At 36.8% G+C, this 63279-nt stretch overlaps 1 protein-coding gene across 1 annotated transcript; it reads right to left on the bottom strand.

The window, feature by feature from the left end:
- Positions 1 to 3446: 3446 nt before the first annotated feature.
- On the bottom strand, positions 3447 to 48098 carry LOC121425020 (phospholipid phosphatase 5-like). The gene is made up of 7 exons (XM_041620952.1): positions 47890 to 48098; positions 37223 to 37331; positions 36385 to 36472; positions 15103 to 15166; positions 8574 to 8698; positions 4517 to 4687; positions 3447 to 3716 (listed from the first exon to the last, which is right to left on the bottom strand). Exons 1-7 carry the CDS (start codon positions 47976 to 47978, stop codon positions 3517 to 3519), a joined length of 846 nt encoding a protein of 281 aa, XP_041476886.1. The 5' UTR covers positions 47979 to 48098; the 3' UTR covers positions 3447 to 3516.
- Positions 48099 to 63279: the final 15181 nt, after the last annotated feature.

Genomic DNA, 63279 nt, shown 5'->3' with positions numbered 1-63279 from the left:
AGTTCATGCTCGAACTATCGTATCTTCAAAACTACCCATAAACTAGAGAACTACTTGATAACTCTTCCCCCCTCTCTTTTCTATTATTTATGCAAATTTAGAACTGGCAATTCCAGAATACCAATTGTGACTGGTAGATATGACAATACTGAAAGGATAAATAGAGTATGTACTTTGTGCAACTCCGGAATAGGAGACGAGTTCCACTACATTTTTATTTGTAGTAAGTTTGAACAAGAAAGAAACTCACTTCTTGGTACTCATTTTATAAATTATTACAATATTCACAAAATGTATTCTCTCTTTAATTCTACGGAAATACCAATCATTAAAAACCTGGCTGTCTTCACCAAATTGGTGATAAATGCATTTAAATAACTTAATAAGTACATGTGTATAACTGTGGTATTACACATGCTGTTTTAAATGAAGTTTCCAACTTTATTTGTTAAGTAGATCATTATGTTAAAAAAAAAAAAAAAAAAAAAAAAAGCTGTCTAGTTTGATGGAACAGCACTCAGTTTTATAGTTATCACTCTTTATGTATCTTGCCATGTTTATTATCGTTTATACTTCACTTGTCATGCTGCTGTGAATGACCCCTGAGCCCACCCACACATGACCTCTCCACTATGACTATCATTGCTTGATTCCACATCGACCTCATGCTCCAGTGTGGAAGGTATGAGTGGGCTGCCTCAGAGGTTATGTTATTTCATTTGTTGTATCCTTGTACACCCCTTCGGGGTTTTATTTGAAGGATCGTTAATAAATTTGAAACTTGAAACTTGGAAAATGTGTGTTTAGGGTGTTTAAGATCTCATGGTCACGCATGGTATCCACTCGTGAATGGAAGTGGCCCCCTCGGGGATTCGGGATAAATATAGAGGGGGGTTTTTGACAAAAGAGTGATTTTTTATCCTTTATATCTATTGACTCACATTGTAATCCATCAGTATTTTCTACATTGTACAATACACAATGTAACGCACAAATGTTTAGCTCAAGATCCCCAGTACTATGCAAAAATCGATTCAGACTTTTCAATAGGTTTAACCCTACATAGACTGGGCTATTTCGACGCCTAAGAAGACGGGGGGGGGGGCTGAATCAGCCCCCCCCCGTCTTCTTAGGCGTCGAAATAGCCTTATGATCTCGGCCGTCGATCGCGCGATCGCGACGAAAATTGGCACAAGCGTTACCCATGGCATTATCTACAAAACTATAACATCAAATTCTACAAAAAATCTCATGTCTCATTAATTATGCTAATTTATGCGTAAAATCATAAGTTTGCTCTAAATAAATAAATAATGTCCCTGAAATGCTAATTTTTGTTTCACATACTCTAGATAGGCATCTGATCAAATTGATTTTTAAAAAATTTCAAAATCACATTTACTTTCTTATGTATTCTATTGTTTTCTAAATTTCTTATGTATTTCTTTGTTTTTCGACTTTTTGCTTTTTATTGTTTTTTCAATGGAAATTGTCGGGGACTTTATTTTGACCATAAACAAGATAAAATTAATTGATTTTAAGCAGTAAAAGGAAAAATAATGAAACATTTATGAATTTTGGCTAAGAACACTATTTGCATTGGATTTGTACACAAATTCACGTTTTTGAGCAATTTTTGGTCTGCATGCACTTACGAAATGTTGCGTAATTTTGGAACCGCGTACCTGGGGGTCACAATTTTGGTCTCAAAAGTTGCGCGAGACTTGAAATTAAAAAGTCAGCGAGCGACGCGGTCAAAAAAATTCGCACGGCGGATTTATCACGAAAAATGTCGAGGGGGGGCTGAATCAGCCCCCCCCAGTCTTTTTAGGGTTAAAATGCAGATTCAAAATCGATTGCCTAAATTGATACACAGAAACCCAAATAACAATTAGATTCAACATGATACAATGATGTCCAAATTCTGAGGTCCACTCAAGCATGGACATGCACAATGTGCAAGATCAAACTTCATACATTCTATAAATTTGTCTTTTAACCCTATCTAGGCCAGGGCCCCCCTCACAGATTCGTGCAATATTTTGGCCACACCAAATTTTTTTAATGGTGCCGCTCACTGACTTCTTACTTTCCAAGCCTTACCTATCTTTAGGACCAAATTTGACCAAACCCGGGTACATGGTTCCAAAATTATGCAACATTTTGTAAGTGCATGTCTGACCAACAATTGCTCCAAAACATGAGAAAAAGGAAAAAAGAAAAAATGAGCAAAGAAAGAATGAAGGAAAGAAAAATGACATTTGGAACCCTAAGTCTCGCCTTCACCTCTGGTGGGCGAGACAAAAAAATTAAATGTTTTAGAAATGAATAAAATTTTAAGGTGAAACCTATTGTCAAACTTTAAAAATCAGATGAAACATCGCTGCATCATACACAGGCATATCTCTCCCATCATGATCACATGACTCAATTAAACGAAAGCTGAAACAGCTAGATCTAGTTATGAAAACTCAATAAGTTGCACCTCCAATTACATCACCAAATCAGTAATCTGAGAATCCATAATATAAATATAAATCATTTGCCGCCGAGTGTGTGATTTTTTTGGTGGAAAAACTGTTTGTCATGTACGTGCGATTGTTTGCACCGTTGAGAATCTGCTCCGATCCTACAAGCCTACATGTATAGCTAGTAGCCTGCATTAGCAAGAAAATTGCCGCAGAACTTGCAAAAGTTTAGTTATCAGTTTTGTAAAATTGTGCCTCTTCTTTGCCATATGTTGGTAATTTTGATGAAAATTCGTCACTTAAATGTATTAACTATATTTTGTTCAATATTCTGAAATACGGGACAAATAGGTGTCCCGAGAAGGTTTGTCGGGACAAAGGAGCAAAAAACGGGACAATCCCGGGAAATTCGGGACGTCTGGTCACCCTGAGTCCTCAACAAAGTTTATTGAAAAGAACAAGGGGAAAAAAGGGCCCCAAAAACAGTCTTACATTAGAAATCGTAAAAAACAATATAATACATAAGAAATTGATCTGATATCGCAACTTTTTTCACATACATCTGCTTTGAACACTACAAAGATTTTCCTTTAAAATTTTTTTAGAACATTTGGAGCTTTATTTGGGGAGTTAGAGAAAAAGTATGATTTGCATATTAATTACACGTAAATTAGCAAAATCTATTAATAGCAATATGCATACACAATAAATCAATACAGAATTTTCAGATCGTGTCCTAGAAAATCTGCATGCCAATTTGTTTAACGATTGCGGAAGTCCCCCCCCCCCCTCCTTTTGGGCCATATGATCTCCCAAAATACCTCAGCCTTCATGAAGATGGGGTTAATATTTCTTGTTTGATTGGGTTTCGCAACTTCCAATAGAGGAAGATTGCCTTTCAAATGAAGCTATTTTGCAATCTTTATTTGAAGCCCAAATCAATAATTCTGGCTACTTACAGAGAATCATTTTTAGCACTTAATTTTGGTCATCAGCAGTCTATTAGATAAAACATGAAACAGAGCATTACATACAAATACTCTATTCATCAAACTGTTTTCACACTATCTATTTGTACATTGGTAGATATTGCACTGTGTGAGTTGTATTCCTGTAATGACATTGCATCTCTGAGAGCATAAAGCCTTGCATAAGATTTATCACAAGTAGCATGAGTGAAGGCTGGGAAGTACTGACGATAAATGGGGTAAGCAATGGCAAGACCAAGCAGGGACCCAGCTATAACGTCTGTAAAAAAAAAGGATAGAAATATTAAAACAAAAAAATTATATGTGCAATATACATGTACAGATGTGTCAGAGTTCAGCTACATATTTTTTTTTAGTGTATTTTCAGCTTTTTGTGTATTTTTACAAAGCAACTTTTACCATGGAACTTCTGCAATGTTTAGCTATTTTTATTCATTGACACTCACACCCCAAACATGCAGATAAAATTCACAACTTTAATAGCAATGATATTTCATGTGGAAGTACAATTAAAAGATATATACTGTATAAATCTACTTCATGAGAGTCTGCACAACCAAGGTTAACCCTATTCAGCCTGCACTATTTTGAAATAGCATATTGATATACATGTAGCCCGGGGGGGGGAGCTATTTTTGCCCCACTCCGTCTGATCTCAGATGATTACAATAAAAATTGACACGCATGTCAAATTGCTCCAAAATTATTCAAATTTATTTCTGATTGATTAATCATACTAATTAATGTATACATTTATAAGTAACTGCCTGTAAATCTTTATTGACCCCCAAAACTGCTAGAACTTGGCCAGGACACTTTTCTTATGATTTGAATAATGGCAATCTTTATATCGTTTTTTTTAATTTCTTACATATTTCCTGATTTTTGTTTTTTAAGAAAATAGTCAGCAACACTATTTCAGTCATATTTTACATGAAATCTATTACTTGAATTGGTAAAAATAAAAATACATTTTATGAATTTCGGCTATATCCGAAATTTGCATTGGATTAGTAAATGAAATCACGTTTGATTACACAAAGTAATCGTCACAATTACCTTCATAGTGATGCCTGTAGTCAGCCGTTCTTGATAATGCAACCATGAGGGCGACATACAGGGGTGCTAACGTGACCAGAATCCTCCAGCCAAAACCTCGTCCTTGACTCTCAAATGTATGTAGTTTTCCGGCAAGGTAAAAGGCTGTAAAGCCAAAGGCACAAAAGGAAACTGCAAGCAGAAACAATTGAAATGGAATCTCAGTGGTACAGTAATTACCAACCGTAAAACCTTTAACAACCTGTATTTCAATTGGAGTAGAAAAATAACATTAATAGGCTTTTTACACTGGATTTTCTTAATCCTGTTCAAGAAAAGTGCATCCCAGGAAAACAAGTGGAATGCCTCTGGCCTTCTCGCCTGCATCACGCGGTTCAATATAGCAGCAGTGCTGACTTTGAATACTTCTCTAACTCGCACAAGATGTTCAGTGATACATGGTTACTCTTATGTCCACTTTTTATGAACTAGACCAATAAACTTACAGAGATATGATGGTTATTCAACAAAAAAACCCCAACATGGCCAAAGTTCATTGACCTTACATGACCTTTGACCTTGATCATGTGACCTGAAACTCGAACAGGATGTTCAGTGATACTTGATTACTCTTATGTACAAGTTTCATGAATCAGATCCATAAACTTTCAAAGTTATGATGGTAATTCAACAGATACACCCAATTCGGCCAAAGTTCATTGACCTTTGACCTTGGTCATGTGACCTGAAACGCGCACAGGATGTTCAGTGATACTTGATTACTCTAATGTCCAAGTTTAATGAACTAGACCAATAAACTTTTAAAGTTATGATGGTAATTCAACAGATACCCCCGATTCGGCCAAAGTTCATTGACCCTAAATGACCTTTGACCTTAATCATGAGACCTGAAACTTGCACAAAATTTTCAGTGATGCTTGATTACTATTACAGTATGTCTAAGTTTCATGAATCAGATCCATAAACTTTCAAAGTTATGATGGGAATTCAACAGATATCCCCAAATGTCATTTTACCTTGATCAAGTGACCTATGACGCATGTAAGATGAGTAATGATACTGGATTACCCCTACATGTACACTGTATGTCCACATTTCATTGACTATGTAATAAACTTTTAAATTTATAATGGCAATTCATCAATTTCCTACAATATGGCCAAAGTTCATTGACCCTAAATGACCTTTGACCTTGGTCATGTGATGTGAAACTCATGCAGGATGTTCAGTGATACTTGATTAACCTTATGTCAGGGCTCGACATTAGCAGTGGACCAAGCCAACCAAAAATGAGAGTCGGGCCACCAAAATTTTGTAAAAGCCAACACTTGGTGGCCCGGTTGGGCTACCAAAGTTTTGATAAATTGTAATGTTTTCTATTGTTTTAGGGCCACCAAAAATATGAAATTGATGATTTTGGTAGATTGTTTGGGCCACCAAGAAAAAAAGTTAGTGTGGAGCCTTGCTTATGTCCAAGTTTCATGAACTAGGTCCATATATTTTCTAAGTTATGATGACATTCTTAACCTCAGGTTAAGATTTCGATGTTGAATCCTCCAACATGGTCTAAGTTCATTGACCCTAAATGACCTTTGACCTTGGTCATGTGACATGAAACTCTAATAGGATGTTCAGTAATACTTGATTAACCTTATGGCCAAGTTTTATTAACTAGGTCCATATACTTTCTAAGTTATGACGTCATTTCAAAAACTTAACCTCAGGTTAAGATTTGATAATGACGCCGCCGCCACCGCCGTCGCCGGAAAAGCGGCGCCTATAGTCTCACTTTGCTTCGCAGGTGAGACAAAAACAAACCATAATTCACTGTTGCTTTTTGGTATCCTTCATGAAAAGTAATATACACTGAATGGAAAGATATATATGTCTTCTTTCATTTGAAACCAATTTTAACATTCAAAATGCCCGCATGACTGAAGTAGAACAATGCAAAGTGGTGACACAAAACTTTCATTTGCAGGAGCAAATAATTTTGAGTGACATTTTCCTGCCATCCATTTCTTACATGTATCTTTTTTCATATGAGACAATATGCGTTAAATATGAATTATGCATGTTTGAAATGAAGTTGCATAAAAACTTGGTCAATTCTACCTATTCGACTTATCATTAAAAAAAAAGTATTTCGCTTCCCAACCAATCAGCAGACAATGGGCTGAATGATGTTCATGCTGGGAAAGGCAAGTCCTTTTATTGTTATCATTTATGGATTCACTTACAAAATGATAATTTAGAGTATTATGTTTCTCAAACTTCTCTCGATCGTTTCATTTGTTGCTATATTTCACAGGGGTGTCAGATTAATGTTTGAAGGGGGTAAGTGTACCTGTTTTGGGTACACTTGTACATGACCGGTCAAGTCAGTGCACGTGTACTGAATTCCATGACCGTGCACACAGTAGCATCTGTGTGGGTGAACAATTATTTACTAGTATTTGAACACAATTCTAGTATTACCACCCTCACAGCCTCACATTAATTTTAAGTTCTCAGATGCTGCACAATTTTTAAAGAATGAAACCTTTGGAACAAGATAACTTGTGCAAAAAACAGACAAAATCAAAGAAAAAGATAAATACAATTTTGAGAAAAATTGAATGAATAATAAGAGAGTTATTAACATTTTAACTTAAGGTCATTATTGTAATGTAGATCTTCCCATTGGCAATGTGGCAAAGATGTGTGATGTCACATGTGAACAACTTTACCATTACTTTATATTCACTTTACACTGCCCCTTTTATCAAATCTACATGTATCAGTAGATCATTACATTCTTTCTACATACAAGTATGAGGGCATGTAATACAGATATTCAGAGAATACATTATGGATGAAGAGTTTGTATCACCATAAGAAAGAGCAAAAAGATACATTTTATGGGCATTTTATCGTCCATCACAGGAAAAGCTAATCACATGTGACATCAAACATTTGTTGCATTGCCAATTGGAGGATCTTCATTGCATTAGTGATCTTCATTGCATTAGTGATCTTAATATTCAAATGCTCATGACTTTATCATTATTTGTCCAATTTTTCTCAAACTCTCTTTAATCTTATTCTTTGATTTATCTGTTTCCACACATGTCTACTTGTTCCAAAGGTGTCATTCCCCTTGAATCACTTTATTTCCACTTTCAAGGTGAAATTGAGATCAACTACATGTAACACTTTGTATATTGTAATGCATTGCTAAAAATGAAAAAAAATATCATGCAAATATAATTTAACATGGTGAAGTTTCTAAAGTCGCAGTATTTAGATTTGCATTTTATATATCTAAATCACCATAATCATTTCTTTTTCTATGTAGCAATAGATCACTAACTTCAAATGCTACAATAGATACTATAAACTACAACTGAATCTGTAAATGGATAGGATAGGCCTACCTCTCCTGTCACAGCAAGCATTATCGGAGAACATTTTCAAATAGCCAGGGACAATGATGAAGAATTAAAATAAGGCGATCCTTAGAGCTATAGCTTTTGTCATAGTAAATTAAGTTAAATGTCTCAACTTTACCAAAGACTAATTAAACTCTTGAAAGCCTGACATTTTCAGGTATGGTTACCTTCCATGAAAGCCTGTAATCAAGATTTACATGTATGTTATCAATAATGCTCAGCTTGATTCTCAAGAACTGAAAGTTGTGACGTAAATGTTCTGACAGTTAGGTCAATGGATGTTTACTTGTAAGCTATTATCCCCTTTCGAATTTCATTATTATATGCTTAATTTGTGCATGATAACAATGAGGAAGGGGAGAAGGAAGGGCAAAGGAGGGGGGGGGGGATAATAATGGGCTCAGGGGTTGGAGATAAGGAAGGGGAAAGGAGGGATAATAATGGCTAAGAGGTTGGAGATGAGGAAAGGGAGAAGGACGGACAAAGGAGGGAGGGAAGAGAAGGGGAGGAGGAAGGAGGGAAGAGAAGGGGAGGAGGAAGGAGAGAAGAAGGAGTAAGAGGAAAGACACACTCAAAATTCTCTTTTTTTGTTCCAAAGAGGAAAGGAGAAACTGGAAAATACTCACATGATGAATGTCCACTTGGAAAGCTCTTTCTGCCCTCATTAATAATATTTAGGTCTCCTGTGCATTTAAGATCAGCCGTCATTAAACCATCAGGAAAACAGCGGGAAAAAAAATCCGGTCGCGGTCTGTAATGACATAAAGAGGATCATATACAAGTGGAGCACCTCTGGCAGTCTCGCCTGCATTACGCGATTCAAGATAGCAGCAGTGATGACTTTAAAAATGACACATTCATATAATATGCTAATTTACGTTCTTTGACCCTAAATGTCATTTTACCTTGATCAAGTGACCTATGACGCGTGTAAGATGAGTAATGATACTGGATTACCCCTACATGTACACTGTATGTCCACATTTCATTGACTATATAATAAACTTTTAAATTTATAATGGCAATTCATCAATTTCCTACAATATGGCCAAAGTTCATTGACCTTAAATGACCTTCGACATTGGTCATGTGACCTGAAACTCGCACAGGATGTTCAGCGATACTTGATTACTCTTGATGTCCAAGTTTTATGAACTAGATGATAGATCCATATATCCTATGATGGTAATTCAATAGCTTGTGTACCAAACAAAAACACTCTCTGCAGTGTACTCCGATGGACCAGTCAGGGTAGACAGTTCAAGAGAATTTCATGAATATTCATACATGTAGGTTAACTTTTGATTTATAGATCAAGAGTCTCTACGTGCTCAATGAACATGGCAGGCGGTGAAGAAGATCTCGCATCAATACCTTAAATATGCAGATGAAAAGTTGAAATTTCCACATTTTTTTAAAGGATTTACAATCAAAAGCTACATGTAGTAAGATCAGCATAGAAAAATGAATAAATGTTTGTAATCTTTCAACAGGTCATGGCCAATCCGTCTTAGTCAATTTTCAAACCCTGTTCAGCACACAACCAGCTGTTTGCAAGGACTTACTCCAAGGATAAGTATATAGATATAACTAGAATTTTAATTCGTCATGAGGACGAATTAGGTGATCTGTCTCTGATTTTCATGATCATGAATACAATCACCATGTTTATTGAGATCAATACGATGCTCATATTGAAAACTAAACTTTTATTACGAAAAGAACATGTTGTATACTCTTGAAAAGAGGGAAATGAGAATATATCAAATACATGTAGGTGTAGGCGATACACATTGTACATGTTATAGGCCTACATGTATTTAAAACGATTTTAACCTACCTAATTGTGCGATATTTGAACTAATATGCCTTGTAATGGTGATTAAGGAACATTTGCGAAAAGTTGAAAAGAAAAAAAAAAGAAAAAAAATTTATGCTCCCTTTTGGGTTCGAACCCTCGACCCTAAGGATGCAAGTCTGGTGCCTTACCAATTGAGCTGCACTGTATCCCATAGACTTTCTACACAAGCAAATTAAGAGGATCTCAAATCCAATTTTGCAAGTGAAATACGGGCATGATCCCGGCATCCGAACGGAAAATGGAGACCACACTTGCGATAGCTTACAATCTCAGCTACAACATACTTCAAGCTCAGAGAAAACCAACCAATAGAAATGGAGATATGGCTTGCGAAATAGAAGAATGTAAAATCCAGTTTTGAGAAAAAGTCATTTCCCATAGAGATTGCACACAAAATGAGCGAAAATGACATGCCTCTATAACTTGCCATTTTTTAGGATGATCCATTCCTTTAAAAGTGAATAAAGGCATCAAATTAGAAAGAGTATGTCCTCAGCTACAACATATTGAAAACTGAGCGAAAATTGACTAATATTTACAGAGATAAAGTCAAATTTGCATAATTATAATGACGTCATAAGTAGCAAAATGGGAATTTTGAGTTCTGACGCTATTTTGATGACGTCATGATAAAATTTCGGGTCAAATGCGACATGAAATCACATCTCCCATCCATACTCTATTCGAATATGAAAAAAAAAAATGGGGGTCAACGGACTACTTTAAAGACCCAGACCGGACCCAAAAATGAAATTGACAAATTATATACCAATCGAAAGCTTATAAGCTACTAAATACAGCATTGTGAGCTTTATTCATTTTCACCCTTCCCAGCTGATAGTCAGGCAGCATATGTCATGATTTACCGGCTACTTCGAAAAATTGGCGAAGTCTGATTTTTCACTTTCATGTGATTGGTGACATCACAAGGAACAATTTTCAACTTGGTGACTAATTTCTAATGGTCATCTTGACCATGTTAGGGGTCAAAATAAAGTCAATAGGGGTCAATTTTTTTTAATTGGCTCTATTCTAAAGAATGACACATCAAATTGTTTGTCTTGTTATACTGAACAAAAAATTGTACACAACTATATACTCTTGACCTCCCATTAAAAAGTTATGACCGGAAATGTCAAAAGTCAACGAACTTTCATTAAATAGCAAATTACACTGAAGGTGTTAAGAGAGCTATTTTTTTCTGAGTTTTTATGCATGTGTGTACTTTTTTATTTTCGATTTTGATAAGTCCATCGTCAGAAGTCCATATTCAGAAGATATAAAGGGTCAAGACAAGGTCAGGAAAAGGTCAATAGGTCAACAAACTTTAATTGGAAGCCAAAATACACGTCTAAAAGCGGTTAGAAGTTAAGAAGTCTTATTTTTCGTGGGTTCTTTATTTTGAGTCTATATCTAAGAAGACAAGGAGTCAAATGTGCTTATTTAGGAACAAAATAGATAAACAGAGATAGACGTCGAATACATTCTGTGTGGTATCATCGTATTGCGGGAATACCTTGAAACGACTTGACAAACCCTATGCCCTTAAAATCTTATCATCTTCACGATGTGATAAGTGCAACCAGGGATTTTTTTATTTAGGAATTCGAGTTTAATTCATTTTCAATTTACTAGTCTTTGATATGTAAAGAAGTACTTATTTCATTTTCTTTGTACAGAATATCTTAATTAACAGAAATTATTGTAATGTATTGGAGTATAAGTATAATACTGTTAACAGAATAAACACATCGATTTATCAGTGCTCCTAGCTCCTAAGAAAGATGCCTAACATTTAATTTGAATTATCTTGCGAATAAGATAATGAGGTTAGGATTGAGGATGATATGTTGGGCTCCAATTGCCCCTCAAGTATGATGGTTATATTATTTCTGACAAAGAAGCAACATCGTGTTGGCATGCTCATTATAGTCATGGGTGTCCATTATGCTGATGTGATATTCTGACCATTACTCGATCTCTGGAGTCAAGAAGGACTACACAATTATGGTGAATGTGCTGTTCTAAGCTTTTAACATTTTGTAAAGTGAAATTCAAGGATTTCGTGCATACTTTTGGTCAGTTATATTTATTTTTCAGTAAAAATGCAAGTCTTCACAATTTCTGGGGGCAGCTGCCCCCCTTCCCGCTGCGGTATAGCCGTGGTTTACTTCAATGGCATATGTGATTATTCTTTCTAGTAACATCCCGGCAATTCAGCGAGTAGAAAAAAACAAGAACGAAAAAGAACAAAAACAAAATCTGCATCTGGTATTAAGTATAGTTTCATTTTGTATGCTCTGGAAAAACTTGATAAAATATTACAAGCCGTGTTAAAGACAGCACATATTCAGGAATGTGTAGTCCTTCTTGGCTCCAGAGATTGAGTAATGGTCAGAATATATCACATCAGCATGATGGACATCCGTGACTGACTACAATGAGCATGCCTGCGCGATGTTGCCTCTTTGTCCGAAATAATATAACAGTCACACATTAGAATTAATAAAGGAGCAGTTGGAGTCCAACTTATCATATCATCCTCAATCCTTACCTCATTACCTTCATCGTAAGTTAATCCAAATAAGAAATAAGAAGACATCTTTCTTTGGAGCTGGGAGCACTGATCAATCGATGTGTCTGTTAACATAGTGCATATATACCCCAATACATTACATACTTTCTGTTGATTAAAATATTATGTACAAGCAAATGGATGAAATATATCTTTACAAAGCAAAGACTAGTTAATTGAAAATGATTTGAACTTGAATTGAATTCCTAAATCAAGAAACTCGAAAAGAGCTTGTTGCATTCAACATCATTAAGATGAAACGACTTTAAAGGGCATTAGGGTTTGTCAAGTCGTTTCAAAGTATTCCTGCAATACCATGATACCGCACTGAATGTATTCGACGTACGTCTATCTGTTTATCTATTTTGTTCCTAAATAAGCACAATTGACCCCTTCATATAAAATGTCTTCTTAGATATAGACTTTTCACAATAAAGAATCCACAAAAAATAAGACTTCTAAACATTTAATTGCATTTAGACATGTATTTTGGCTTCCAATTAAAGTTTGTTGACCTTTTGACCTTTCACTGACCTTGTCTTGACCCTTTATATCTTCTGGATAAGGACTTCTGACGATGGACTTATCAAAATCGAAAATAAAAAAGTATACACATGCATAAAAATACGGAAAAATTAGCTTTCTTAACACCTTCAGTGTAATTTGCTATTTAACGAAAGTTCGTTGACCTTTGACATTTCCGGTCATAACTTTTTAACGGGAGGTCAAGAGTAAATGATTGTGTACAGTTTTTTGTTCAGTATAACAAGACAAACAATTTGATGTGTCATTTGACAGAATTGGAGCAATTCAAAAAATTCACCCCTATTGACCCCCATTTTGACCACTTACATGGTCAAGATGACCTTTAGAAATTTGTCACCAAGTTGAAAGTTGTTCCTTGTGATGCCACCAATCACATAAAAGTGAAAAATCAGACTTAGCCAATTTGTCGAAGTAAATTACATATGCTGCCTGACTATGAGTATTTTGCTTAAGAATATTCCAATTATCGGGCTTCGAACCCGGCTTAGAAAATAGGCTTTATTGTGCTTTTCAAATGCCTCGAGACCGTGACGTCACGTTGTGTAAGAAGCGTCGCAATTCCATAGGTTTGTACACAGAAAAACTGGGTTATTTTTTTGCTTTCCAGATTACGCATTTCATTTTCTTCACTTCCATCACAGAGTGATATCACATATATTTTTCCTACATGCTTAAATTATGAAATCTACAGTTTTGAACTAGTTTTTGCCATATTTTATTTCCTGCTTATTTGGCGTAGATTTCAAATCTATCTGCATTCAGATTATGTATCACAACTTTTCCTGACATAGCAATTTAGGCCCAATAAGAGCCAAACAAAGAAGTCACAAAAAAGGCAGTGAATAGTTGTAGGTTTCCATCAATTTCAACAGTGAATAATTGTGAGTGCCATTTTTATCTGAAAACGGAAAAAAAATTGGATTCATAATATAGAAATGGAAGAAAATACCAATGCTTTTGTACACAAGCCTATGGAATCGCAACCCTCCAGACACAACATGACGTCATCCTTTCCAGGCGACGTGGGGTGCTCAATCGAAGCGTACTTTGGAGGAGCAGTTTCTTTGATTTTTATCTAATATTTCTTAAAATTGGAAGGAGATGTATAGAATAGCTTTGGTATATTTGTATTGTATGAATCATTGCCTTTCTTTTAATATATGATTGTTTTTACACCGGTTAGGGTCTTTAAAAGCTACAATGAATTTTGTATAGGCATGTTTTTGCACATATATTGTCTATGGTTAGTGCACGCAAGCGTGCTGTAAACTTTGATGGAGGCTAATTCCTTTATTACTTGTCGTAGAAGGTTGATCAAGTTATCAAATTGTTCAGAATTATATTATCGGTGCATTGATATAAAAAAAATGGCGATCCTATGTTTTATAGTGCCGTTACGCGCGAGAACGCGCGCGTAACCGTGCGCGCGCGCAAATTTTAGAAATGCTTAAAATGACCTGATTCGTACTCTGTTTTGGTCAAAAAGTGATTTTGAGCATTTTAAAATTTTGACGCGCGCGTACGCGCAAGTCGTGACCTTTACATGACCTTTGATGACATGGGCAGTTGACCCTTGACCTGAAGTTAATGTGATGTAAATATTGTTGATTTTTGATAATTGATAATGAAGATATGATTGATAATGTGATTTTACAAAATGGCGTCTAGATGACGTCATGATGACCTTTTGACCTTGAACTTGTTTCATAGAGATGACATGATAAGTCCCCATACCTGATGATATTTTGAAGAAAGTTGATGATGCAGATTTTGAGATTTTACGCTAACAAGAAAAGGGTGGAAAAATAAAAATAAAGAATAAATAAATAAAAAAGAAAATTTGTACGAAATTAATAGTTGATCTGTCGATTGACAGATCACCTAATAATTATTTAATAACACATACATGTATAGTTTATAAAGCACCAAATAAACTCTGTAGAATGCACAAGGCATGTAAAGAAATAATAATGGTTTTAAGAACATTTTTGAAAGACTCAACAGAGATACAATTGTTTACATCTTCCATAGTATGGGACATGCATGAGCAAAGGACCTTTCCCACAAAAGTTTTGAAACTTTTGGAACCACAATCAAAAACATGGTAAAACTTAAACATGATTTAAGATTCTGTCATAAAATAATTGCTTCCTACAAAGGACAAAAAGCTTACCTTCCAATAATAAGTTTGATACTATTTGTGATCACACCGTTTAAAAGCTCAGCTAGCGAGCAAGCTGAAAAAGACACAAAAAGAATGAAATAAATTCAATGAATTCTTGAAAGTTGGACAAACTCTAATTCATGCTGAATTATTATTATCTATTCATTTGTCTATTTTCCTTTTTTTTTTTGGGGGGGGGAATGATAATCAAAAGTGTGATATTTTCTTCAAAATTCTAGATTTCCATACCGCACCATTGATATAAACAATTACTGAATATGTGTTACTCAAGAATTTGTTACCTTATGAAGGCAAGGAGAGAAAGCTAATAATGGTGACTTTTGAATTTCATTTTATGGATTTGTCAAATTGCAGCATTTCTTCTTTTATTTATCTGGTTTTCAATGCACTGCTTGTTTCATTCTTATCCAACTAAAATGTTGGGGTAGACTCAATTCTGCAAAATTTAATTGTTTGAATTAAGGTTAGGTTTCATATTCAAGGGATGCTCCGGGCTGAAGATATTTTTATCTCAATAAACAGTAAAATTCACAGGGCAAAATGCTGAAAATTTCATCAAAATCAGACAACAAATAACAAAAGTTATTGAATTTTAATCATTTGCATTATTCCGGTGAAACAGTTCTAGGCATGTCTTCATGAATATTCATTAGGTGGGCTAATGATGTCATATCCCCACTTGTTCCTTTGTATTCTGTTATATGAAATTAGTATAAAATTTTTCTACCAAAAACTAAAAACAATTGGAGCGCCTCTAGCAGTCTCACCTGCATTACGCGATTCGATATAGCAGCAGTGTTGACTTTGAAAACTACTATAAAATAGTATTCACAAAAAATACCATTCATATAGTGATACAATACTACGTTCATTGACCCTAAATGACATTTGACTTTTATCATAAGACCTACATGTATGACTTGTCAGTGATTGATTACCCCTACGTCCACATTTCATAAACTATATCCATATACTTTGAGAGTTATGCAGCAATTTAATAATTACCTCGAACATGGCCAAGTTAATTGACCTTAAAGGACCAGTCCACCCCAACAAAAGTTGATTTGAAAAAAGGGAGAAAAATCCAACAAGCAAAACACTGAAAATTTCATCAAAATCGGATGTAAAATAACAAAGTTATGACATTTTAAAGTTTCGCTTAAATTCACAAAACAGTTATATGCACATCCTGATCAGTATGCAAATTGGCAGACTAATGACATCACCCACTCACTATTTCTTTTGTATTCTATTATATGAAAAATGAAATAGTCTACTTTTCTCCTCCTTGTCAAGTGAAACAAAGTTTTATTTCTCCCTGAACATGTGAAATTACCATGATTTTAACAGTTTATGGTTAAGTTAAGTTGGTCCTAATTGCCAAATTTGCAAAAATTGAAATACTGTAATATTCAAACAATAAAAAACAAAAGAAATAGTGAGTGATGGACATCAACGACCCCCTCATTTGCATATTGCTGAGTTGTGCATTTAACGGTTTTGTAAAAATAAGTGAAACTTAAAAATGTCTTAACTTTCTTATTTTACATCCGATTTAGATGAAATTTGCAGCGTTATGTTTGTTTGATTTTTCTCTATCGATTCATGTCAACAATTTTCTGGGGTGGATGTGACCTTTAAATGACTATTGACCATCGTCATGTGACCTGAAACTCACGCAGGATGTTCAGTGATACTTGATTACTCTTATGTCGACTCAAAGTTTTATGAATCAGATCCATAAAATTTCAAAGTTAGGATTGTAATTCAACAAATACCCCCAACTTGGCCAGAGATCATTGACCTTAAATGACCTTTGACCTTAGTCATGTGACATGAAACTCTGGCAGGATATTCAATAATACTTGATAACCATATGTCCAAGTTTCAAGAACTCAGCCTAAATTCTTTCAAAGTCATGATGACATTCCAAAAACGAAACGTTTGGTTAAGATTTGATATTGACGCCACAAACCAAAGCAGCGCCTTTAGTCTCGCTATATGAAGGCGACACAAAAATGACTGTCTGTTATTTGGTTCCAACCGCCAAAATTAGATTATCATGGTGGACATAAGTGTGGAGATGTGTACACTGCATTCTACTGTAGATGTACCATACAGTGTTAATTCATGTTTTAATCTGGGGGCCTTGTTTGCCCCAACAGGCAAGTTAAGTTCATAAGCATCCAGTCAGAAAAAAGAAGAGGGAAAGTGGTGAATATTACAACAGTACTGGTATGCACAATAATGCCTTAAAGAAGTAAACAAAAACAGAAGTTAATACACATTACTGTGTGGATACAGTACTCGTCTCTTTAAAGTGGCGATGCTACTTTTTAAAAAATTTGACATGCTGCTAGGTTTGTGCTCCTCCTGGCCATGTACATTGGGCCAGGAGATATTGTTTATGGTTAAGATATGTGCTAGGGAACTGTCTCAAATACTACACAAACAGTAATCTATTTGACCTTATCATTTTTGCCCAGTGAGCTAAAAACTATCAGGCAGCCTTATTTACCCCATTATCCCCAAATTTGAATTATAAAAAAGGTGGCCTTATTTACTCTACTCTCCCCTATATCACAGTCTAAAGAAGTGGGCCAGGACTGAGAATACAATGGAACAAAATGTGGGGGGAGGGAGGTTCACTCAGTCACATTCTATCAAATTGCCAGGTGTCTGTGATAGAAGGACTATACATACATGGAGGTCACTGAGATCTTGAAAGAACTGACCAAGGCCCTAAAGAACACTATGACTATAGCGCGTCCCAAAAAAAACTATACACTTTTGAAATGGCCGCCAAATAAAAAATCTAGCACTTTGGGGAAAAAGACTCTCATATATGGAAAGCCAATGAAGTCAACTTTCAAATGACACCAAAAAGTTGGAAAAATATTAATGCTTGAGCGAGCACTGCCCACTGAAACAAAGGGTATGAAAATTAGGGTGGGCTGGAATTAGCCTTCCAATTTATTTCAGTTGTTGAGAGGCAAATCATTTCGAACTTGCAAAGTTAAGGGCGTTGTGATAAATTAATGATCAGCCTTGATCAGTTTTGATAGCTTAAGCAAATTTTTTTTTTCAGTTATTAAATTGAACTTTTATGCATGAGTGAACACAAATTACACTTTTGGAGCAGCATTTCAGCTTTATCATTTGGATCTCTTTTGGGGCAGCATTTCAACTTTATCATGGCGATCTCAGCAATGTGTTCATGGGAGTCGGCCAGTCGGGAGAATAGGGGGTGAGATAGGGCTTAAGTGGGAGAAGTAGGTTGATGGAATAAGGGTCAACAGAACATTCAGCCCCGCCCCCTCCCTCTTTCCCACCCTCCCCTCCTGTTGAGAGACTGATGGCTATTATGTACGCGTGAAGTCCAGAGCAGAATGTTGGTTTAATGATTAATTCTGAATTAGGGCATCAACTTTTTCCTATCAATCATTCAATCAACAATTTATCAGTACATTAACTCATTCAATGTGCAATGTGATCAATAAAACATTCATTTTTTCCAATAAATTATTTCATTAATCATCATAATCATTAAATTTTTTTGGTAATCATTCAAACTGACCATCAGCCACCGGTCACTTGGCAGTTAAGTTTTGAAAAGGCTACAATCCAGGAGATGAGACAGAGAGAGAGAGAGAGAGAGGGGGGGGGGCTGGAAAATGGAGGTGAAGAGGGGAGGGTACCTATGAATTTTAATTTGTAAAAGGACAAAATGAAGAGGAATGCCCTTTTAACCAAGTCTTAGCATACCTCGACCTCTTGCTTGTAACAGGTACATGTACCATCACATTACTCTGACTCTCATGAACACACTTCTGATGTCCACAAGATGAATATGCTACACTAAAATTGCAATTCCTGTTCACTCATGCAGTACATTTCAATTGAGAAATTCATGAAATTTGCCTATTAAAACCAAAACTTATCCCACTCATGAATAGCAGAACACCCTTAGCTTTGTAAGTTCCAAAGGACTAACCTCTCAAAAAACTGTATGGCTAATTCCTGCCCAGCCTAGCCAAGCTTAGTCTCCCAGGAGGAGAGAAGTGGGGGAGGGGGTAGAGATGGAGGGAGGGGTTGCTAAATGTTCTGTTGACCTTAAGCCCATCAACTTACTTCACCTACCTAAGTCATATTACCCCCTCTTCTCCTGACTGTCATGAACACATTGTTAAGATCCACATGATAAAGCTGCACTAAAAATTGCAATTCATGATCACTCATGCATTAAATTTCAATTTAATAACGTATGAAATTTTCACAAACAACAAACTGATAACATCTGATCTTTAACTCACCAAATAACCTTCAACTTTGCAAGTACCAAACAAAAAATCTGAAAGAAATTGGAAGGCTAATTCCAGCCCACCCTAATTTGCATACCCTCTGTTTCAGTGGGCAGTGCTCGCTCAAGCATGAATAATTTTCCAACTTTTTGGTGTCATTTGAAAGTTGACTTTATTGGCTTTCCATATCTATAAGTCTTTTCCCCCAAAGTGCTACATTTCTTATTTGGCAGCCATTTCAAAAGTGTATAGTTTTTTTTGGGACGCACTGACTATAGAAGAATCAAACCAGACAAAATCATCAAATGCCCAAGCAATTATCTCATTCATGAATGCAGCACTGGAGACATGAGAAAGCATGACCATTATTATAGAAACAGAAGAGCAGATAGTGTGATTGTGACTACGACATGGGACTAGTAGCGTAATATGGTCAAAGCAGTCAATGTCGGTTTTTCTTTTTGAATTGACTGTCCCTTTGGAGGGAAATACAGAGATGGCACATGAGTACAAGACATCAAAGTACAACAGACTTATCTCAGAATGCAAGAAGACTGGATGGAAGATAGACTACTACCCAGTGGAGATTGTCTGCAGAGGGGGATCAGGACAACTACCCCCGGACAATTACCCCCCGAGGACAACTACCCCCCGGACAACTACCCCCCCCCCCCCCCGGACAATTACCCCCTGAGGACAATTACCCCCGAGGACAATTACCCCCGGACAATTACCCCCGGACAACTACCCCCGGACAACTACCCCCACCGGACAATTACCCTCCCCCCGAACAATTACCCCCAGAAAATCCCCCCTTCTCTCCAGCATCAAGGTTAGAATTAAGCGGGACCTATTGTAAGTTTTGGTCGGTGTCACAGGTTTTCGAAATATTTTATCTTACGTTAATAACTTTTTTCTTTCTCTTTTATATTGGTCTTTCTCCTGTTCTCTCACTTTCTTCTTTTTTCATTTTTTTTTGTTTAGCGGCGCCTTCTGCATCATGAAAAATGGGGGTGGGGGGGCTTCTACCTAAAACCTCCCATTTGGCTATGCATATATATACATCAGAAAATGTGTAAAGTGGCCCTCATACTAAGTTTTCATAGAAAGATTCAACACGATTAGTCATAATAATCATAAATGCTGAATATCTCTGATTCCAACTGATCTGATTTTTAAAAATATTTATTTTGGGTTTAATTTCAGGAAAGAAATCAGGCAAATAGATAAAACGTAAAAAAGACACCTTCACAGGTAGAAATATTGATAACGCGACAATCAACACTAACAAGGTCAAGTAGGACCTATAAACCTGTTATTTTAAAACAATTCAACTAATAAGTAGCTAAGACTTATGAAACAATTGGTGCACATTCCAGATTAATAATAATTATACTTGCTTATATAGCACTTAACACTTACTTTGTCAGAAGTCTCTAAGCGCTCTACAGTATATGCAGCATAATTACCCTGGCTTTAGCAGTGCAGCTGTTACGCGCGCTGCGTTTCAAGGAATAAATTCCTGCCAGGTACCCATTTACTTCACCTGGGTTGAGTGCAGCACATGTGGCTTTATGACTTAATACAGTAAGCTTAAAAAAATTATGCAAAGATAATAACACACACAAGAACACCTTGTAATTTTACCATTTAGCCCCTAAATGGTAAAATTACAAGGTGTTTTTGTGTGTATTATTCTTTGGTGAAAGCAATTAAACATTAAAGAAGGAAATTAAGTACTAAAATTACGAAATTGTAAACATTATGACATAATCAAATACAAATCTATACAAATTGACAATCATGGTAGTATACATATAAGGACGGTTTGTAAGAGTTTATAAAGAAGTAGGCCTATGCAAATCAAATAATGCGACCGAGCAGCGTGAGCTGAAAATATTAATAGTTAGACCATAAAACTGACATTTTACAGAGCACTTGAAAAATCAATTTGTAAATTTAAAAATAATAAAAGCTCGATATCCGAGATGAAATATGTTTTCTATATTGACTTCAAAACTTGATATTTTAAGCTCCATATCAGCTTATATTAAGCAAGATATCAATCTCATCGAAAAAGCAATGCGAGCGGGAAGCGTGAGCGAAAATTTTATAAAGTCACAAAAAGAAAGTCTTCCCTTCACCTTATATTATTCAATCCTGTTCTTCCTTTCATTTTCCTCTTCTTTTTTCTTCTATCTTTCCCCTTCTTTTTTTTCTTTCTCCCCCTTTTTTTTGCTCCGTCAATTTTTTCAGGGGGGCAAACCAAGTCTCAGGGAGGGGCACGTACCCCTCTGGCCCCCTGTATACTACGCCACTGCGAAGATTGCCAAAACGAATGATCTTATGCTATGGTGACATACAAATTATGATCGAATTCTGGGTTTCATAAAGATTTGTAGATGGCCGGGGCGAATCAAGCTCTTGCCAATAGGGTGGAGGGGGGCCGTAGGGAAGTTGTGAGCGAAGCGAACGAGCAAAAATTTCAACATTTTCATCACAAAAATCAAAGTTTTTGATAGATTTCGACATAGCATTTTTCGAAAATGATAGGCCTATATTTCACCATCTTGGTCGTGAAAAATAAGGGTGGTGGGGATGGGGGGGGGCAAAACACAGATTTCGTATTAGTCATTGCTACGCTTTATTCTTATAAAACAACATAAAAAGTGTAATCATCTTATAAGCCCTATTTAAATAGTGCGAGCGCGAAATACTCAAAATCTCTTTCATACTTTGTAGTTGTTAAAATATTACATTTCATTAATTCATTGTAAGCGGTTATGGCCTAATGGGAAAAGCGCAGTACAAATAATAATAATAAAATATATTTTCACCTGAAAATTGACGATTCTGGGCAATGTTTGTGAAGCTGAACAAGATGCTTATGTAACTATACAGATAATTACTGCGAGCGCTAAGCGTGAGAAGAAACTTTTAATATGGTTTCTGGCTTGATCGAAAAGGGACCTGTTAAGAAGGTTTTGCAGTTAGCCATTAAAACGATACATATTTCAACTATTAACTAATGTGAGCGCGAAGCGCGAGCTGAATTTCTGGTGAAATTCTGACCTAAAAAAGGACATTTTTAGCACTTTTTGTAATCATTAACAGTATAGGTATAAAACCAAACAATTGATGCCAACGCGAAGCGCTAGCAGAAAAAAAAATAGATTTCAAACCAAAAAATTGGACACTCTAATCATGTTTTGTAAATCATGAATAAGGATGGGTAATTTTTTGTTCTTCCTACATTAATTATGCGAGCGCAAAGCGTGATCTGATCTGAAACTAGACAATTTTAGCACGTTTTGAATAAAGATGAAGCTGCATATCTCAATATTGTGCACGTGTTTTAGAATCTGGGCATTCTGATATATTTATCATGAAAATCAATAATGCGAGCGCGAAGCGCTCGCGGAAAATACTTGATATTCCGGTATGAAAATGGTGATGTGGATGTGGAAAGCACTTAATAAATGATGCGAGTGTGAAGGACCTGGACATTCTAGGTCTAAGGACATTTTGTCATCATATGAAACTGGTGACAACTTTCTTATTCCTCTTCCTAAGCGCGATATGAAACATATGAAACTGTGATATTGTCGATATTCTTTTCTGAAAAGGAACAATTTAGTCATTAAGAATTCATGAAATTTTCATTATCATATTTATTAATGTAATAAGCCTAATGAGTGAGTGAAATGTGTTGACACTGAGGCCTCAAAACTGGATATTTTAAGCACTTTTGTAATCATGAATAGGATTTGTGAGTTGATATATTTTCAACAAAAATGCGAGCGTAAATCGTGAGACGAAATTTTTGGCAAAAGAAGCTGCTGAAAACTGCTTATCTAAAAAAAGAGCCAATGGAGTAAATTAGAGAGTCAAAAGGGGCCTAAGCTTTCGATCCTAGCAGAATCTTCTTCGGAGGCAAAATGACAACATATAAAGTGGAACAACCATAATATAGACCACAGACATTCAACAGCAACACTGAAAACAGGGAGACAAAAGGGGCATTAGTGAGAAGAGATGACCAATCAGGTTAATGAAGGGGATGAAAGAAAAGGAGTATGCAGACACAAAGGGAAGTTAGTGTACTAGTCCAGGATAGGCCCCATAGAAACTTGACCAAACCTTGTTTTTTACAATATTTTTTGATGGTTTCTTGTCAATTCGAGGGTGCCGATTACGAATCTGGATGATGCCACTCGTGTAACCTTGAGCATTTTCGGCAAATTGGCAAAATCCAATATGGCCGCCAAAATATGCAAATTACCCATAAAAATCCTAAAATTGTCCGCACATTGGCTATGAAATGCATGGAAGCGTGTGGCAGGAGTAAAATACACTCTGAGAAAATAATTTTTGACAAAATATTTATTTTCCTGATTTTCAAAATGGCCGCCATAGTCCATTGTATACTCTATTATGTACAATATGAATAGGGAAAACAAATTGTTACAAAAATGAGCGCTAAACCGCAAAAAATCGTGATATATGAACAAAGTAATATATGCAAATCATCATTACTAACGAGATATCATTTATGTCATAAATGGAAACATTTCTGTATTTTTATGTCTAAAATGGCCGCCAATAGCCCAAACAGTATTGCATACAATGGCAATGGGGGCCAAAAAAGTCACAAGAGTGATCACTAAAATGCATATTATTGAGATTAAACAAGTGGAATACTGACTAAAAACATTGTTAACTAAATATATTATTAATATGCCATGTATGTGATGAATGTTGTATTTAGATATTCAAAATGGCTGCCAAAGGCCCTAGAGGCATTATGCACAATGAGAAAGAGGGGCAAAAAAATCACAAGAGTGATCACTAAAATGCGTATATATGTGATAAATTAATGGGATACTGTTTAAAACACATATTTTCTAACGAAATATATCATTCAGGTTTAAAGTTTGTGTTAAATACTGTATTTTTACTTTCAAAATGGCCGCCAGAGACATGTATTATGCACAATGCAAAGTGGGAAACCAATATTCACAGGAGTGAGCACCATAAATGCAGGTATTAGTGATCTGAGTAAAATATTGTCTGAAAGCATAATTTCTATTAAGGGATATCATTTATTATGCCAGATAGGTGATAGATACTGTTATTGGAAAGTCAAAATGGCCGCTACAGGCCCTACGATATTTTGCACAATGTGAATGGGAACAAATTATATCAGCATAATTTGGCTTTGCTTGGCCAATTGGGGATGTATGAGTGAAATATCGTCTGAAAACATGATTTATAACAAAATATATGATATCTTGTGTAATTTATGTGATAAATGCTGTATTTAGACATCCAAAATGGCCGCCATAATCCCTATATTTATCATGTACAATGCGAATGGAGAAACTAATTTTCACAAGAGTGAGAATCATGAAATGCATATGACTGTGATATACGAGTGAAAATATTGTCTTAAACATGATTTCTAACTAAATACATCACATATTGGTTGTGGAGGTTATGAATGCTGTACTTTGAAATCCAAATTGGCTGCCATAGGTCCTAAAAGTATTATGTACATTGTAACATTAGACATATAATTTTGACAGAATTTGGCTTTGTTTGACTCTAAATATTGCCTATAATTGTGAATTCTGATGCAAGTGTGAAATATTGTCTAACACCATGGTTTCTAACGAGATATATCATAATGTTGTGTATTTAAGGTGATAAACACAGCATTTTTAAATTGAAAATGGCCAACATAAGCCCTTATCGTATAATATACAATTTGAGTGTAGACAAATAATGTTCACAAAAAGGGCATATGGCAGCCATTTTGTATGTAGAAATGCAGTATTTATCACATAAATTACATAAGAGATGATATATTTTGTTATAAATCATGTTTTCAGACGATATTTCACTCATACATCAACATTTGGCCAGGCAAAGCCAAATTCTGATGAAATAATTTGTTCCCATTCACATTAGGCATAATATCTTAAGGGCCTGTAGCGGCCATTTTGATTTTCCAATAACAGTATTTATCACCTAACTGGCAGAATAAATGATATCTCTTAATAGAAATCATGCTTTCAGACAATATTTTACTCATAGATCACTAATACTTGCATTTATGGTGCTAATATTGGTTTCCCACTTTGCATTGTGCATAATACATGTCTCTGGCGGCCATTTTGAAAGTAAAAATACAGTATTTAACACAAACTTTAAACCTGAATGATATATTTCGTTAGAAAATATGTGTTTTAAACAGTATCCCATTAATTTATCACATATATACGCATTTTAGTGATCACTCTTGTGATTTTTTTGCCCCTCTTTCTCATTGTGCATAATGCCTCTAGGGCCTTTGGCAGCCATTTTGAATATCTAAATACAACATTCATCACATACATGGCATATTAATAATATATTTCGTTAACAATAATGTTTTTAGTCAGTATTCCACTCGTTTAATCTTAATAGTATGCATTTTAGTGATCACTCTTGTGAATTTTTTGGCCCCCATTGCCATTGTACGTAATACTGTTTGGGCCAGTGACGGCCATTTTAAATATAAAAATACAGAAATCTTCCCATTTATGATATAATAAATGATATATCTCTTTAGTAATATATGATTTGCATATATCCAGGGCTCCACACTAACCCATTTTTTCTACTGGTCCAACCTGTTCATGTCGGACCAGTAGATACCCAGTTTTTCAAATTTTTACTGGTCCGAACCTAAAATCTACTGGTCCCAAAAAATAAAGAAAACATTAAGAAAAGGCGCAAGTTTATTTTTCTAGCCTTTCGTTACCCCCCCCCCCAAAAAAAAATGAAGGAAAATGAAGGACAAAAAGAAAGCATGACAGAAACGAAGAAAGACAGAAACTAAGAAAGAAGGAAGGAAGGAAAAGAAAGAAAGAATAAAAGAAAGGAAGGAAGAAAAAAAGGTAAAGGATAGATGTGAAGGAAGAAAAAAAAGTAAGAACTAAAGAAGGAAAGGAAGGAATAAAGAAGGAACAAATATAAGAAAGAAAGAAAGAAAAAAAAAGAAATTAAGGAAGGAAATGAAGCAAGCAATACAGAAAGAAAGAACAAATCCAGAAAGTAGTAAAGGAAAGAAAGAAGCAATAAAAAAGAAAGGGTAAAAGGAGAGATGGAAAGACGGACAAAAGAAAGGAAGGAGTGAAAGAAGGAATGAAGGAAAAAATGAAGGAAAGGTAAAATGATAGATAGAAGGAATGAAATAAATAAAGGAAGGAAGGGAAGAAGCAAGCAATTATAAAAAAAGAAAAGGTAAAAGAATAGATGAAAGGAAGAAAAAAAAGAAAGACCGAGAGACAAAGAAAGGAAAGAATGAAAAAATAAAGGAGAGAAAGGAAGCTAGCAGTCCAAAAAAAAGAAAGGAAAGGTAAAATTATATAATTAATAAAGGGGAAAAGGAAAGAACAAGACAGATAGAAGAAAGGAACGAATGTAAGAAAGGGCTGAGAAAAGAAAGGGTAAATAAATGATGGATGGAAGAAACAAAGAAAGTAACAAAGAATGAAGAAAGGGGTTAAAAAGAAGGAAGGAAAGAAAGGAAGAGAAGAGATGAATATAAGATGGATGGACTCAAAAACTAAAGAAAGAAAATATCAGAAAGAAAGAGAGAGAAAAGGGAAATATAGAGAAAATATTTTATAAAAGGATAGAAAGAAAAAATTAATTAAAGAAAACAAGGGAAATTAAAAAAGAAAGACAGTAACAAAAAAAAATCGAGGGAAGAAACAAAGATTTATAAGAAGGAAAGAAAGATAGGAAGAAAGCTAAAACTATTATAAATAATTTATCAGTTTCTTTTCTCATTTAAAATAGCTACGAAAGAAAGTCAGATACCATTAGTGTATCAACACACACATAAATGCATATGTGGGGCTATTATGTATTCAGACGATATCACCCGAAACCCGATCTGTTTGAACCAAAACAGAACTGAAAATTTCTCCTTTTACTGCTTACAAATGACAGAGTTGCTCCAATTTTTAGGAAATATGGACATTATAAGAGCCTTTCATGAGTATGAACCTTGGATTTTGACAGTTATGTGAGAGATTTTTGCCAGAGTTTAGCCAGGCTTCGTTCGTGCAGCCAATGGAGAATTTACCATGTGGTTTGTGTGGCAGACTACATGTACACTGTATGCATGCTGTATAGTACTCTAGTAACACTTACGTGTGATTCATTCTGTGTGTATTCTGTGTGTGAATGCCAGAATTTCACGGGGGAAATGGTTTGCTGTGAATTTGACCATTTCTGGAAAAGTTATTGGCCCAACAATGGTTTTTATTACTGGTAATGTCGGACCCTTAAATCTTGCTATTTTTGGAAAAATTACTGGCCCGACAATGATATTTTTTACTGGTCATGTCGGACCAGTAAATCTTCCAATTTCTGAAAATCTACTGGCCCAACAGCGATTTTTACCAGTCTGGGACCGTCGGACCGCCGCTAGTGTCGAGCCCTGATATATCACTTCGTTCATACATCACAATTTCTTTGCGGTTTAGTGCTCACTTTTGTGAAAGCTAGTTTTCCCTATTTATATTGTACATAATTTAGTATACAATGGACTATGGCGGCCATTTTAAATATGAGGAAAATGAATATTTTGTCAAAAATTATTTTTTCAGGGAGTATCTCAATCCTGCCACACAATTTCATGCATTTCGTAGCTAATGTGCGGACAATTTTAGGATTTTTATGGGTAATTTGCATATTTTGGCGGCCATATTGGATTTTGCCAATTTGCGGAAAATGCTCAAGGTTACACGAGTGGCATCATTCAGATTCGTAATCAGCACCCTCGAATTGACAAGAAAATATTGTATATATAAAAAAACAAGGTTACGCCTCTTCTATCCTGGACTATACTGTAAGGCCAAAGAAAGACCTCAAGCCTAGAGGGATTAAGATATGAGGCAGGCAACATCAAACAGGATCTGGATCAAAACAGTGATAGAGGGTGTGAGGAAGAGATGAATAACGAGAATTAGTGAGAGGTGGGTCAAACAGGTAACAAAGAAAGGCATAATAAACTGGTAAACTGGTGCATAAGAGTGGGGGGAAAAGGGAAAGAATGGAGAACAACGGATAATGTGCAAAAGACATGAGTATGTATGTAAGAGCATTAAACAAACTAAGAGAAGAAAGTGTAAAAATAAATCTGTAAGTATAAAATAATATAAACATATCCAAAAGGAAATGGTGTAACTGATATTGTAATCCGCTGGGTGTGAGGGGAAAAACAGAAGACTATACAGTAGAAAAAAACCAAACCTGTATATTATATGGAAGGGAAGCAATAGCCTAAAAGGGTAAAAGCAAATAAGGAAACTGATGCTGTATAAGGGGGTGTATTAAGAAAAAAAACATAGTAAACATGAAAATAAGCAAAATAAATAAGTGGTAAATGTAAGAGATGAAGGGAGAGAAAATATATATATAAACCCCTCAAAAAAAGTTTTGCAACTCGGTTTTGGGGGATGATATCTTTTTGGTTAATGAAGTATAAAAGATGAAACTGGTATCATTGGAAAGCTGAATTATTCATCTTTACAATGACATGCCATTTGCTGTGATTATGTAATCATGAAATGTGCAATCACCCTGAACATCGAGAAAAGTCAGAAGTGAAATGTTGCAAAATGCATGATTTCCAACAAGAGTCCATTTCTATAGAATTTCCACCATGCAGGTGACAGCGAATGCACTCGGTCCATCCTCGAAACAATTGGAAATTCGCTATTGCAAACGACGCATTTTGCAACATTTCATGTCTAACATTGCTGCGTATTATCATGTCTGTGTATTTCATGATAAAACTAGCATTACAACTGACACATGTTTGTAAAGGAGAATAATCATACTTTCCAATGATACCACTTTTACATATGATGATGGCACACTAAGAAATTTATTAGCACTCAAACTTGCAGTTTGAGTTGCAGAACTCAAACATGACATGGCAACAAATTTTTGCAACATTTCATTTCTTACATTGCTGCATATTTATCATGTCTGTGTATTTCATGATAACACTAGCATTACAAATGACACATGATCGTAAAGAGGAATAATCATACTTTCCAATGATACCACTTTTACATATGATGATGGCACACTAAGAAATTTATTAGCACTCAAACTTGAGTTGCGGAACTTTTTTTGAGGGGGTTTATATATAATTATTATATCACCTGAAAAAGAGAGGAAAAATTGGAGCTGAGCTTATATGAGATATGGGAGGAAAGTAGAGGCAAAAACTATGATGTAACTGATCTAAAAGAGCTGAGGGGGGAAAAATATGTGTGTACAGATGGAAAGTGGGTAAGAAGGATTGATCAGTCGTTCCCCTCTTGGATGTTCAGGCCATGAGGTTGGATGGTGCGAAGTCGTCTCATCCAGAACTTCTCTCTGCTAGTGCGTACTGAGTCAGGACGGGTACCTGAAGATTCAATGCCCTGTAGCATCATGTCAGTGATAGAGTGGTTGGGAAGGTTAAAATGGCGGCCAACTGGAGTGTCCAGCTTTGCTGTGTTGACGGTTGATCTGTGCCCGTAGAATCGTTTCTTGAGTGTGGTCTTGGTTTCCCCTACGTATTGTACCCTACAAACTCTGCAAGTGATGAGATATAAAACATTAGTGGTAGTGCATGTGATGTTGCCCTTGGTTCGGTGAGAAAGGCTGGTGGAGTTGCTGGTGAGAGTGTCGCCCTCGTGAATGTGTATTTCACATATAATACACCTGTTGCTGGTGCATTTGAAGGTGCCATGCTGTATGGAAGAATGGTTAGTGAGGGAGGGCAATTCAGCACGAACAATGAGGTCCCTGAGATTTGGTGGGGCGTTGGTATGCCAGAAGGGGAATATCGGGAACGGCCTGTTGGAGACGATGAGAAGTGTGTAAAATGTGGTGGTTATCACACAGGATTTTGCAGAGAGGGGGTAGATTGGGATGGAAGGTGGTCACAAGCGGTATTCTGTCGGTGGTCTTCTTGTCACTTTTAGGTTTGAGAACTTCAGATCTAGGGAGAGAACGAACTTTCTTGATTCCCAGTTGGACTGCTCTGGCCCCGTGGCCCCTGGCACAGAGATGTTTCTGCAAATTCCTGGTATGGAACGAAAAATCAGGGTCCTCGGAGCAAATACGGTGAAGTCTGAGGGCTTGACTGTAAGCGATGCCAGTTTTGCAGTGACGGGGGTGGCAGCTGGATGAGTGGAGGTACTGGTGGGTATCTGTGGGTTTAGTGTACAGGGTAGTGGTGATACCGTTAAGCTTTTTCTGGACTGTGACATCAAGGAAGTGGGTTTCCTGTTGGGAGAAATCAGAAGTGAATTTGATGGTCCTGTGGAAGGAATTGATGTGGTCAATGAATGTGTGGAGGCTATCTTCCTCCCTGGTCCAGATGAAGAAAATGTCGTCTATGTAATGCCACCAAATCCATGGGCGACAGGGGGCGGAATCTAACATCTGCTGTTCCAGCTTGGTCATGAAGAGACAGGCGAATGAAGGAGCCATCCGGGTGCCCATTGCTGTGCCGAATATCTGTAGGTACATGTAGTGCTGATCCATGAAAGTGAAGTTGTTTTTTGTTAGTACATGAGACATCAGAGATTTGATATTGGATATGGGGGGACTGGAATGGCCACTGGCAGTCAAGGCTTCACATGATGCTTGGATACCTTCATCGTGGGGAATATTGGTTTACAGTGAAGAAACGTCTAAAGTGCCGATGATCGCACTCTCGGGTATCTGGTCCTTGATGTCATTGAGTTTCCTGAAAAAGTCTGGAGTGTCGTGGATGTAAGAGGGTGCACGTGAGACAAGGGGTTTAATGTGATAATCAACAAAAAGGGAGATGTTCTCTGTTGGGGAACCATTTCCTGAGAGGATGGGTCGACCAGGGTTGCCAGGTTTGTGGATCTTGGGGAGGAGATAGAAGCGGGCAGGTTTAGCATTAGTAGGGGAGAGAAATTTGTGGGCCTTCTCAGATAGATGCTTGTGTTCTTTCATGTCATTCTGTGTCGATTGGATCTGTAGGGAGAAATTACAAGTGGGGTCAGAATCAAGGAGTGCATAGTGAGATCGATTATTGAGATGTTTCATGGCTTCATCGATGTACTGCTGGCGGTCCATGACGACGACGGCTGATCCTTTGTCTGCAGGCTTGATGATGATGTCGGACCTGTTTTTGAGTGATGAGAGCGTTGCATTCTTCTCGCGGAAGGTTGTCATGTGCTCTGGTGTCGAGGGTACCTGTGGAGCAAACTTGGGATGAGACAGCTTGAATGTAAGTTTCAAGGGAAGGAACTCTATTCTTGGGCGGAGTCCATGTGCTTTTCTGGTAGAAGGGCTCGGGATCAGAAGGGGGGTTCATCTAAAAAGAACTCTTTGAGACGTATCCTGCGATAGAATGTAGAGAGGTCTTGGCTGAGAGCTATCTGTTCAACTTCTGGTGGCGTTGGGCAAAACTTGAGCCCTTTAGAGAGAAGAGAGGTTTCTGCTTGGGAGAGAGGGGAGGAGAGATTAACAACCAAATGGGGGGGATGCATCATTGTTGTTGGTATGTCGTCTAAATCTGTTTGACCGTTGTCGCTTCTTTGTGAGATTACCTATTTTCTTGTTCCTGCGTTCTTAATTCCTGCGTTTTAAATTGCCCCCGGCTCGCTGGCTTTTTACAGGAACCGAGGGCAATTGAAAAAAAATAATATAACTGTGAACCACACTCCAAATTTGTTTATAGTAAGTGCAGCTCCTGCAATTTTTTAATTAGTACAGAAATAGCATGCTAAATGATACGCTTATTCAAACTTCTAAGAAATCAGATTTAAATGTTTAAGTGTGTTTTGACACCCTCACTCCACATCCCCTTTACATGGGCTTATTTACTTTTCATCTTTAATGAACCCCCAAAAAAAAAATCTAAATAAATGAATAAACATAAAAAAGAGAGAATTCAGATCAAATAATTAAAAAAAAAAAATTTTAGTTTTTTTTTCTTGGTTAGAATCACGGTTGTGGGTGAGTGTTTGTGTATGATTGTGACTTTGAGGTGCACTTGAATTGCATATAAATTATGTTAAAGAAATGAAGAAATTAAATCAATATCTAACTCAGTCTATTCAAATTCCAGCACATAGCCACAGGCTACATGTAAATGTTTAACTTATGTACATGTATTGTAGGTTCATGTACCTTAAGTTTTTCACAAGTTATTTGAAAACGCAGATCTTCACAGAAAATGCCTTTCATTCTGGGAAAGTCTAAATTCTGTGAAAATGTATTCATTAATAACTTAAATATTCATCACAATGAAGAAATCATGAAGTTTTTTGACAGTTTTCAAAAATTAACATGAAATCTAAACTCTATCTGAAAAAGAAAATCACCATCACTTAGGCCATTACTGATAGAATTCTCACCCAGAGCTCTGGCAGAGAACATGAGCTCAAACTGGCAAGGTAACAGCATACAAGTACCACACTCAAGTGCACGGCGTCCTCCTATTTTTTTTTTAGATGGAGCCTTGTTTGATGATTTATTGTCTGATATTTACCCCTCACCAAGAAAGAAATTAAAAAGCTATAATTCACAACTATTGATTTTGGATTAATAAGGCTCCGTTTTGACAAGCAAAGTCAGCGACTGTGAGGATAAAAGACTCGCACATCCTATGTGCTGCGAACGGGGATTTAACTCCTGTGCAATTCAAATTACTATATCACAGAATTGTGATATCCCCACTGGAAATGTGTGCATTAGAAATTGCACATGAAGTAGGGAAAAACTGTTACCGCTACTGGAAGCACGCGCGTACATGTGTATTACAGGAAAAAAAAAAAGACGGACGTAGCTCACTTTTTATGGTACTGAAAAAAAGACGCACTTGGCAATTTGAAACTGTGCTTATACATGTACATACACAGCACACATATATGGGACAAAAACAGGACAATGACAGAAAGTCTGGAAATCATATTTTTGATGGCCAAAATCGTACCGTCATATTTTACTTGTTTTATCGTACTAAATACGATAAAATCGTACTGGTTGGCATCTCTGGGTCTGGTTCCAGCGTTTGCAAAGTTCAGGTGTGAGAGTACCGAGACCGGGAGTGCAATGAAGTTGTAGGCCTGTGGGTATAATGCGATTGAGGGAATAAAATCTGTAATTGTCCTGGTGAAAAGAGGCCTTGAGGGCCTTCAAATTGATCTTCCTGAGCTGGTGAAATAAAGATAGATGGTTAGTCATGGTAGAAAAGAGACCTAGAATGAAAAAATGTGTAAAACAAAGAAAATGGATATTCATAACAAATCAAAATATAAAGAAAGAGAAAAGTAAAGTAAAATTGGACTGGACTTAAAACAGAATAAGAAAGCACAAAGTTAATTAAATCAAGCTGAAAAGTAAAATTGACACAGAACAGATTAGGACCCTGGGATGGAAAGGAAGTATTACAAAATATGGGAAAGAAGGTACCAGAAAAACAAAGTTAGACAAGTTAAACTGTGGAAGGAAAGTGAATAAGAAAACACTAAAATACAAAACATAAAGAGAGAGAAAAGTAGAGTAAATTAGAACTGGACCTAAAACAGAATGATAATAAGAATACACAAAGTTAATTAAATCTAGCTGAAAAGTAAAATCGACACAGAACAGATCAGAATAGACCCTGGTATAGAAAGGAAGTATTACAAAATGGGAGAGAAGGTACCAGAAAAACAAAGTTATACAAGGTAAACTGTGGAAGGAAAGTAAATAAGAAAACACTAAAATACAAAATATAAGAGAGAAAAGTCAAGTAAATTAGAACTGGACCTAAAACAGAATGATAATAAGAATACACAAAGTTAATTAAATCTAGCTGAAAAGTAAAATGGACACAGAACAGATCAGAAAAGACCCTGGGATGGAAAAGGGGTATTACAGAATGGGAGAGAAGGTACAATAGGAACAGACAAAGATACCCGAGAAAACAAATTTATACAAGTTTAACTGTGGAAGGAAACTAAAAAGAAAACACTAATAAAATACAAGTACAGAAAAATCAAACATATATGGATAAAACAAGACAAATTAGATAAGGAGGATCACATGGGAGTGATACAACAGCAGAAAAGGAGATCAATGGCAAAAGAAGCTGCTGAAAACTGCTTATCTAAAAAAGAGCCAATGGAGTAAATTAGAGAGTCAAAAGGGGCCTAAGCTTTCGATCCTAGCAGAATCTTCTTCGAAGGCAAAATGACAAACATATAAAGTGGAACAACCATAATATAGACCACAGACATTCAACAGCAACACTGAAAACAGGGAGACAAAAGGGGCATTAGTGAGAAGAGATGACCAATCAGGTTAATGAAGGGGATGAAAGAAAAGGAGTATGCAGACACAAAGGGAAGTTAGTGTACTGTAAGGCCAAAGAAAGACCTCAAGCCTAGAGGGATTAAGACATGAGGCAGGCAACATCAAACAGGATCTGAAACAAAACAGTGACAGAGGGTGTGAGGAAGAGATGAATAACAAGAGAATTAGTGAGAGGTGGGTCAAACAGGTAACAAATAAAGGCATAATAAACTGGTAAACTGGTGCATAAGAGTGGGGGAAAAAAAGGGAAAGAATGGAGAACACTGATAATGTGCAAAAGACATGAGTATGAAATTTTTGGTAAACTGTCATAAAAGGGGGGTTTTAAGTATTTTGTTATATAATTTGGCAAATCAAATTACGCGAGCACATAGCGCATGCAAGCTGCAAGTTATATTCCCACCATAAAACAGACATTAAACAGAGCACTTAAAAAATCAAATTGTAAATAAAAAAAATAATGAATAATGTCCGAGCTTTGCTTTGTTTATCGACCTCAAAACTTAATTTTTTAAGCTACATATCAGCCTATTTAGCAAGATATGTACCTCATCAAACAGGCTATGTAAGCGCGAAGCGAGTGCGAAATATATTTTTTAATCATTTTCCAAGTCTTCCCCTGACCTTTTTTTTTCACTCGTCTCCCTCATCTTATTTTACCTCTTCTTTTCCCTCCTTTCTTTGCCCTTCTTTTTCTTTTTTTCTTTATTTCCCCTTTTTTCTTCATTTTTTTTGCTCCGCCAATAGGGGGCAGGCCCCTTGGCCCCTCTGGATCTATGACTCTGTGCACTCCCTTTGTCTAGGGGGTTATTGTCCTGGGGGTAGTTGTCCGGGGGGGGGGGGGTAATTGTCCGAGGGGTAATTGTCCAGGGGGTAGTTGTCCGGGGGGTAGTTTTCCGGGGGTAGTTGTCTGGGGGGTAGTTGTCCGGGGGGTTATTGTCCAGGGGGTAATTGTCCTCGGGAGTAATTGTCCTCGGGGGGTAATTGTCCGGGGGTAGTTGTCTGGGGGGTAATTGTCCTCTGGGGGTAATTGTCCGGGGGTAGTTGTCCGGGGGGTAATGGTCTGGGGGGTAATTGTCCTAGAACCCTGCAGAGGATATGCTACAAAGTTATCTCCTTTTCTTCCTCTCAAGGATTGGAATGATCAACAGAAGGAAGCTGGCTTTGGACTCAAGAGAGATTGCAACAAGGTCCTAAACATGGCTTTCGAACAGAGGCAAAACTAATTTACCGTACGACTAGCCAAGGATCCAGCTGTTCTATAGGATGTATTCTATGCACAAGATGTGTTTTCATTATCTCAATAAATTACACATTCATGAAGTAGAAATAAAGTATTTGTTACTACTTGATATTTGAAAAAAAAATATGCATGTGAAATTGTCATCTATTTAATTTTGCCAAAAGTCTGATCATTATTTTGGGAAATACACAGACTATAACTTCAAAGTTTTGCAATTCTTAATTGGGTTCAAAAACATTTGTAAAATCAGCTAATATTAAAAAAAAAAACTTGTGTTTCATCCTGAAAGGAATTAACAAATTTGAATAACGAATATGATTTAAAACTTACCTAAGACAGCATGCAGGAAATCTAGTTTATCTTTCCTGATAAGACTAAAGGTTGTTATAACTAAAATGGGTACAAAGATAGCAGATCCCTGTGGAAGAGGCAGAAAGATTAACATACAATCAGTAGGTGGTTTAGACACCTTCACTGTATACTGATTATCTCTTAGAAATACAGGTGAAGTCCCTCACTCAGACAATGTCTCTTAATATTTTGTTTCCTTCAATTTTTTTTTTGCATAACTAAACCCCTGGGATGGGAAGGGATGGTTGTTCTGGTGCTCCCTATCCCCCTGGGATGGGAAGGGATGGTGGATCTGGTGCTCCCTACCCCCCTGGGATAGGAAGGGATGGTGGAGCTGGTGCCCCTATCCCCCTGGGATGGGAAGGGATGGTGGATCTGGTGCTTCCTATCCCTCTGGGATGGGAAGGGATGGTGGATCTGGTGCTTCCTATCCCTCTGGAATAGGAAGGGATGGTGGATCTAGTGCTCCCTATCCCCCTTGGATGGGAAGGGATGGTGGATCTGGTGCCCCCTATCTCCCTGGGATGGGAAGGGATGGTGGATCTGGTGCTCCCTATCCCCCTGGGATGGGAAGGGATGGTGGATCTGGTGCCCCCTATCTCCCTGGGATGGGAAGGGATGGTGGATCTGGTGCTCCCTATCCCCCTGGGATGGGAAGGGATGGAGGATCTGGTGCCCCCTATCCCCCTGTTCTTGATATTTGTTGTAGCAGGGATCACATTCTAAACACACACACAGTTTAAGTTTAATAACTCATAAGAGTTAATCATTATTTCGGTCAAATGGCCCTTTAGATCTCTGAGGTCACAACACTTACAAATAGCATTCTCGTTGAAATAGTACTGTGCACAGCATGTGGGTTTTTATATAACCACATCTCTTCTGGTTGTATTACTCGGTGAAATGGGGGAAGATCCTCTGTGATTCTGAAACATAAAATTAATAAGAATAACAATCATAAATATGATGGAAAATGGAAGATTTTTCCATTGAATTTTACAAACATTTTACAAACATTATTCTACACTAATAAACTGAGATACGGGAGCTCTCAAAATTGTACCTCTTTCCCTTGCAGTTTGAGGGTAGGCCAAAGGTTTATACAATCAGGATTTTCTTTAATATTCTCATTATTAATAGTTTTATTTGAAGTCAATAAAAGAAACACATATCCATAAATTTGTTATAGATTTAGAGGAAGAAATGCCTAAGACAAAGTCAACAACATTTTTAACCTGTTCATCCATATAATAAATTACAAGAGGAACACCTCTGGCAGTCTTACATGTACCTGCATTACATGATGTAATATAGCAGCAGTGCTGAATTTGTTAAAGTACACACTCTAAGAATAAAACATATTTTGTGGTTATACATAATTTTGTGGTTATCATTGTAAAGGGGAAGTATTACTAATCAGTAGCAGCCGCACACAAACGTTGTTAGTGAAGGTGTTGTTAGCGCTAAATAGTCACAAACAAATCAGCCAACACCATGAGCAGAATGAACACATTGAAAACGCTGGAAGGCACAGGTGTTGTTAGTGGGTTTGAGCCTTAGAGTTAGGCAAAACCTATGATGTACTATAGTGATCTATATGTGGATTGATACAATCTAAGGGCCTTTATCCCATAGGCTCAATGTATTAATCCCATTAAACCAGGGCCCGGATTTGCAAAATTAACTACTAACTTTGTGATGACATTGTACTGCGGTGTGAATTATTAAATTCTGGATATTTTAACCATATGATCCTATAAGTATGAAGGTCGATGTGTAAAAATAATTCACAGACCTTAACATCAATGAAAAATGATCTATTTACGACAAAAATCAATAATTGTTTGATAGGGGGCTATATAGGTTTGCTAGTAAAGTGGAAGAATGACTGCCGTCTATGAAGGTGTATATTGGGAAGCAGGATGTGGAGTAAAGTCATACAAACAATTGAACATTAATTAAAAAAACAAGTGGAACGTCTCTGGCTGTTCCGCCTGCATTTTACGCAATTCAATGTAGCAGCAGTGCTGCCTTTGAAAACGGCTGATGAATAATTATTCACAGAAGAAAACACTAATATGGTATTAGATATTATGTCCATTAAACTAAAATGACCTTTGACTACATGCATGATCATGTGACCTAAGATATGCACAAATTCATCATTCATACTTGATTACCCTTATGTCGATGTTTCATGAGCTACATGTAGATCCATAAACTTTCTAAGTTATGATGCCAATTCACTTCCAACACGGCCAGAGTACATTGTAAATCAACCTTAAATGACCTCTGATCTTGGCCATATTCCAAAACGTGCACAGGGTATTCAGGGATACATTGCTGCTCTTATGTCCAAGTTTCATGAACTAGAGTGTAGATCCATAAACTTTTTAAAGTTATGACAATTCCAAAATACCCGCAACATTACCAAAGTTTATTGACCCTAAATGACCTTTGACCTTATAATCAAGTAATAACTTTTAGTATTTGTGTAATAACAATTTTTATCTATAAACTGTTCTTCAAAACGGCATCACTAACCGGGCATACATAAGCGGTTCAAGGGTCGACCCACTCTCTCACGGCAACCATCCTGCCTGTGGGGAATCTACAGGTAGGACTTTGGTATGCCAATGCTATACAGAGCACACACTTTAAAATAAATCATTAAATATCATTTTTGTGACCAAAATTACTTATTTCCATACAGATGCAATTTATTTTTCATTAGTAACTTGGGATAAATTTTTGTATTAACCAGAGCGCTCAAAAACATGATTTGGGGGCATATTTATGTGTACGTCCTCTATTGGTGGAAAGTAATATGGCAAGAAAATTTTCATTTTTCAATCTTTATTTTAATTAAGAAAAAATAATTCAAAGAATGAAATTTACAGTGCCGGCCGCGGGAAACGTCACAATGCCCCCTAGGGCAAACGCAGTAGCCCGTAACGGGGAGCGGACGCGGGCGTCTTCCCGCGTCCGCTCCCCGAAGAAATGAGTGCCCGCAGTTAGCGCCCGCGTCTATCCTAGGGTGTTTTCTCTAGGATGTTCGGCAGTGCATTCATGGTCGAAAAAAGAAGTCTGATTTGACACATTCCTTCAAGACTGCATGTGATCTTTTTCTCATACCAAGCATAAGTTTTCGACCATTTATCGTGGATAAAATCTGTTATGAAAATTACATTACAAAGTTTTGGGCTGATAACTGGGATTTCACAGAATGACTTATTGTGTTGGATTACACACTGGCAGCAGCGTAAATGGTCATTTCCTATGAATATTCTCCCTGTGGTGTCCGTTATTTCATTCACTGATATACATGTAATGAGTTTCTGACAACGGAGCCGGTACTTGTCGATGTTGACCCTCCATTCCGGAGGTCGTCCTAGAACTATTTACTCTATTCTTTCCCTGCATGGCCATCCTTTTTTATATACCTTGATATGCCTTTCAGGCGCGGATCTACGAGATGCAGATAAAAGGGAGAAGAAAGCAAAAATGAAAGAAAAAGGCGAAAAAGAGGGATGGACTGAAGACGAGAAGGAAAGAGATAAGAGAAATAGAAAACTGAGAGCCCGGACTGAGAGAAGGGGAGAAAGAGAATAGGGGGGGGGGGCGAAGAGGAGAAAGAGGGAACGCGGGGCCAAAGAAAATAAATAAGGAAAAGGTAAAATGGAGAAGGGATAAGGAAGGGGGAAATTAGAACAAGAAGAAGCTAGAGAGAGAGAAAACAGAGGTGATGAAAGGCGGGAAACGAGTAGGCGTCGTATGCGGACGTGGTGAGTAGACGGCGGCGTGAGTTACGGCGGCGTTACTCACGCCGCCGTCTACTCACCACGTCCGCATACGACGCCTTCTCGTTTCCCGCCAAAACCGCCGACCCACACACAGAGTGCCACCTACGACGTCAGCCCGCCGGCCTAGAGCTTTCCCCCACGTCCGCACGCACGCCATAAGTACCGCCGCACGCCGAGCGAACACTCACTCCTGAAGACGGACAGTAAACCTGTCCGAAACGTCGAGTCTCTCTACTACTCATCATCTCTACTCGCCGACGCAGGCCAGCATCTCCTCATCAGCTCTACTACTCAAGCTGTTCTCACTCAACATTCCTTCTGGTTTACAGTCCTTTTCAGGACTATTCTCAAGAAAGAATACTCTATTCTCAAATCTCCACTTTCTCGCCTATTCACTTCCTTCTCTTCTTCTATCCACTGCTTCTATAACACTCCACATGGTGTACCGTAAACCACATCAGCAATTGTACATGCCACCATGCAAACCTTCAAACAACATCTGAGAGCCTACACAGCGACAAAACTTAAAGCCAATCAGTAATCGAGATCGTAGATCATGAGACTAGGTCTAGATCTAGAACTAGATCAAAATCAGTTAACGAGGAGCCATAAAAAGTCTTGTTTCAACAGGAGTTAATTTTTTGATGGCACAAGTTTTAAATCCTATGAAATAACATGAGTGGTGGCCTTGAAAATCTGGTTAAATGAAGAATTTCACTGTAAAATGTAATATTGTTCTAACCCAAACGCAGTCGAAATCGTTGATACGTCCCAGGCGATCGATGAATTTGTGCATAAATTTATTTTCTTTTTCAACATATGATGGTGGATCCCGCGCTAATCAGTTTATAAAAAGTTCATTTTTCATTCATACGGTACGTGACCTCAGGCTCATTGAGCATAAAGCTGGTACGTAATCGAAATCTCGATTTTTTTAGAAGCTGCGCATGCGCCAAAACCGAGGGTTAGACAATTTGGGTGCGCGAAAGTCCCACGGGCGTGCAGGGATAGACACTTTTCGCGAATAATCACGTGGTACGCTTTGACCAATCAGCAAGCTGCAAATTATTTAGCCATCTTATAATACTTCATTTTCCCCTCCATGTTTTCTTTCTTTCCTCATAATTATTATTTTCTAGGCCTATCTCTCCTTCATTCTTTCATGCACCCTCTTTCCTGTCTTTGTATTTTTTTGCAAGTCTAACACTGCGTAGCCTTATTTGTTGATTTTTTTTTACAAATTATTATTATGACCTGGCTCGGTCGATCCGCTTGTGCAGCGAGCTTTGTCGATTGTCCCGTATTTCATTTTGTGAAATCTGGTCACCCTGATCGGTCTGGTAAGAAACTTATTTTTTAACATTTTAATTCACTATTTTTTTAAACCTTCCTACGCATTAGGCAAAGGAAGGTGTATCTCACTCATTCAATGAACAAGGTTATGATTTAACCTTGTTCTCACTTCTATCTCCATGTGTGGCAAAATAAGGGAGGCAGTGTTTGGCTTATTTTCTCTTTTTCTTTGGGGCAAATGCTTGATTTTTTTACACTGACAGTTTCCATTACACCTATTATTCATACGACTTGACTCTTATTTAAATTTAATTCTTTAAATTATTTTTTTCTTAATTAAAAATAGAGATCAAAAATGAAAATTTTCTTGCCATTTTACTTTCCACCAATAGAGGGCGTACAAAAAAATATGCCCAAAATTCAAGTTTTTGAGCACTCTGGTGAATACAAAAATTATTCCCAAGTTAAAGAAAAATGAATTGCAACTGTATGGAAAATAGTAATTTTGGTCACAAAAGTGATATTTTAATGATTTTTTTAAAGTGTGTGCTCTGTACAACATTGGCATACCATAGTCCTACCTGTAGATTCCCCACAGGCAGGGTGGTAGCAGTGAACAAGTGGTGTATCTCACTCATTCTATGAACAAGGTTATGCATTTTTATAGGTCTAGGCCTAGTATAAATTAGTAGAAAAATAAAAATAGTAAACCTAGAGATTAAAGCACAATTAATTTACATGATTTTAATACAGATGGATATCCTGGCTACAGGCTAGGGAAATCCATCTTTGTTTGTATACATGTGTCTCTTTTACATATAAGAAGGGCGGTTCAAGACTCCAATGATGAAGAAGTATATGTCAAAGTATTTTAAAAAGACATCATCATGGAGTCCTCAAGACTATATCTAACACAGGGAGCTCCGGCCCGCAGAGAACCCAGTCCCAGGCACTTGTTCACTGCTACCACCCTGCCTGTGGGGAATCTACAGGCAGGACTATGGTATGCCAATGTTGTACAGAGGACACACTTTAAAAAATCATTAAAATATCACTTTTGTGACCAAAATTACTAATTTCCATACAGTTGGAATTTATTTTTCATTAGTAACTTGGGAATAATTTTTGTATTCACCAGAGCGCTCAAAAACTTGAATTTGGGGCATATTTTTGTGTACGCCCTCTATTGGTGGAAAGTAATATGGCAAAAAAATTTTCATTTTTTGATCTTTATTTTTCATTAAGAAAAAAATGATTTCAAGAATCAAATTTAAATAAGAGCCAAGATGTATGAATAATGGGTGTAATGAAAACTGTCAGTGTAAAAAAATTAAGCATTTGCCCCAAAGAAAAAGAGAAAATAAGCCAAACATTGCCACCCTTATTTTGCCACACATGGAGATATAACTGAGAACAAGGTTATAATATTATAACCTTGTTCATTGAATGAGTGGTCCCAGGGAGCTCCGGCCGGCCCGCAAAACACCAGCACCGAACTTGAAACCACCCACACTGACATTGTACAGTATACCCAGTTGTTGTGTGTCCGGACGATCAATTTTAGAAAGTCATTTGGAAAAATTTACAAGCGAAGTTTCATCAATTTTTAGTACAAAATGTTAGGAAATATTGTAAAGAACAAAATAAATGATTACAGGTAATGAATTCATATTTTTAGTGTAATCCACAGACAAAAAAGAAGGCTTCAAAAAGATAAAGTGTCCGGACACGTGACACCCGACCCCCCCATCCGGGGTCGGGACAACTCGGACCACGGGACATCTCGGACCACGGGACATCTCGGACCGCGGGCCGAGTTGTCCCACCCATTACGAGATTTTTTTTCCACAAATTTGCGTCTATTTTTCCGTCATTTCGAAATTTCTTGTAAAGATTTTCTAGAGATATGGTCTGATGGTAATGTTCTTCACTTTCTATTACTTTTTTTTGCTGAAATAAAAAAAAAAGTGTAATTTTAGGCGTTTTTTCGACAGCTCGCGATTCCCATAGGCGCGCGTGTATTAATTTAGCATTGTTCCAAAATGCATCACTAAATTGCAAACCTGAATAAAAATGAATTATGAACTATGAATAAATATAAATATATATGTTATATTCTGAAAATTGTAATATTTTCAAATCATATTTTATCTCCATTCTTATCTTCTCATTGTCTCCCTTTCTCATTATGTTCATCACTCTCATTTCAATTAAATTTATATTCTATTACTGGAATAAAAAAAGACAATACTCGACACTGAAACATCGATCAATAGAAAAAAAAACAGAAAAAGAGGGAAAATACAAAGAAATGACAGGTACATGTAGGGGGGGGGGGGTAAAAACAAGTCATTCTTGTCTGGGTTTTAAAAAAAGGAGAAGAGTCGTCAATACAATATTGCAATTAGCAACTATGAAGAGGGTTTTGTTTTTATCAAATAATTTTTGCAGTTCCTTTGGAGTGATGTTGTTTTTGTTTCACCCATTCTAGAAAACTGAACTTTGTATCTAACACTAAGTTGCCCTAGTGTTGTTTTCCAATCTACATTTTCTAGTTCCTTGTATCATGTATGGATGAAATCATTTAAGGTGTACCAGTTAGAAAATTGTTGACTTTTGGTATATATTTACACTAATTATGCAAGTTGCAGGTATGATCACCTTCTCAATGACTCTTAAGACAAGCTTCTGCAATTAACAAAATATATTGTATTTACTAGATAATTTGAACAACTGGACCAAATTGTGGCAATATTAATGAGTTATAATAAGTGACAATGGGGTACTCCAGGCTGATAATGATATGATTTGAGAAAAGAAAACAATGATAAAAATTTGATCAAAATCGGATAAGGAATAACAATATTATCGCTGCATTTTAAAGAATGATTTGTATTTTTCTGGTGAAACTGGTCTGGCGTTTCTTCATGGATATTCAATCAGCAACATCATACATGATGTCATATCCTCACTTGTTCTTTGTATTTTATTATGTGAAATTAGATTGATTAATTTTTTAAACGTTGAATTCAATAACCCCGCTATTTGTTATCAGATTTTTATGAAATAAGCACTTTGATATTTGAATGTTACTATGTCTACATTATTTATATATATAAATATTTTCATCCCGGAGCATCCCTTTAAATGATTTATTTATTATTTCTTTTTTCTTGAGAAAGAGTAGTCTCTACAATAAAACAAGTGGAATGTTATCAGATTTTTATGAAATAAGCACTTTGATATGTGAATGTTACTATGTCTACATTATTTATATATAAATATTTTCATCCCGGAGCATCCCTTTAAATGATTTATTTATTATTTCTTTTTTCTTGAGAAAGAGTAGTCTCTACAATAAAACAAGTGGAATGCCTCTGGCGGTCTCACCTGCATCACGTGATTCAATAAAGCAGTAGTGCTGACTTTGAAAACTACTATAACTCGCACAAGATGTTCAGTGATACTGGGTTACTCTTATTTCCATGTCTTATGAAATATACCAATACACTTAAAGAGATATGATGGTAATTCAACAAATACCCCCAATGTGGCCAAAGTTCATTGACCTTACATTACCCTTGACCTTGATAATGTGACCTGGAACTCGCTGCAGGATGTTCAGTGATACTTGATTAATCTTATGTACAAGTTTCATGAACTATGTCCAAATACTTTCTAAGTTATGCTGTCATTTAATAACCTTCGGGTAAGATTTGATGTTGATGCTGCCGTCGGAAAAGCGGCGCCTATAGTCTCACTCTGTTATCCATGCAGGTGAGACAAAATTCATGACACAGTGATGAAAAATAAAGCAATAAAATGAATTTAATCAAAAAGAAAAACCACATGCTATGTAAAAGAAATGGAATTTAAAATAATAAATTCGTCATTTTTATTGAATGAAGAATTTAATTTATTGATAATTGGAAAAAAGGATTACCCCTATTTTCTTTCAATGTAACCAAAATACTTGTAGGGCCTAGTATGATTTTTCATCATATGACATGATTTCGAACAAAAATCAAGCCATATTTTTGGGTTATGTGGGACGGAATCTACATGGCGGCATTCGTGGGACGAATTTTTCTTCTTAAATCTATCTCTGCCGGCTATTCACCTTATTATCCCCATCCCTCCCCATCATCCTCGTCCCTATCATCATCCCCTTGGGCGCAAAACTGTCCCCAAAGGTAGAGGGGACCACAGGCTGGAAAATTTGACATTTAAAAAAAGGTTATTGCCCAAATGTAGGGTAATTTTTTAACCCAAAACAATTGACAAGAAAAAGAGGGGGTTTTCAATAATAAGGTCATTTAGTCCTAAATACATGTATCATTTCAATTGTGAATGATGCATTATTTTGTTCTCCATGAAGAAAAATAGTAGGGTGGACATTTGATATTGTGTCCCGCTATTTTTGGTAGGGGGACACGTCCCCCCCCCCCCCCGGATTTCCTCCCATAATCATCCCTCACATCCTCGTCCTTCTCACCATCTCCATGCACCCCTCTTATCAAGAGTCATCATCATCTCTCTTATTTATATCCCTCATGCACCTCCTCTTCCATCTCATCATGAAGTCCCACCCCTTATCATCGCCATCCCTCACATCCTCATCCTCATCTCCATCTCTTTCCCTTCGTCCCTCATCAAGAGTCATCAAAGATCTTCATCCCTCTTATCATCACCATCTCTCACCTCCTCGTCCCTCTCATCATCAAGGCCCACCCCTCGTTATCGCCGGTATGCCATCATCGCCATCCCTCACATCGTCGTCCCTTTTACCCTATCCAAAACTCTGCTCTCTACACAAGGGAAACTCAATATGAAAATTAAAAATGAAATTGGCATGCCCACACAGATGCACCTAGAATATTTTCACATTACGGAGGCAGGAGTGAAAATGCTCCGAGCCCCCATCCACGTATTTTTTGTTCGGCTCAAACAACCACACCACAGTCACACTCAAAGTCAAAGAAATTGAAGCATATTAATTATTGCAACTCAAAACTCAACTCTCTACACCAGGGAAACTCAATATAAAAAATAAAATGTACAAAAATAGGCCTAAAAATAATCAATGTAAAGTGAAAAATTAAGCCCCCCCCAAAAAAAAAAAAAAAAAATTATTGATGGCTAGCCTCAGCCCGGCATGCCCACACAGCTACACCCCGAATATTTTTTCGCATTTCGGGGGCAGGAGTGAAATCGCCCCGAGCCCCCACCCACATAAAAGTATTTTTTGTTCGACTCAAACATCCACACCACAGTCAAAGAAATTGAAGCATATTGATTATTGCAACTTAAAACTCAACTCTACACCACGGAAATTCAATATGAAAAATAAAATGTAAAAAAAAATAGGCCTAAAAATAATCAATTAAAAGTGAAAAATTAAGCCCCCCCCAAAAAAAAAAAATTTATTGATGGCTAGCCTCAGTTCGGCATGCCCACACAGCTACACCCCGAATATTTTTTTTTTTCGCATTTCGGGGGCAAGAGTGAAATCGCCCCGAGCCCCCACCCACGTAAAAATATTTTTTGTTCGACTCAAACATCCACACCAAAGTCACACTCAAAGTCAAAGAAATTGAAGCATATTATATCATTACAATCTTAGAGCTCGAAACCAGGGAAAATCAATATAGAAAAAATTGAAAAATATAATATATTTACAAAAAAAAGGCAGAGCCTATTATAGTCATATAGGCTCTGCCTTTTTTTTTGTAAACATATATTTTTCAACACTGCCATGCTTCAAACTCTAGTTCACTCTCTCACTCAGTCCGCTCAGCTCTTTGACTGTGCACGCCCACTTCCATTGTGGATTCGGGCTGAATCCCACCCCGCCAGTTTAGGCGGCCGAGCTACGGAGAATTACGATGAAGAGCAGCGGACCGTTCATCGGTTGTTCGCTTCTTGCGTCCAGAGAGAAAAAGGTGAAAAACTTGAACAAAATCGTACAAATACACCAAATTTTATCCTTGTGATGAGAAAATGGAGGAAATGGAATACAAAAAAGGCCATCTTCTGCGATAAAAGTGGTACTTTGAGGAGAAATGATCACAAAATCAAGTCAGTTATTGAGCGGGGCCGAGCCGAGCACCGACACAGGAATACACGCGCGCGCGCCTATGGGAATCGCGAGCTGTCGAAAAAACGCCTAAATTTCAGCAAAAAAAGTAATAGAAAGTGAAGAACATTACCATCAGACCATATCTCTAGAAAATCTTTACAAGAAATTTCGAAATGACGGAAAAATAGACGCAAATTTGTGGAAAAAAAATCTCGTAATAGGTGGGACAACTCGGCCCGCGGTCCGAGATGTCCCGTGGTCCGAGTTGTCCCTGATTCCCCCATCCTACATGCACGGTACCGTACTTACAAGAAGACAATCAAAAGGAATATCCTGACGAGCAATTCTATGACCATGTTTGCAGCACGGGTATTAATATCACATCGACAAGATAACATGATTGTTGCTCAATTCTGCTGAAATCATTAGTATTCAGTCCTTTCAGCTTAACGAGTAACTTTTACTGACAACCTGTGCGTCGCCTGCCGTGCGTGGTGGTGCACTCAACTTATTTTCAAGCAAGCGCAAGAGTTCTGCGCAGCTGTGACGTGGCCGTGCGTGGGGAATATGGTGTGCCAATGCTGTACCCAACGAATTGTTCTTCTAAACACTTCACATCTTTTCTTAATGTCCCAAATCCAAATTCGATATATTTCACACCAACAGTCGTAAAGGTACTAGCTGATATAATTTCTGGACTAAAGAATAAAATAAGTTCAGGATGTGACGATATAAGTAACATTCTCCTGAAAAGAAACCTGATACATATTATTAAACCTTTGACTTACATCTTTAATTTGTATCTTTCTACAGGAGTTGTACCTCCATCATTGAAGCAAGCCCGAGTAATCCCTGTTTTTAAAAAAGGCGACAACACCGTGCAGGGAAATTATCACCCATATCATTATTGACATGCATTTCGAAGGTTTTGGAAAAAAGTAATTTTTGTACGCACGACAAAGTTTCTTAATATACATAAATTGTTTTATCCCCTGCAGTTTGGTTTTCGCGAAAAACATAGTACTACTCATGCCCTGTTGGCAATGATCAATAAGATTGCCAATGGAATTGACAAGTATGAGCGTATTGTTGGGGTGTTCCTGGACTTCTCCAACTGAAGGCTTTCGACACAATCAACCATGATATCCTTTTATACAAGCTTAATTATTATGGAATCAGAGGGATAGCCTTGGAGTGGTTCAGGAACTACCTCAGCAGTAGGCAGCAATATGTTTCCATAGCAAATGTAAATTCCCCTCCAAAATCTATCTCATGTGGAGTCCCTCAAGGCTCAATCTTTGGTCCGCTTCTTTTTTTGGTCTACATTAATGATTTTTATCAATCATCAAGTGCTTTATCATTCATTATTTTTGCCGACGACTCAAATATATTTTTTTCCCATAAGGACCCCAAACATTTACTTGACACACTCAATAAAGAATTAGAACTAGTCTCAGAGTGGATGAAAGCCAACAAATTATCGCTTAATCTCACTAAAACAAATTACATGCTCTTCAGCAATATCATTGATGAACTCTCAGGTAACATTACTTTTGATAATATTAATATTCAAAGAGTATTAAGTACGAAATTTCTAGGAGTAACTATCGACAAGAGACTGTCATGGAAAGAACATATAGATAACACATACAAAATAATTTCAAGGAATATTGGAATTATAAATAAAGTTAAATTCTATTTCCCGACTCGTATATTATTAAACTTATACTCTACACTGATACTCCCGCATTTGAACTGTTGTATTATTGCATGGGGGAGTTGTGCTGATTTTCATTTGAATAGACTCTTACTACTTCAGAAAAAAGCTTTGCGCGTTATTTGCCATTCTCATTACCGGGCACATACGAATGTTCTTTTTAAAACTCAAGATTCTTAAGATACATGATGTTTACCATTATAATCTTGGATCTTTTATGTTCAACCTTAGTAAAGATGAACTACCAGACGTATTTTATTCTATGTTTACACGAAATATCAATGTACATCACTACCCTACAAGATCTGCTGGACTTTTCCATTTACCTAGAACGAGGACATTATTAACAAACAAACTGATCATATCTTCTGGTATCAAACTTTGGAATTCACTTCCGCAAACTTTACGAAATAAGCCAACTATTCATAGCTTCAATAGAGCACTTAAAAACATCTAACCAATAACTATAACACTCACATCATTCATCATACTTATAGGATATCTTATGGATCTTCTGTCCCCCCCCCCCCCTCCTGCCTGTATGTCGCTTCTTTTCCCGTCTCCTTTCATTCGCTCTACCTGTGCAGATTTGTTCTTTTTTTTTCTTTTTCTCGTTTTTGTCCTTTGTTTTGTTGTTGTTGTCTTTTTTATTTGTCTGTTGTAATATTTCGTCCGTCTTGTTGTGGTATAACTTTGTCATGTCTTGTTCTTGTACCGTTCTGTCACGTACTTTTTTGTAACGTTTTTGTCCAGTAGAATTTTTCTGGTTTCCAGTATATTTTTACTGGGCCAGTTGATTTTTAACTGGACCAGTAAAACTAAACTGGAGACCAGTTCAACAATTGCATTCCAGTTGAAGCAATTAGTAATACCAGTTCAGGCGCGCCGGAACACTTTCAGTTTGGGGGGGGGGCAAAATCCCGAAGGGGGCACAATATTTTTGACAGCGTTAGATACCGAAGCGATCGAGCGGGAGAGGCTGTGGGACCCCCCCCCCCCGAAAAGGACTTTGTGTAAAAATGGAGCATAAAAGTTGCGTTTCTAAGAGCATTCAAATATAAATTTCTTGAGAATTAAACAGTCTTGGAGTTCTTCTTGCTCCTTCTTCTGACCCAGACTGGTGTTTCTTCATGATCAGGGTCGCAGTTCCAGCAAATTACGAGCCTTATTGCGAACGAAATTGTTTCAAACCAATGTAATATAGGCCTTTTAAAGACTTTAAGGTGACAAACATGACCGTACGCAGCCGGGGGCCGCCGATCGAGAGGGCAAAATTCACCAAAAGTGTGCACGAAATCCTTCAATTTTATTGTAGAAAATGCAAAAGCTCCCCCATCACAAACCCCCTCGCTCTTAAGTTTCTTCGAAAATTTAGGTCTTGCAGCCCACCCACTCCCGGATCGTTTTTTTTTTTTGCAAACGTCCATGAATAACAAAAGCTGGGATGAACCAGAGAACATAGCTGCCATCTCGATCTGATTAGTAACAGGTAATGGGAAGAAGTTTTGGAATCTAAAATACATAAGTGCTATATCATATGAGCTGAAATAGTATCAGACAAAACGCCTTCCAATCATGCCAATGAAAAGGAATAGAGGAAAATACGAGGCTGTGAAAATATCTTAAGATTTTTTTTTTATAGTAGAGCAGTACTGTAACGCTTATTTTTTTTTTTTTTATTTACATTTTTATTCATATCTCGGATAATAAGTTGCTTTCGAGTGGGATTCACCATTTTCACAAATTATAATCCTCTACACATGATTATTCTGTGTGTAATTTTCTGATAACATGTCTATATTGAGTTGAAATGACCTTGGTATTTTCTTTAGGGCACTGACTTGTTATCACTGTATTAACTCAATTTATATTTAGTTGAAAATAAAAATATTGAAACAAGTTTCTGGGCTTGACAGCTATGACATAGATCGGGGGGGGGGCACTTCCATTCACGAGTGGATACCTTGCGCGACCATGGGGTCTCGAAAAGCACACTAAACACGTAATTTCCATATTCTGAAAATGCACCCCTTAACAAGTATTGGCGTGTGAAACCCTACCCAGTATTGGAAACAAAACGATACTCTTAGCAAATATTCCCTGAAATGAACCCCTAAACAAGTACAGGAATGTTTTATTGTTACGGGTCCTTCGGTCGTCTGCTTTACCTTATTTGGTTTAGTACGACCCCCACCTTCTACACCTTGCGCAAATCAGACTCTAAACACGAGGTGTTGGGGCAAAAAGGACATCCTTTATAAAACATTTTAATTTTGTTTTATCATCCCCACAAATTCGACCCTAAACACGTAATTTTCCTAGCGAAATAGATACCCTTTTTTCATTATTTTTGTGTTTTTGACACCCTTATCGTGCCCTATCGTGAAAAAGACATCCTTTTTACGTGCTTTTTTGGTCGCGCATGGTATCCACTCGTCAATGTAAGTGCCCCCCCCCCCCCGGACATAGATTACATTATGTTGCTCGACAGCTCGAGTAACTAGTGTTCACGCGCGTTAGCGATATCGGGTCCGGTCTGAGCGTTTCTGGGCGACCGCGCGTTGTTAGACGACACAGCCAGCATCATAGAGTTATAAACCTAATCATTGGTGGACCACTATCAATTTGCCATTCGCTTTTAGTCTGAAATGTATTCATTAAAAGGTTAAACGTTATCACACTGTAATAAGATGGAAAAGGGGCTTATCAAAGGTATGTTTCACAGAGGAACTGTTCGTCAAAAGACGCTAGGCTTATATTTGCCCCGTCAGGGGCAAATTTTTTTTTCATTTTTGACAATGGAGATGACAATTTTCAGGCAGAAAAGTGCCTTCGTTTACTTTTGTCCTTAAATAATTTATCATTTTTCTACTTTCAGGGGGGCACATTGGGGGGGCAAAATCTCGTTTTGCCCCCCAAAAATTTTATTTGGGGGGGCAAGTGCCCCCCCGCTTCCGGCGCCCTTGACAGGGAGGAGTAACAGAGAACAAGGTTATATCATAACCTTGTTCATATATTGAGTGGTACGTGGTACCTTACGTCCACGTGGAAGAAAAAAGTTCTACAGTGCGTCCCGGGGGTATAAAAAAAGTTAACACTTTGAAAAATCCTGTAAAATTATACATATGTAATGTCCTGAAATTTTTTCCACATTTTAAGATTAATATATAGAGATCCATTTAAGCAAATGACGATATCACTGTCGAAAAATATTTCGGCTTGAGTGAGCACCACTTACTTTTCAAGTGAGTGGAAAAATGACTTGCGCAACCTTTATGCAAAGAAAAGTATAGACCTTTTCATGCAGAACACGTCGAAATTAGCTAGTATATTGATTTGAAGATATCTTCTACCTTTTTAAACTTATTTTCTTGCCCAAAACACTTCGAAGAATGCATTGCATAATGGCCTAATAAGGCATAATGGTCCAGATATTTGGAATTCTTTACCGCAAAGTATTCGCAATTCACGTAAAACATATTCCTTTAAGAAGGCAGTTAAGAGCATGCTCATCTCGAAACTATGATGAAAATGTAGGCATATAATGTTTTCTTCGAAGATAGTTCATGTCGTTGTATTTGTTTGACAAATTATGCATATATTCTTATATAAATTGGGGTACCCTCCTTTCTATTCTTGTGTCATCTTCTCTGTATACTTCTTTGTAAATATTGTATATACATGTACCTGTATTCATCTATACCCTTTCATCAGTTTTTTTTTTTTTTTTTTTTCTGGTTAGCGTAAAATAATGGTTTTGTAATGACTCAAGCTTCAAGCTTATGTTGCAAGACCTTTGTGTGCTCTGTTAATGAGAGATTATGTAATATTTTCTTTACGTAATATTGTCTTTATGTAATAAACATGTATCACTGTATTTTCATATATGAGATTGTGGATGATGTGAACACACATGAAACAATAAATAAATAAATAAATTGCGCTCACACCGAGGCCACCGTGCCCGGGGGGGGGGGGCACTCAGTATATAATGCATAGTGGGTATATGTGCGCCACGGAGGGGACCCTTTAAACCAAAATTTCCGTTCCGCAAGGCGCGTTTTTGTCTTATTGAGAAAAATAAAAAAAGAAATAGCCACTCCAAGGCATAGCATTTTCTTTTTATCGAGAAAAAAGAAGAAAGAAATCCGTTCCAATCGTTACGCCGTTCCAGTACAGTCGCATTGATCTGCTGCAATTTTGGTCAAAGCGACCGCCGAGCGCTGTCCGACCATCGTCTCTGCGCGAGCACCCGGCGGCCGGGCCGCGCTATAGCTGCATCATGCACGCATGCCCGTTCCACAGGGGTACATACACGCTGGCGATCCGTTCCAAGGACCCCCGTTTTCACAAATTTGCAGTTCCGAAGCCCGTTCCGAGGACCCTCCTTTTTACAATAAGCCCGCGCTCCAAGGCCCCCGTTTTTTGTCTCTCCCGCGCGGCACACCCGCGGCCCTATTTTTTTGGTCGAGTGCCCCCCCGGGCCATCGTGACGATATTTGCTTTGCACTGAGCTGTGATTCACATGAAATGGCTTATACTTATAGGCTTGATTTTTATTTTGTTAATCATTGTCAAGCTTGGGAAAAGTGTGGAGAAACAAGTATTACATGAAAATGAAGACCTTCTTTTGATAAAAACTTAGTGAAAAAAATGCTGGATATGTCTGATCTAGCTGGCACAAAAAGGGTAAATGTTATTATTATTATTTTATTTGGCATTCAGAAACAAAGAATACAAACAGATCTAAGACTATAAGATCAATCAAACTTGTACATGATAGAGCCAAATAAGACCTGGATGAGAGTTGGAGAGGCTGCCTGCATGGAAAAGGCTAACGTAATAGCCATAACCCACAGGTCTTCCTCCCCAAACCTCCTGAACCCCATCCAGGTCATAACACGTAATGGTAAAAATAAAAATAAAATGAAGATATTTAGAATCGGCAAAATACAATGGTCATACATGTGACTTCACCTCAAGCCAACAATACCTCCCCCAATCACATCATTATGTATCTATACAAGCATTAGAATTATAAGCATCAAACATTAAATCAATCGTAGATTTAACATAATAAATGTATAATACTGCATCTACCATAGATAATGGGATATAAGACAATAAGAATATATAAAACCATGTAGGAGTGATCCGGGGGGGGCACTCAGTATATAATGCATAGTGGCCTGTGCCGCCGGAGGGGACCCCCATTTTTACACTCAAATTTCCGTTCCAAGGCATAGGATTTTTGTCTTATTGAGAAAAAGAATAAAGAAAGCAGCTCCAAGGCATAGCATTTTCTTCTTATCGAGAAAAAAGTAGAGAGAAATCGGAGAAATCCGCTCCAAAGCATATCAAGTTTTCGTTACGTCGCTCCGATCGCATCGATCTGCTATGAGCTGCAATTTTGGTGAAAAGCGGCCGCACTAGCTCACCCGGCGAAGGCCGCGCTAGCTGCATCATGCACGCATGACCGTTCCATATATAGGGATGCATGCACTCACATGCTGGCGATCCGTTCCAAGGACCCCCGTTTTCACAAACATTTGTCTTTCCGAAGCCTGTTCCGAGGACCCTCCTTTTTACAATAAGCCCGCTCCAAGGCCCCCGTTTTTTTGTCTCACCCGCGGCACACCCCCACCACTTTTTTGGTCGAGTGCCCCCCCCCCCCCGGGGAGTGATCAAATGTCATAATGTTGAGGCTGAAATAGGATTAGATTTAGTGTACATGAATGATGAATAAACTTGCTCTTTATTTGAAATTGGTCAACGGGGAAAATGATGAATTAAACATTATAGAAGGAAATATCATTATAAATCAGACATCTAATTATTAAAAAAACACAAAGAATTTCATGACGAAGGAGGTTCAGAACTTTTAAGGAGTCCAGATACAATTTCATCTTTGATATGTGAGGGCATACTTTCCCATATAATTGGAAATCTATGTATTGCAGTTTGGTGCAAACGTTCGGTTCTGGCTTTCATGTGGTGGAATAGGATTGTGTGTTCACTCTGGCGTGATCGTACCGTTATATTTTCATTGACCGCCTCACATGATACAATGTTATACAGGTTTTTAATTACAAATGACATCATTAAATACTTCCTTCTGGATTCGAGAGTGCTTATATATGTTGAAATTTCAATTTGGGTGGAAAAATTGTTACAAAATGCTGTATCTGTCTTTATTTCAATTGACTAAAAGTGCAAGTAAAATGTATAAAAAATGTTTGGCAGGGTAAGTTTGATTTCACCCTTTCCTATAGTGAAACAGCGCGTGAAAAAGAGCATTTCTGCGCAAACAGATATCTGTGAGTTTTACCAAAAATGGACAGTGCTCACTCAAGTGTAACATTCTGTCCTAATTTTTACTTTTATTGGATATATGAGACCCAAACCCAAGAATTAGTCCAGGATAGGTCCCATAGAAACTTGACCAAACCATAGAGCTATTTTGTTTTTTTATATATACAATATTTTTTAATGGTTTCTTGTCAATTCGAGGGTGCTGATTCCGAATCTGGATGATGCCACTCGTGTAACCTTGAGCATTTTCCGCAAATTGGCGAAATCCAATATGGCCGCCAAAATATGCAAATTACCCATGAAAATCCTAAAATTGTCCGCACATTGGCTATGACATGCATGAAATCGTGTTGCAGGGGTGAAATACTCTCTGAAAAAAATAATTTTTGACAAAATATTTATTTTCCTGATATTCAAAATGGCCGCCATAGGCCATTGTATACTCTATTATGTACAATATGTATAGGGAAAACTAATTTTCACAAAAATTAGCACTAAACCGCAAAAAATCGCGATGTATGAACGAAGTAATATATGCAAATCATCATTACTAACGAGATATATCACTTATTATCTCATATATGGGGATATTGATGTATTTTGATGTCTAAAATAGCCGACACTGGCCCAAAGAGATGTAAAATGGCAATGGCTGGGGCCAAAAAATGACAAGAGTGAGGACTAAAATGCATATCATTAAGATAAACAAGTGGAATGCTGACTAAAAGCATCATTGCCATCATTGCCATTAATATGCCATTTATGTGATAAATGCTGTATTTTGACGTTCAAAATGACCGCCACCCATATAGGCCCTATATTTATCATGTACAATGCGAATGGACGAACTAATTTTCACAAGAGTGAGAATCATAAATGCATATAACTGTGATATACGATTAAAAATATTGTAAAAAAATTATTTCTAACTAAATACATCACATATTGGTTGTGGAGGTAATGAATGCTGAAGTGCAAAATGGCTGCCATAGGTCCTAAAAGTATTGTGTACATTGTAACATGGGACAAATTTTGACATAATTTGGCTTTTCTTGACTCTAAATATTATATATAATTGTGAATTGTGAATTGTGAAAGGGTGAAATATTGTCTAAAACCATGTTTTCTACCGAGATATATTATATCATGTGTAATTAAGTTGATAAACGCTGCATTTTTAAATTGAAAATAGCCACCATAGGCCCTTATCGTAGAATATACAATTTGAGTGGAGATAAACAATGTTCACAAAATGGGCATATGGCAGCCATTTCGAATGCTGAAATACAGTTTTTATCACCTTAATTACTTAAGATATGATATATTCTGTTAGAAATCATGTTTTCAGACAATATTCCACTCATACATCACCATAATATATGGCCAAGCAAAGCCAAATTCTGTTGATATAATTTGTTCCCATTCAATACCATAAGGGCCTGTAGCAGCCATTTTGACTCTGCAATAACAGTATTTATCACCTAACTAGCAGAATAAATGATATATCTTTATAGAAATTTTGCTTTCAGACAATATTTTACTCATAGATCACCATTTATGGTGCTCACTCCTGTGAATATTGGTTTCCCACTTTGCATTATACATAATACTGCTAATGTCTATGGCGGCCATTTTGAAAGTCAAAGTACAGTATTTAACACAAACTTGAAACCTGAATGATGAATTTCGTTAGAAAATATGTTTTAGACAATATCCCATTAATTTATCACATTTATATGCATTTCAGTGCTCTCTCTTTTGATTTCTTTGCTACTCTTTCTCATTGTGCATAATACTTTTAGGGCCTTTGGCAGCCATTTTGAATATCAAAATAAAACATTCATCACATACATGGCATATTAATGATATATTTCGTTAACAATTATGTTTTTAGTCAGTATTCCACTCGTTCAATCTTAATAATATGCATTTTATTGATCACTCTTGTGACTTTTTTGGCCCCCATTGCCATTGTATGCAATACTGTTTGGGCCAGTAGCGGCTATTTTAGATATAAAAAAAAAACAGAAATGTTCCCAAATATGACATAATAAATAATATATCTCGTAAGTAATGATGATTTGCATATATTACTTCGTTTATACATCGCGATTTTTTGCACTTTAGTGCTAATTTTTGTGAAAATTAGTTTTCCCTATTCATATTGTACATAATAGAGTATACAAGGGCCTTTGGCGACCATTTTGAATATCAGAAAAATAAATATTTTGTCAAAAGTTTTTTTTTTCAGAGAGTATTTCACTCCTGCCACACAATTTTATGCATTTCATAGCCAATGTGTGGACAGTTTTAGGATTTTCATGGGTAATTTGCATATTTTGGCGGCCATATTGGATTTTGCCAATTTGCGGAAAATGCTCAAGGTTACACGAGTGGCATCATTCAGATTCGGAATCAGCACCCTCGAATTGACAAGAAACCATCAAAAAATATTGTATATATAAAAAAACAAGGTTATGCCTCTTCTATCCTGGACTAAATATATGTGAAAAAAATTACCCACATGCAGGGTGACCAGACGTCCCGTATTTTCCGAGATCGTCCCGGATTTTGCTCCTTTTGTCCCGGCGTCCCGACAAACCCTTTCCGGGATGCCTATTTGTCCCGTATTTCAAGATTCAAGATTCAAGAAGTTTATTTCATTTCCAAAACAAATATAAATCGAATGCAAATGCAAATCAAAGTACGAATGCAAAATAATTTTTAACTTAGCATAATTATATAACAAACGCTTGTATAAAAAAGCGTATATGGAAATGAGGGGATCCAATAAAAAAACATTGCTTGTAGAGCGTGGATCCCCTATAGCTAGTTGAATAAATAATTTATATAAAGCATTTAAGACAAGACAAAGCAATACAAATTAAGTAAATATGGAAATTCATTCGGCTGAACGAATATACAATATCTTAAAAATGGGAAAGTAAAATGTGATAAATATAATAGGAAAAACTATTTTAGAGTAAGAATGGAAATGATAGCAAAAAATGGAAATAAGGTGACAAAAATATGGGACATGTATTATCAAAGACACACACACATACAGACACGCGAACAAAGAAAACAATATAGTGACATATTAGAGGATGGAGGAAAGAGAGAGAGAAAAAAGAATTAGGCTGACCGATAGAGGGAGAGGGAGAGAGAGAGGGGGGGGGGGGGGGGGAGAACAAAATTTGAACATGGATCAACGAGAGCGCTAGCATGAAAACACAGATTTGGGATTGATACCCGGGTGATAAAGGAAAATTTAGTGTTAAATACAAGATGGATACAAGATAATCAGGACCTACAAACAAATCAACTTCGTATGTAGGATACTAGCAAAAATACTTTTAATTTTCTCTTAAAGGAGTTAATGGAGGGGGCCTGTTGAATATCATTGTGGAGAGAGTTCCAAAATTTGGGGGCTGTAAAAATGAAAGTACTTTGAGCAAAAATAGTTCTTAGCATTGGTAGATGAAAGTGATCGCCATGTCTGGTAGGATATGTATGATAACTGTTATTTTGAAGAAACATATCGTGGAATACGGAGGGAATCATGTCGTTTTTATAGTTGTACATAAACTGTCCTAGTTGAAATAAATACAAGTCTTGGATTTTAAACAAATTATATTCGAGGAATAGCGGGTCAGTGTGAGAACGGGGATGTGAAAATGAAATGATACGAAGAGCTTTCTTTTGTAGTAGTAATATTCTGTTTAGTAAATTTTGGTGTGTATTGCCCCAAACCAGGATTCCGTAGTTGAGATATGGTAATATAAGAGAAGAATATAGAGTTAGTAGAGAGGTAACAGGAATAAATGTTTTTAACCTATTTATGATGCCTATGTTACGAGAGATGGTTTTGCAAATATTGTCAATGTGACATTTCCAGGAGAGTTTGTTATCTACATGGACACCCAGGAATTTGATTGACGAGACACTTTCCAGCTGAATATCTTCAATACATATATCAAGAGGCAACGAATCTATAGTATTACTGAATACCATGTATTTGGTTTTTTGAAGATTGATTGATAATTTATTAGCTCTAATCCAACTCAAAACTTTAGTTAATTCATAATTTATTATTTCAGCAAGAGTAAGCGGATTCTTGAGGGAAAAAAATAAATTTGTGTCATCCGCAAAAATAATGAAAGATAGAATACTGGATGCTCTGCTAAAGTCATTTATATACAAAATAAAGAGGAGTGGTCCCAGGATACTTCCTTGCGGCACACCACAGCTAATATTGCACATATTTGAGGGGTGATCATTGAAAGAAACAAATTGTTTTCTGTTGGAAAGGTAGTTCCTGAACCAATCCAAGGCCTTCCCACGAATACCATGATGCGAAAGTTAATGAAGTAGAATGTCGTGGTTTATTGTATCGAAGGCCTTGGAGAAGTCCAGGAAAATACCAACCATATGGGAAGACTGATCGACTGCATGAGTAACTTTTTCGACAAAAGACAATAATGCATGAACTGTACTATGCTTTTCTCTAAAACCAAATTGGAAATTAGAGAAAATGTTATTATCACAACAAAATTTGATTGTTCTGTTATATATTATTTTTCCAAAATTTTACCAAAACACGGTAAGAGGGATATTGGCCGATAATTGTTAATGCTAGATTTATCGCCTTTCTTAAAAATTGGAATAACTTTAGCAATTTTCAGGGAATTGGGGACTTGTCCATGAATTAAAGACATATTGAAGATGTAAGCAAGTGGTTCTGCAATATATGGAATGATAGTTTTAAGTATTAGATTATTGATGTCATCATAGCCAGAACTTCTTTTATTATCGAGGTTTGAGACAATATCAGTAATTTCATGAGGGGAAGTAGGGCATAAAAATATTGAGTTCGGATTGGGCGGGGCAAGAAGGTGCCATGAGCCTAATTACATCAGGAGGGCTCAAGATATTCGTTCGACCCAACCCATTCGAATTTTTTTCAATTTGATGTTGCTGATTGACAAAACTGTATGAATATGATTCAAAATCTAACACTGATTCTAGAAATGGTAACTACTGAACTCCCTTCGCCCAAAGTGGGAAGATCAAAAAGTGACTTGGAACTATTTTTTTGACTGGCGGACTAATTGGGGCTATTTTACTGTTTGAGTCGATGAATTTGATCCATTCATAGTTATCTTCATAAATGGCAATTTATTTTTAAAATGAGCTGGCTACGCTACCCTTTCCTGGTCAGATATGGAATGCCAGATATATATCCTATCCAATGGTAGTAAACATTCCACCCTCTAATTTCACATTTATTTTTTATCAATTTTTCAAAAGTGCCATTTTAACACACAAGTCTATGGGGAATGTTTTACGCGCGTGACACCTCTAAGTAATATGGGAAATCCCTAGTAGTGGGTGGAATTCCTGGCCAAACTCTTCAGTAGCAAACAATTTCTCACTGATATCAATATGTTTAGTCATCAAGAGGTGCAAAGAATTGATTTAATGGCTAGCAAGACCATATCAGCTAAAGTTAGTAGGTCTGTGTATATGTATTAAAGCCTATATGTAGACTGGTCAATGTATAGAGCGTCTATGCCTCTTTTTGTTCTGATTCATCGTTGGTTTGTGTTAGTGTACATCACATACTTAATATTAGAGAGACCATTACAAATTACTCATGTAAAAGGAAGGGGTAGAGAGGAGCTTTGAGAACTAATTTACTGAAGAGAACTAGAGTGGTACCTTCAAGAAGGTATTTAGAAAAAAGGCACAGAGTAAGGTAAGGTATCTAAGGGCTAATAGTGCACAACTAAGGAGGGATGGGGGGGGGGGGGTGGCTGTGTGCTCCAATCTCAGTCTACCCCCCCCCCCCTCTTTATAAGCCATGCCATCTATGTAATTATCTTTCTTTCTCTCTCTCTTTCTATCTCTCTTTTTTTTCTCTCTCTTCTATCTATTTTTATGTATCTCTTCCTTCTTACATCTGAGAGGCAATAGCCCTAGGAAAATTTTGATATAATAGGTCAAATGCAAATGTACTAAAGTAGTATGTTCTTATACTTTTATTGTTTCCTCATTCAATCTCATGTATATCTGGTAATTTTGATTGAGGCAGTTCTGGTATCCTGATATCTACACAAAATTTACAAACACCTTTATATTACAATTACTAGGGACCCATTGTCATTACATTCACTGCTGGGCTGTATGCAGGCAGGATATGTATGCATCCATATAGTGAATATAACATGTATGAGTAATACATTAAAATGGGTCATTGCATAGAAAATAGGCATTTTCAATGCATTTCTTTGTGCTAGTGTGAGTGTACAGATATGAAAGAATAGCAAAGTAGCTATTCAATAAAATAAAATTCATAGGTCATATAATATAGGTGCCATGAGCCTAATTACATCAGGAGGGCTCAAGATATTCGTTCGACCCAACCCATTCGAATTTTTTTCAATTTGATGTTGCTGATTGACAAAACTGTATGAATATGATTCAAAATCTAACACTGATTCTAGAAATGGTAACTACTGAACTCCCTTCGCCCAAAGTGGGAAGATCAAAAAGTGACTTGGAACTATTTTTTTGACTGGCGGACTAATTGGGGCTATTTTACTGTTTGAGTCGATGAATTTGATCCATTCATAGTTATCTTCATAAATGGCAATTTATTTTTAAAATGAGCTGGCTACGCTACCCTTTCCTGGTCAGATATGGAATGCCAGATATATATCCTATCCAATGGTAGTAAACATTCCACCCTCTAATTTCACATTTATTTTTTATCAATTTTTCAAAATTGCCATTTTAACACACAAGTCTATGGGGAATGTTTTACGCGCGTGACACCAGAAATTCGGCAAAATGTTTGTTTGAGGGCGCTATATTTTTAGCGAGGTTATTTCCGATCGATGAAAAATGGTCATTAAATATATTAGCAATGGTAACAGGCTGTTGAATGATCTCATCGTTAGATCTAATTTCTGTTATAATGTCTTTATTTTCTGAGATATTCATAGCTTGCTTGAGAATTTTCCAGGTGTTTCGCATATCATGTTTATGTAATTGTAGCTTATTTTCAAAGTATTTTTTCTTTTCAATACGAATAATTTTAGTTAAAGTGTTTTTATAGGATGTGTATTTTGCTCTGTTTTTTGCGTTCCTTTTGATTTATATTTGTAATACAGGTTATTTTTCCGATTTATTGACCGAAGTATGGATTTTGATATCCATGGTAATCTAGGGGACTTTTTGTAATTCATCTTATTGTTTCTCTGTTTTGGAAGGTAAATGTCAAGTTGGCCTGAAAGCAAATCACAGAATTTATCGTAACAAGAGTTGATGTCTTCTATTTCATAAACACAGGACCAGTCGATATTTTCAAGACTAGCACTTAAACGGGTTAAATTATTTGTATTAATATTACGCCTTAAGGAACCGACACCTTGCCGAATGCTTGATTGTGATATTTTGTAAGATGTCATGATTGGATAATGATCAGATATATCGGACAAGATTATAAATGAATCAGGATGGGGGATGGTATTAGAGAAAATATTGTCAATGAGTGTAGCAGATAAATTTGCGACACGAGTTGGTTTGGAGACAAGTGGTAGGAATGAGGCCGCTAAAAAAGTTTCAACAAGTTCGTGCGCAATATTATTATTTGTAGTTTTTAGTAT

Source organism: Lytechinus variegatus, chromosome 12, assembly GCF_018143015.1.
Source record: "Lytechinus variegatus isolate NC3 chromosome 12, Lvar_3.0, whole genome shotgun sequence".
Classification (NCBI taxonomy): domain Eukaryota; kingdom Metazoa; phylum Echinodermata; class Echinoidea; order Temnopleuroida; family Toxopneustidae; genus Lytechinus; species Lytechinus variegatus.
The sequence above is the reverse complement of the archived record's forward strand: the minus strand, read 5'-3'. Positions and strand labels throughout refer to the sequence as shown.

Coding starts and splice junctions, on each gene's coding strand:
- LOC121425020 (XM_041620952.1), bottom strand. CDS start 47,978: ATGTTATCTTGTCGATGTGATATTAATACCCGTGCTGCAAACATGGTC. Junction 4,688..8,573: donor TCCAAGTGGACATTCATCAT/GTGAGTATTTTC, acceptor TTCTGCTTGCAG/TTTCCTTTTGTGCCTTTGGC. Junction 3,717..4,516: donor CTACAGGCATCACTATGAAG/GTAATTGTGACG, acceptor TTTTTTTTACAG/ACGTTATAGCTGGGTCCCTG.